Consider the following 60,948-nt stretch of genomic DNA (forward strand, 5'->3'; position numbering starts at 1 on the left):
GTAGTCTTGGCATGGACATATCGATAGCTATGTGTTGCCTGCCGTCACACCTCAGGGTATGCGAACCTTGGGGGTTGCTCCTACCTACTCTAGGTTTAGTGTTGGCAACAATGGCCCATTAGGAGGCCCCTTGCTACTGGTTTACCGGTAAGTACTTCAGATCACTATATTCTTTGAGGCAGTTACATATGATTAAATTATTAATGGCTAATTCATTATCGTGTTCAATACAACATTGGAACGGGCATGATACACTCCTTACAGCTCTGTATATCTGGACGCAAGCATAGTTAGTTAGAGGGGATGCGAGACGCAAGTACATGGAGTACACAGAAGGTCTCGACGTCCTGACACAACACCAGGTTACGCTCTCTTTACTATCATACATGTGTCTTGTTCGATGTACACTATATCACAACCTAACTCAATTACGAAATGTTCAGGTGCATTGGTGTCCTTGGGATGCTCTGGAGCTCGAGTACTATCTGAGTCCTGTCACTAGGGATGTGTCAGACGAGTATCGCTGTAACGTCCCTCTTATTTTATTTCACGTGGTCGAGATTCACTTGCCCATCAGGGTTTGCAGGTAGTTTGGAAGAATGACAGGCTACCCACCCCCGCTTTACTCCACCAACCAAGAATTGCACGGGTGCATTATCGATTAATAATAAAGCTATAATTCAGAGGTGTGTATGGTACAACTAACAATCGTTTTATTGTAGGTATGACCGCAGGAAGAGGTACAAGACCAAGGATTGGCGCGTGACACACAACGCGTACATTAGTTGTGGCAGAATAGGTATCGGTAGTCGGTCGATGCGGATCCCCCACACGACCAGCACACATTCGATGAGTACCTGCGGTGGCTTCATAGGTCTACGAGGACACATATCAAGCCCCCGTACACTGAGGAGGCGATTGATGAGGACGACGAGGAAGATGTGATCGAAGATGTGTACGACGTTGCCACTAGGGACGACACACAGCTATAGAGAGCCCCGCTTCAAAGATACGTGGTAAGATACTCGAATAGTACAATTTGTTATCCATTTGGTATTAAGCATGTGTACTAAAACTGTCCAATCATGTTTCTGTACCAGACGACACAATTGTCAAGGTTGTCCAACGAAGCAGCATTTCGGCTTCACGAGTCTAGAGGGCTAGGGCCAGGCGTTCTCGAGACTTTGGTGGAGATAAACATAAACTTTTCTGTTCTGAAAATGTTTCTTTAGTGTATACGTGTTTGGAAAATACACTAACTTTAACGTCTATTTATGCAGAAGGTGAAGTGGAGCTATAGGAAGCTAGCTTAGAAGCTGAGCTGCATGGACACTCCTTGGGTGGAACCGGCAGTCCCGACGCGGTCGGGTGGCACGTCTTCTGGCTCTTTGAGGACACCAGCCGGCTCTTCTCAGCCGGTGATAGGTGCCACTTTCCACAGTGCGTACACCACCACATCATAGCGTTGGGAAGGACCCTACAAGCGAGGACGACGATGACGACGACGACGACGACCCCTCGGGCTTCAGCAGACAGCACCACCAGTGGGACGATTGGCCGCGGGATGAGATCAGCATGTCTTAGCTAGGTGGTGCCCCGCTTGGTACCTAAGGAGCCTCACAGGCAGTAACAAAGGTAGTTTCTTTAAATACGTAGGCTCCATGAACTAACGATCATAAAGATTATAAGTAATCGTGCATATCATATACTTACAGGGTATGAGCCATACACATCGACAACGTGACCACACCGACGTTGGCCACGCTCCCAATGTGTTGCCTATAAATCCAAAGAGACAGAGACGTCCGAGGGATCCTTACACTCCTGGGACTTAGTTAGTTATGTCGAACTTATGTCGAACAAATATTATCATCCGAAACTTGCAGACTCATGAACCAATGAAAATGTTATGTGGCAACTTGTCAGCTTGCGCACAGACTTCATTTATTTGCTTCATATTCGTTTCAATGCGTCGCGGCAGCACTACCTGCGAGATTAACTAGCAACTAGTTCGGGAGCCGATAGTCCTGGCGTATCTCGCCGCCGGTGGCCAACGTCTTGACTCCGATCCTTCCGAGTTTGGTCATCGCCGCCACGAAATTACCGAAGAAGGCACCCTGGTTAGACGCATAGTAGTCGACCGTGCTGTGCGACCTCATGTCGGAGTAGATCACCTGGTCGGAGCCCGGGAGGCCCTTGCTGACCTGCAGGTTTCGGTAGAAGGCATTGTCGAAGCCCACCGGCGAGGGGTCAAGGAAGGCGAAGGCGTTGGGGTTGGAGCTGTAGGTGCCGTTCAGCTACGACGCGAAACCGGGGTCCATGGTCGCGTCGCTGCCGATCCTCACCGACAGCAGCTGAGGTTGGTCTTCTGTCTACGTCCAGGTCCTACCGCGCCGTGGGCCTTGGCGCGTTAGTGTCGCGCCGTGGTCTATGGCGCGGCAAAATGGCGCGGCAAACCCTGCCACGTGACCGGTCAACGTCCCGGTCGTCGTCACGTCATCCTCCCGCCGCGCCACCATGCATGGCGCGACACAGGCGTTTCGCCACGCCATGGCAATAGGTGCGGCCAAAAGTGTTAGTTTTGAAAAAAAAATAATGTTAGATTTAAAATTAGTTTATAAAAAGTGTTTAAAAAAATTCTCCTGCTGCCTAAAGATTGTGATCTCAGGTAGGTGGTTCTAATCGTTCGTGTGTGCAGATCATGTAGTCTAGTATGCACGCTTTGTAAGGTAATGATGACCAGGAACCATAGAACGACGATTATGGTGATGATGATGATTGATACTTAAGAATTAGTGTATGATGGAATTTGCCCTTGCCATTATGGCTTCCTCATTCCGTTTAATTAATTGGGTTAAATTTCAACCTGGGCTCTCCGACTTATGCCCCCGCATAGAGGCCCAAACTTGGCCCATACACGTGATTCCAACAGATGCGCCTTTTACGCTGAGAAAAAAAAACAGTGGGCGGAAATGGAAAGGAGAATGCAAGTGGTCGCGAAGAAGGCCCAAAGGCCTGCCCTGGTATCGTCTCAGCCCAATAGTTCGAGGAACACACGGAGAAATCTATCCATTGTTCGTTAATGTATACCAACTGTTCTCACCTAATAAATCTGCTGAATTTCCGGAATTTCCTCCCCGAAAAGTATCCAATCTACGTTCTGCTGTACTATCGCAAATCCTACGGGTTGACAGGTAGCGCCGCTTTCCATTCGTCAGATCGTTTTGAGATGTTATAGAACCAGGAACGGGATCAACAAAACCAAATTCAGAGACAATCTCCTGAGTCGTGACTGACTACATGCTCCGTTCGCTTCGCTGAAAAAACAAGCCGAAAATACTGTTTCGGCTGATTTGTTGTGAGAGAAAAAACATTGTCTGGCCGAAAAAACAAACTGAAAAGTATGGATTATAAGAGAAGCGAACAGAACCATGCACTCGGTCATCTGGGAATCAAATATTCACATCAAGGATGGCTAATTGGTCAAAAGTTCAAGGTACCTGAACCCTGAAGTACCATATGCTCTCCAAAACCGAATTATGTGCGCTATTATACTAAAAAAACAAATGACTTGCTGCAGGTTTACCAGCAGCTACCACCGTGAGGCGATGAACCAGAGGTTGAAGATAGCAGAAGCGGCCATGAGGAACCATGACAAGAACGCCATCATTGCAGACAGCTGGTACCTCCCGCAGAACCTCGGCGAACAGTGGGATCCGTGGAACTGGAGGAGGAGGTCGATCACCGCGGCGCTCGAACACGCGGCGGCGAACGAGACTATCGACAGCGCCTGCAAGTTTTGCACCCGAGACGCTTTAGTATTTCTCTTATTGATTGAATTGACATGCCGCGACGCAGCAGAAGACTGTAGAGGCCCGGCCTCGCATGGTTAGGGAGTAGTACGTACGCAGTCTCCTACCACGACGATGACCATGACGCCCGGCACGCGCAGATGGCATCCCACGAGCACGGAGTACACGTCGATCATGGCCAGCGTGCAGCTCCAGGGGATGACCAGGCCCATGATTGTCACGAGGAAGCTGTGCAGCCATCGTCGCAGAGGATTAGGATCGTGAAACGGTGAAAAGACGTTCGATCAGCCTGACCTTCAACGCTGTGACTGAGGCCTCGACCAGGGTGAAACGGTGAAAAGACGTTCGATCAGCCTGACCGTCAGGGTCTAAAGTTTTAGGTATCACGTCGAATCTTACATGAGGCCAGGGGTGTTCGGATATTTATAAAAAAATAAATTACAGAATCCGTCAGTAAACCGCGAGACGAATTTATTAAGCCTAATTAATACGTCATTAGCATATTTGTTACTGTAACACCACGTTGTTAAATCATTGACTAATTAGGCTTAAAAAATTCGTCTCGCAAAGTAGTCGTAATCTGTACAATTAGTTACTTTTTAGTCTATATTTAATACTCTATGCGTGTGTCTACGTATTGAATTCGATAGGATGTAAATTTTTTTGGAGAAACTAAACGAGGCCTGGATGGAAGTAGCGCGAAAACTAAAAAAGATGGCACGGAAGCAGAAAAACACACGTACCAGAAGGCGGTGTAGCTGAAGAACTCGACACCGACTGACATGAACAGCAGCGACGCCGACGAGAAGACCGCCTGCCCGACGCGGAGGCCGAGGCTCCCGGCGCTGCCGACGGCGCCCGCGCCAGCCCCCGACCTGTCTCCGTTATCCATCCCCGGACCACGGAGTCCACGCCTCTCTCGCGCCGCCGGACGATCATCCCATTCCTATACGCGCGCGCACGGCACACGCGACGCACACGCACCCCTCTCCTCCTCACCCGGGCGGTGCGGCTCTCGCTTTTCACCACCTCGGCTCGTGGTGCAGCCGGGATGTTGGAAGGAATCTGGCGGGAAAAAAAGCAGGGGACGGGATCGAAAGCCCAGGGCTTTGCGATGGATGGAGATGAGGGCACCCGGCATCGCACCCGGCAGCAACGAGGTGATTCTTCTTTTCTGGGAAATGCTTTCTTTTTGCTCGTCATGGTTACTGCTTCTGACCTCGCGTCTCCCACTCATCCTTCCATCGCCTTCGCAGCTGCTAAGTTAAACTGGTGCAACTGTGCAGTAAATCACACTGCTCGACGCTGATCGCGACTGCTAAAGAACAGGTGGAAGCTCAAGCTGGACATGTCAAGTAAAAAAGGACGCGTAAGAACCATGTTCAGCGATCGCAATGGGTAGACACGTGGGTCGGATTATCTAACCAGTCAAGCACAACTGGAGCTACTGGAGAATTCGGTCGGTTATAGAATACTAGCAAATTGAGAAACATCACTGTGCACGATCCTCTCAGACAAAGAACATCGCATCCCATCCCCTGTTGCAACTGGGCAGAGGATAGGAGCCGGGCGAGGAGGAATGTGCCGCCCACCTTGTGTGGTCCGACGGGTACGATTGAATGGCAGGCAAAAGGCTGAACCAACGGACGCCAGGAAGCCAGGTGTAGACGACAACAAGTTGATCGCCCGCAGACCAAAACGTTGTTATGTTGTTTCACTATCATATTCAGAAATAAGAATAACACTGGATGATACAGTTGATATAAACATCCATCCTCAAACTTGCGATAACATAAACGATACAGGTATTTACACGGGATAATATGGCCAACATCTCGATCTACATCAAGCCACGGCTAATGATTTTATTGGCGTTTATGTACTCGAATGAACCAAATGCTGACATCGAACTACAGCGAATGAGATAACAAAACTGTCCACCAACATGGCAACAGGTCCAACTGATCGACTCAATCACACATAACGCATTGCCTCACGATGAGGCGATGACACAGGATCACGATCACCATAGAGGAAACATTTGCACAGGGACGAACGGGAACGCAGCTGGACAGCAGAGGGGAACACTGAGGCATTAGTGCCTACAGGACTTGCAGCACCGCGGCCCAGACAGGGTAGACGAAGAGCAGGAGGATGCCAATGGAGTTCGACACGCCATTGCCCTTCCTGAAGGCGTTCCTGAATCCACCTGACGCCTTGATGTGCTCTTGGAGCAGGTAGCATCCAATCGCAAGGCATATCAAGACACCAACGAGGTCACCCCTGAAGGTGTCTGCGAACAGGCTGGGGGCGACCACTGTGAGCAGGATGATGGAACCAGGAAGCTCTAACCAATCTGGAGCGCATGATGAAACAATGTTGAGAGTCACTAAGCAAAAGGATGAACTGTAACTATTTTATTTTAAGGGCAAAACCCCAAAAGGTTAATTGATAAAGGGTAAATGTAACCAATATCTGGAAATTTGATAGGATGCAAAATAGACTGGATCACTGGAGATGTACCTGGGAAGTGGCGTGGAAAGAATAGACGCAGTATGACAGCAACAATCGCAATCCATTTTCCCACCTCTCCTCTGAAAATTCAAAGTTTGATGATATAAGAAATTTTACTTTCATATTCTCTGTTACAGATCAATTGATCAAGAGAGAACATTCTCTGCTGAAAGTGCATTGATTTATCACTACATCAGACTTCACATTAACATGTAACCAATATGGCAGTCCTACATTAATTGATTCACAGAAAATTAGAAATATAACCGAATTTGATTCACATCAACATGTAACCCAAATGGAACTCCTACATTAACTGATCTACAAAAACATAACTGAATTTGATGCACTTTGTAACTGTCATTCTACGAGGTGTAGAGTATGACAATACTGTAGTGTCAGTGCTTTGATCCTACAAGTTTACTGTACAACAATCACATGCTGCTACCCATAGTGACATAAAAACTATCATGGTAACTAACAATTGATCCATACAATGCACAATGGAATGGTTAGTGAGATAGGGTTTATGCACCTAATCACCTGATCAGAGAAAATAGCACATTAGGCAGAGTGAAGAAAATGTAAGGAACCAAGAGAGCTGTCAGCATGTTGGTCTTCCAATTTGTGCGGTCCAATATCAAGAGATACCTGTAGTGGAATAGAACAGAGTTGTCACCAATTAATTGTAGAGAGAACTATCTTAAAAAAAATTGCCCTACCAATTCTCTCAGGTGAAAATAGCATATAAATTCATTCAAACCTGGTACTTTATAAAGCCCATTTGTTGAATATAGGGTCTTAACTGTGTTTTGTTTGCCCTGGTGGGCTATTTCCCTTGTACAAAAAACTCTCTTTTCTCTATCTTAATTGAAGGGCAGAGCTTCTGCCGTGATGTTCAAAAAAAACTTTATAAAACTGGAATTGACTTTTTTTTACAATATGTCCCATTTATAACACAGTAATGCAGGTCCCAATGAATTCGCTTCAACTTATCAGCCATGGTACAGTGTTTTTCTTTCACAACAAAACAGCATCAGCCGGCTTATCAGCCACAAAAACCATCAGCCGAACAACTCTGTCCAGCAATTTCTGCACCTTTTCTATGGCTTATGACTATATTAGTCAGACTAACAATTGATTTATGCCATTTCTTGATTCAGTATAGTAAAGAGTACTTACAAACACTGACAATTGCATGTGCAGATAATTATGTTGTACAAGTCATACCAACATCTTAATAGCGTCCAGGAATTTCGCGAGAACAATAAGATCATAAACACCTGCTTATGTTCAGCCTTCAAAAACAAATTGACGGGTGGACCTGAGTAACCACACCCCAAGCGTCAGATGGACTAGGCTCCCGTAATTAACTTACACGCAATCCTCTAGCTAGCGATGTTAACTTCAAATCCAAGTTCCTTGCGACTTAGGAGCCAGGTCCATCTGCAGATGCAGAGTAGTGCTACAGTTACACACTAACAGTATCATCCCCATGTGACCCCAATTTTCTCTAAATCCTCCCAATAAAGGGCGATCGTTTATGAAACGAAATCGACAATTATATGGCAAATTGCCAATGGACTCCATCTATTCTCGATTCGCGAATCATGACAACCACGACACCAAAAAAAAATGGGATCAGGGATCCCCTTTCTTAGAGGATTCCAGAGAGAAACAGGTCTGGAGCGTAAACACTCACACTGCGGCGAGGAAGGCCAGCCACTTGAGGAAGGAAGTGCCGAACCCCAGCCCGCCGCCGAGGACGAAGGCGTGGTTGGCCAGCTTCCGCGCGGCGACGCCGAGCTCCCGCAGATCCGCGTCGATTAGCGCCTGCTGCGCCGCCACCGCGTTGCCGCCCTCCGGCCCCGTCTTCATCGCCAGGTACGACGCGAACCCCTTCCCCATCGCCGATCACGGCAGGTCGAGTCGCCGATGCTCCCTCTCGCTGGCTGTCGTTTCTCGCACACTGGATCGGTTCGCCCACGCCGGTTCGGTTTGGACAGCGTTTGATCAGCGGGATCGAGTTGGTTACAAGTGTGGATATGAAAGGCTAGCTGGACTGGCGGGGCCCGCAGGATCCGGACGGTTCTAGGGCAGGCAACGTGTACGGGACACGTGGAATGCTCGCGACCAGCAAGGCTTATTATTTTTGCATACATCTGTGTTGCGTACACCGATACACGTTGTTGTGGAATGTAAGTTCATTTTGAACAACCACGTGGCCGACTTGATTGGATAATCAAGAAAATCATAGTCGATATGGACTCGCACATGCCAATACCGGTTTTACGTGATACTGACAGGGGCCATATAGCTTACGAAAACATGCAAGACAGTTAATTAGGAATGATATGTGGCTAAAAGTTAGTTTCAATTAATTAGGAATGATTCAACTAGCTAGCTAAAAGCATCTTTCCCGTCTTTCTTAAATTCACTATTTAAATCATTATTTTGAGAGTTATTTAAATAAAAAATCATTCATTATATTTTTTTATTCTTCAATAATTTTCTATATCTTATGCGCACTCTAGATAGCCAATTCAGTTCTCCATCTTTCGGCTATCAAAAACTCCGGAACAGAAGATAATAATATTTGGACAACTAATAAAAAGAACCTGTTGGAGGACATTTTTTCTCCAAAATCTTTATTCTTATCAATAAGGATATAGAGAGGACCTTGAAGTTGCGCAAACAATTAATTAAAGACTTGGTTATAAAATTAGTCTACTGGCTAGATTAGGGTTACAAAATTATCTAGCTAACAATCCTACAACTAAAAAGAACAAAGTGTAGATATTTTTGGTGCGACATTTGTTTTGGTTCGTCCGCCCGCCCACGCCTGCGATCCCACGACATCTTAATTACCGATTGATCGTGCAATTCTCCTTGATTGAATATTGCCGGTCATGTGATAGAGGAATCACGGCAAAATAGGAAGTAGAAAATTATTATGCTATCCATATACACATTACATGTTTGCATGCACCAGCATACATGGCAACGAGCAAAAGGAAAGAGATTTAACACAGAAGTAAAGAGAATTAAGACAAAAGGAACTTCTTTGCATTTATGAGAACCTTGTCAAATATGCCTACATTTAATTACTTTCCCTCTTTGTATTTGCAAAAGGGACAGTTTTTTTCTCCTTTCATTTGGTTTTCACGCTCATGTGTTCCATCGCCCTCGTTTGCTGTTTCTTGCGTGAACCATAGTTGATGTCATCTGTCTTTCATGGCTCAGCCTCCCAATCCCAAGAGAACGTCCCTACCTCTCCCTGACTGGAGATCCGGCCTGCCAGAGGATCTCCTCGAGTCCATCGGGCAGCGTCTCGCATCAGGCCACGACGCGGCGTCCTTCTGATCCGCTTGCTCCCCATGGCGTGCCGCCGTTCCGTTCGCGACCTTCGGGCCACTCCTGCTGCTCCCGTTCGACCCTGACTCGGACTGCGTCGGCTTCTACTACGTCCCGGAGAAGAAGGTCTTGTCCAGGACGCTGCCCGACGTGCGCAGCAAGGTGGCGTGCGGCTCCTCGTGTGGGTGGCTAGCGCTCATGGACGAGGCGACGTCCGTGACGCTGCTGAATCCATTCGTCGGTGCCCGTGCCCCCCGCGTTGAGCTCCCGCCAGCAGGCGAATACGTCGCGACGGCGTCCTCATCGGAACGCGTGTCTAGGGTCCACGGGCGGTGGGTCCTTCATCCCACCAACGACTACGGGGACGCGGATGCCGCAGGCAGAGCCATCAAGCTATAAGACATGATGGACATGTTCTTCCGTGAGATCGTGCTCTCGGCACCGCCTGACGCCGCCGACCGCGAGTGCGTGGCCATGGCTATGCTTGGGTGCTCCACGGAGGTCGCGTTCTGCCGGGTTGGAGTCGACAGCGCATGAACGTTGCTCGACACCAAACTGGAGTTCTCCGTGGGGTCCATCGTCCACTGCCGAGACAAGTTCTTGACGATCAACTGCACTGGAGAAATCTCCGTCTGCAGCAGCAACACCGCCGGCGCTACTCCAACCGCGACGCTGCTGCCATCTCTGTCGCCACCTGCGGGGCTCTGCCACCGCAGCTACCAGGAATCAAACGGTGAGCTGCACATTATGGGTGCCATGGTGAGCACGTTCCACGAGACACAGAGCTTCACCTACAGCAGCGTGATCTATAATTGCAACCTCCACGACCGTACGCCGGAGTGGTCTAGGGTGAGGGACATCGGTGATTAGACAATGTTCGTGTCTAAATATTTTAATGAAAGCTTCAGTGGAACAAGTGTATCAAGTATAAGGAGAACAAAATCTACATGTCTGAGCCATTGTATGGGGATCCATACGACTCGGTCCATCGACTGGAGATCGTTGATATTGCTACCGGCGCATCCAAAGTGAAGCCCGTCCAGGAAAAGATGCAGGGTTCCGAGGCTCTAGGTTGAATTCGACCCAATCTCTGGAAGCTCTAGAGTTTATAAGTCTGCGACGCCGCGCACTCCGTGACTGTGTTAAATTCATAAACTTTGCTTTTTGAATTAAATGTCACTTTAACGTTGATATTTAATTTAATAGTATTGTTATCTTATCGTGCAATCCGTGTGTTTTTAGTATGAATTGTTAGTTATCACGTAGCAACGTACGGACACGCTAGCACTTAACCTTATGCATCGAAGCAACTCCTAATCACTTCTCTTTTATTACCGGACCGCCAATTAGGGCTTCAATACAGACACGCATCCGCTTTCTAGTGATTGTGCCCTTGATTCATTGATGTGAGATCTGATGACTCCCCACAATTATTTTAGCGCCTACGGCAGGCAACAGCGGGGACGTGTCGGTAGAGGTCCTCACTCTGCAATCTCATTTGACTCCAATCCAAAATTTGAGACTACGTGGAATAGATTTTAATAGAAATTAAATTTGAATTTGGATTGGAGGTATGCAGAAGTGGTTTTCATGTCCATACTAATCCAATAATCTGGGTTTAATTTTGTGCAGATGTGATGTATATAAGCTATAAAACCGGTAAAATTCGACTGATTTAGATTAACCACAATATTATAAAGATTATCAGATAGTATTTAGAGTAGGATGTATGATAATTTCTTAACCTAGACTAAAAGCAATAAAATTTAGGATAAAGAAGCTTAATAGGCGACAGTTCTTATTCTGTGACATGTTTTGTTTCATGTGTTAAACTTTAAATTCAGAACTTGTGTTATTACTTATTGTTTAATAATTTGTTATTTGTCGTCGTAAAAATAAATGTTATTGTGAGTGTGCATACTGTTTTAAGTGTTTGCGTCGACGCCAGTCAGCATGAAATGCAATGCAATTTCAAAAGAAAAACATGAATTGTAATGCAAGATTATTGATTATGCGTTTTTACTAAATTAGTTCTTGACGAACAAATAGTTCTCTATATATGCGCATATTATTCAACTATCTAAATCTACAGCCCATCAGATTCTGTTCCATACTTTTAAGATCTGAAAAAAATCACATTGATATATGTATGTGTGCGTTATCAGCTACGTTATGCTCTGGAAAAGAAGAAAAGATTAGAATATAAAAAAAGAATAGAGTATAAAAAAAACTCCGACTACAGGGGGATAGCATGCGCCGCCCGAGCATTTGCATTAAGGTAGAGGACTCCTCGTCCAGTCCGAGCCCGCACATAGGGGTCCGTTACCCTGTGAGTTGACCGGTGCCACAAACCTGCCCGAGCATTCGCATCAAGGTAAATGACTCCTCACCCAGTACGAGCCAGCACACAGGGGTCCGTTACCCTGCCAGTTGACCGTTGCCACAAACATGTGCTTTGGGTAACGTGGGGTAGACGATGGTTTTTTTAACCTCCAGCACTGAAATTTGCACTGTAAATTTTTTTTATTAAAAATCACTCCAATAATTCCTTCAACTATATCTCTAAATATTCCCACCCTCTATTTCTGATTTCTCGCTCGCCAAAGAAAGATAGAGAGCAAAACTTCACTAAAGTGCCGAACATTCGAACAAGATATAGGGAAGTTGTTGGTGACTAGAGGGACATAGGGAGCAATTTTACTAATATGGATCTCTAAATGAGGATCTAGAGAGTGGATTCTAGAAAAACAAATGGAGATACTCTAGCATATCATATAATATTGAAACGGCATAAATGATGTCGCGTTATCGATGACTACATCGCCTGTATTACTATTCTGGGTGTGACGTCAACAATTTTAATAGAATTGCAAAGAACTAAAGAAGAAGAGGTGATGAACTGAGTTAATTATTAAACCTCGTAAGCATGTTTCTAAAACTTAATGCATCATAGGACTAGATTTAAAAAGTGCATATGAAACATACAAGATGAACTATAAATCAGATGTTATTTATCGATGTGACATCCTTGAAAAATATCAAAATGATATGGTTAGTAAGATTGGCCTAATCGCCTATTTGACCTATGATCAGTTCAAATAGCACTTACCGTGAACATAAGTATACTAGTATGAATCTACCAAGCACCTGAATCATTTCAGCCTGGGTGTGTCCAATGCCATCATGAACTCCAGATACCCTACATTATTTCGCCGGCAATCCCTGAATCGGTAATTCAGAGCATGATTTTGCAAAAAAATAAAATAAAATTACTTTATATTTTCTGAGATAAAAAAAACGCTACGAATTTTATAATTAAATCAAGTTTTAAGATTTTTATTTTTCCAATTTTTCAAAAAAGTATTTATATTTAAAAAATAATTTATATATCGGCCTCTTTGAACTATCAATTGAGGTCAAATACAAACATCAGCCCAAATAGAACGGGCGCCAGCGGGCGAAGCGAAACCTTTTCTCCCAGGCCCAGTCCAATTACCGAACTGCGGCTGCGGCTTCTTCTACCCAGCTCGGATATCTTTGTCGCGTCTCTGATATCTGGGCGCTCCCCGTCTCCACCTGCACCTCACGCCACCGCCAAACATGCTGATTTCTCCGAGACTTGCAGCACCGGCCGCCTCTTGGACCTCCCCTTCCTCCACTCTCAGCACCACCACGCCCACACGTCCAGGGATCTGCGGTCGGAGACGAAGCGGTTTCCACGCACCGGCCGGCACGGCTTCTCGTCACCACCGCGACCGTAGCCGCCCGGCGCTCCGCTTCGCATACCGCGTACCCTCCGCCTCTGTCATGACTACCAGCTCACCGGAGCCCATCGATTCCCGATTCGACAGCGACGAGCTCGGGCAGCTGGGCCGAGAACCCAACCCGGAGCCCGTCGTTAGCTTGCTCGACCAATTGCTCCAACGAGGCAGGGCCGAACAACTCGAGCCGGAGGAGCAGGCCGCCCTCCTCCAAGCCTGCGCCGACACGCAGTCGCTGGCCTCGCTCAGGCGCGCCCACCGCCTGCTCTCGTCCAGGCCGGGGTCCGCGATCCCCGCGCCAGTCCTGCACAGGATCGCCACGCTGTACCTCAAGCTCGGCGCCCGCGGCGACGCGCGGCGAGCCCTCGAGGAGCGGCCGAGGCGGCGGCCTCCGGCGAGGGAGGAGGACGCGGCGGTCCGGGCCAAGCGGCGGGAGGCGTACGCGAAGGTGCGGGAGCTCCACGCGCAGATCCGCGCGGCGGGGTACGTGCCGGACACGCGCCACGTGCTCCACGACATCGACGAGGACGCCAAGGCCCGCGCGCTCATGTACCACAGCGAGCGCCTGGCCATCGCGTTCGGCCTGGTGAGCACGCCGCCGGGGACGCCGCTCCGGGTCATGAAGAACCTCCGCATCTGCGGGGACTGCCACAACGCCGTCAAGCTCATCGCCAAGGTCATCGGCCGCGAGATCGTCGTCAGGGACAACAAACGCTTCCACCATTTCAAGGACGGCGCCTGCTCCTGCGGAGACTACTGGTGAGGAAGCCTTCTCAGCAGCTACCACAATTGATCACACGCAGGTTGAGTTCTTCATAACAAGTTTGTAAATTTGTGACACTTGTTAATGGCGAGAGAAGGATGAAAGAATTGGTTTAGCCAACTTGTAGTTTGATGTGTTGGCCAGCAAGATGACTGACTTCCAAGTACAATTTGTGCGCTGCTAATACGCAATTCAATGATCTCAGTGAAAAAGGACACAATGCCGCGCAGGGAAAACTCTGAAAGAATCAAGAGAACAGAACAATGAACTCAAAGCTAGGATGTGCAATGGCTAAGAACTCAGGGGCTCTGCTCAATGCGTGGCCGGCGAGTCCGTGCCACCACCGTCCGCTGCTGCGACTGGCAGACCTGCGCCGGGAATTTGCACCCGAACCGCTTCGTCACTATCGCGCCCCACCTCCCATCCGCCGGCACGGACGGCGCTCCCCTATCCACCGGTGCCCCCCCTCGCCGGTCCATCTTGTCGATGGCTTTCCTCATGCTCGTGCACTCGCGCTCGAGCTCCTGCACGCGGTTCCGCATGCTGTCCATATCGAGCCGCAGCATCTGGTTGCCCCGTGCCGCCATGCGCCATGTCCCGCCACCGTCGCTCTCACCGCCTTCCTCCCCTGACCCGGCTGCGCCGCCTTCGTTCGCCATGATGGTACGCGCGATGGCCCGGCGTAGCTGGAGCTGCTCGAAGAAGAGCACCTGCACGACCGTCCGAAGCGGTAGCCGTTCGTTCTGCGCCGCGTGCGTGCAGGCCTCCAGTGTCAGCTTGCGCCCGTCCATCACGCCGCTCACCTTCTCCTTCTCTTCTTCACTGAGACCCGGATGAGCCTGCAGAGAGATCAGCCAAAACAAGCATTCATCACTCATCAGCACCGGCATTGTTTCACAAGCTTGCAAACAAGAAGATGACGAGAACGCGCTGCTCCCTCACCTTGAGGTAGATGTCGACAGCTCGGTAAAGGCCATCGTCGTACACGCGGGCGTCGTCCGGCAACGCCCAGGCGAGGTCGCAGAATTTGTCCGGCTTCAGGTTGGCATCTGTCGCGATCTCCCCCAAGTAGGCATCCACCAACCTCCCCACGGCCAGCATGGCTCGTCGGCTAGCTTCTCTGCCTGGGGTCTCCGCCTCGCTACCCTCCTCTTCATTGCCCTCGTCAGCGACGTCGCGGCCTTCCAGGAAATACCGCACGATGCGCTCGACGCAGCCCACGTCGTAGAGCGTCCCCACGAGGTACGAGTAGCTCGGGATGAGAAGGTCGTCGACGGCCGCGTCGGGCAGCCGCGCGGCGATGCGCCGCTCAAGCATGTCCCGTGACGCCTCTGACGCGTGGAGAATGTTCGCCGTACGCAGGAGACCGAAGAGGACGCGCGCCGTGGTGGCGCCCACGGCCGTGCCGGTGTGGGCACTGCTCTTGATGGTTTCCTCGGGGAGGTTGGCAATGACGGTCTCAAGAAGCGCCTTCTGCTCCCCATCGGACGAAGGCGGCGCAGCGAGGGCGCCCCCACCGCCGCCGACATGCCTGCCAGTGCGCGACAGCCCTGGTATGGACCGCTTGGCGTACGCAATGAGCGCCCCCTCGATGACCTCAGGGCCGACGCCGTGCTCCTTCATGGCGGCAATGACACGGGTGAACGTGGCCAAGGACAGGCCAGCGAGGTCGTCGAACCAGGTGGCCCCGGCGGCGGCGCCGGTCTTGCGGCGCTGGCGGTCGCCGTCCCTGGCGTCGTCGGCGATGGGCCAGCCGAAGAGCGCCGTGGGCGTGGACGCGGCGGCCTTGGCGGCAACGGCGTCCACGCAGCGCGACACGAGGCCGAGGTCGTCGGCGAGGGGGAGGAGGCCCTCGCAAGACTTGAGGGCGCGGATGGCGTCCCTGGGGTTCCTCAGGACGGTCTGCGATATGAACCGGTCGGCGCGGGAGACGAGGTTGTCTTCCGAGTGGTCGTCGGACATGCGGAGGCGCTCGGCGGCGCACCGCAGCAGCGCGGCTGTGGTCGGCGTGAGGTCGAGCTTGACGCCGTAGCAGAACTTGGCGGCCAACTCGAACGCCTCCGCGCCGCCGGGGAACTCCGGGAGGCGGATGCGGTGCACGTCCGCCTCCTCGTCCTCCTCCAGCACCACGTCCACTTCCTCCTCTCTGATCTCCCCGGCATCCTCTTCCTGGTCGCCCCCTTTGCCCCTCCGGCTGGCCTCGCGTGACTCCTTGTTCGTGATGAGGTCGTGAAGCTTCTTGCTCCTCGACATTAACGGGAACTGCACGAAAGGCACCGGATTCAGCAAACTTTTGGGATCAAATCAAAGAGTGCCGAATTTTCCCACTTCTGACAGCTCGAGACTATGAAATGGGCCGCCCCAGCCAACTCACGACAGAGACATTGACAAGATTAGCATATGGAGATCGAACAGAGATTGAGATGCTCATTTTTTGTGAATCGATTGAAGGACCTGAGGCAAGATTCACCAACCTTGTGGAGATGGAATGTCATGTCGCCCACCACGATCACTACATCGCTGGGCAATCCTGTGGTGCAGAACCTGACGAGCACAGACGCGCAGATCAGAGATCACACAACAACAAATCACCACACAGGCAAAAGGATAACGAGAGCAATTGCTTTGCTTGCCATGCTTGGACTTTGGAGCTGGCCGCCGCCACCGGCGGCGCCGGCGCCGGCGGCGGTTGCGGCTGCGGCTGCTCCCGAGCCATCTCTCTCGTGTTCTTCCTCCTCCCCTGCATCGTCGAACGATCCTCTCAGGAACAGCAGCCTGTGTCCGTGGGATTCAGGGAAGGGGAAGCTCGCTTCACTCGCAATAATGGTGTCCTACCTATCCCGGTGTTTTGTTTTAGGTGGGGAGGAGTAAAGGATTCCAAGTGGGGGAAGACGAAGACAGGACGGCGTTTTTTACGATTTGGTCCTTCTTTAAAAAAAATTATGTTTGATCTCTGATAGACTTAAACTTATTTTTGGACCACGGGTTCGGCGCCACGATTTATGGCGGCGAGGTAACACGTCTCGATATCATAGATCTTGGCTCCGAGGTGCCTGGCTGTGCACAGCAGGGCATTCTAGGTGGCGTTTATGTGGCCGGTACCTCGGCGCCAGAATACATGGTGCCGAGGTCGGCGCTATAAATCTTGGCGCTGAGATCGGCGCCACAGATCTTGGCGCCGACCTCAGAGCCATGTATTCTAGCGCCGAGTATGGATTCAAAACCTGCGGCTAAGTTTCCCTTGCCGAGGCTGCTCTCATTTCTTCCTCCTCCCTCTCGGTTTCTTCCTCTTCCTAACCCGTCCAATCTCTTGAATCGACGAATTTGACATTGGATACTTGAATTTGATCCATACATCTTCGCGAGCAAGGTATCCTCTCTTCCCTTATCAAATTTTATGTATTGATTTGGTATATATTATGTCTATTTTGCAACCCTAGATACGTTAGTACCTAATATTTGAAGTGATTTTTTATTTTTTGTATTATGTAACGGTAGGATGTCAAGGCATGGTAAAGCTAGTAAGCCAAGGTAATCTCTTATCATCGTGTTATATTATGTTTTCATTTATGTGCAACAAATAGAAAAACCCTAGGTTTAGGATTTAATGTTCATTGCTTTTGGTTCTTAGAATAAATTTAGTTTAATTGTAGTTGTGGCCGGATAACCAAAAATACCTTCGACCTGTTGCCTCTGCCTAGTGGTGTTCCAGTGCCCATATGCTTTTACGACGATCCTTGCAAGGTAGCGGGCGGCGACGGGGGCATGGCAGCAGCCTGCTGCAGTGGAGCGAGCGACACCTCGGATGGCGTGGATGGCAGGCGGTTGCGTAGGGGCGCCGCCAAACCCGACCATCGGCGGACCATCGGCCGATGGGGACACCGGGGAGACACAGGGGCCGCCCTCCCCGCCGGTGCGCGCGGAGGAGTCTCTAGGGCGACAAGGGCGGCTGAGGGAGTGGATAGGGGAGCGAGGGAGGCGATCGGCGCGAGGTGGACGGCGAGCGGTGGCTTGCTGCGATGGAGCGGGCGATAGCCGACGGAGGAGGCGCGGGCGACGGCTGCGCTGGCTGGCAGTGGCGGTGAGAGGGAGAGACAGGGCGCCAGAGAGAAAGCTGTTGCCACGCGCGGTTAATTCATGCTCGGCGCCAGAATACATGGCTCCGAGGTCGGCGTCAAGATCTATGGCGATGAGCTCGGCGCCATGTATTTTGGCGCCGAGGTACCGGCCACGTCAACGCCACCTAAGCCTGGGCAAAATACCCGATACCCATTACCCGTACCCGAATTACCCGAACCCAAGGTACCCGATCCCAAATTCGGATAGCGATTTTGATTACCCGAAATTAGTTTGGGTAATTCGGGTAATATCCCCCGGTACCCAAACTACCTGAACTACCCAAAGATTTGTTTTGTCTTTGTATTCATCATGTGTTGTTAGCTGAACCATTTAACTTATCACTTTATTAGAATATAATTCTCTCTATTTGAATGAGTGACTGTAATATATTATTCTCTACAAATTGCTATTGAAATTCTATACAAATTGTTGCTGAAATTATGTATAGATCGCTACTGAAATTTAGTGTAGTTTATTATTTTCTATAAATTTGGGTATATCGGGTAATACCCGAACCCGAACTCGAACCCGAATTATCGGGTACCTGAATTTACGGGTAGTGTTTTTTCGGGGGTAATATCGGGTAGCAATTTTTATTACCCGAATTACCCGACCCGAAAAAATCGGGTAACCCGAATGCCCAGGCTTAACGCCACCTAGGCTGCCCTACTGTGCTCGGCCAGGCACCTCAGAGCCAAGATCTGTGGCGCCGACCCCCAAGGTCCAAAGATGAGTTTACGTCTCCTAGGGGGGCAAACGTAAATTTTCTTTAAAAAAGGGCTAAATTGTAAAAAATTAGACACGTATCCTCCATCACCATCACCCCTTTGTTTATGCAGCCATCCATCCGTACTCGCTTTTCCCCTTGTTTTAACTAGCCACTGGTTTAGTACAGCCCCTCCCTAGTCTGTAAGACCGTCTCTAATGATCCTGTCATGGACGGCTATAAATCTGGTGGTAGTTGATGCTGGACCAACTCACGCGTTTGGTTTGCCCTGACTTGGCTGAATCCATGAAATTGTTCCAAACGTCTAATGAATGCAAACCTTTGGATTCAAAACAGCTGGTCTCACCACTTGGGCAGAAAGCACTACTACCTCGTTGTAGTGACAACATCGGAGTATTAAAAAAGATTCAGACACTGTCTCGATAGAGTGAACAAAAAAGTGCCACTAGTTTAACTACTAAGCTCACCGCGAGTCAGGTCAATTAAGTACTAACAACAAGAAGAATGAAGGAATCTGGTGGTAAAAATTGTTCTTTCCCTTATATCCACGGAACACGACCCAATTTTTTCTAACTTCTTGAAACCAGCATCCACACCATATGATGCAGTCTTCCTTTTTTGTCAGCTCAAGGCCATGCTTTGCTCTCAAAGTTTAAAGCAAAACGTCCATTTTTTGCCCTCCAACTATGGCTACAGTTTATTTCTAGCCCTCTAACTTGAAAACCAGATACGCGTAGTCTCTTAACTCTTAAAACCAGTTACAATTGGTCCTCGTGCCCATTCGACAGCGGTTTCTACCCAGTCAACCCACCACGGCCTCAGTTTTAGCCTAGTCTCCATGTCTGGTGGCCCAACCCCGAACCCTCCTCTCACTCTCGTTCCTTCCCCAACCCCGAACCCTAACTCCTGACAACGGCGATGGCGAAGGGTGTTGGTGTAGGTGCGGCGTAGGTGCAGATCGACAGGATGGCGAGCTCGAGCAGCGTGAGTAGCTGGAGGGGAGGAGGAAGGTCCGACCATGGTGGCTTTCGGTGGTCCCCCTTCCAGTGTCACCGAGGTCCTCTTGATTATTGGCCACCTGTGATTTGCGATTACGGAGCGAAGGCAGCAAAGCGGACATCGTGGACCAATGATAATCCAGGTCACAGGTTCTACAATTGCTTTAGATCTTAGGTGAGTTCGATCGATGACTTATTTAGGGTTTGGTTCTTTGTTGGATGTCATGATTGAAGTTGTCTTAGTTTTGGTTGTAATCACGGTTGTAGAGCAATATGCGGCCATGCCAATTTTATCCCTAGATTGATCCACCAACCTTGGAGCACCTTGTACCCATTCTTATTGAGCTCTGTGACCAAGTGCAAGCAATGAGGACGGCTAACAGACAGGGAAATGGCCACATGGATCTGGCATTCGTTGATGCAGAAGCATCAAGGCAGCAAGGAAGTCATGGTGGAAATAAGATTTGCAGGCACATATGATATGGCACCAACAGTGCAAATAGCTAGAACAGAAGATATTCAGTTGAAATGCAGGATGGTAGAGAAGGAACTAGGTTTGTTGAAGTTTGTATTGGCGGCCTGTGTGATTCTAGTGCTTGCTGTACTTTTTAGGAAGTAGATGTTTCTTGCTTTTTTAGTTGTGATGAAAGACAATGGTAGTAGTTAGATGCTTGTTAGTTTGTGGTGTAGAAGTATGGAAGATGTATTGAATTCAAGATGTATTTTGCTATCTTTGAATCGATTATGAATTCCAAGATAAGGCTTTTAGGTTTTGGTTGCTTTGATCGCTACTTTGACGTTGTTGTATGGAGGCTCCAATCAAGAACTCACATACTTTCACACAAGACAGAAGACTAACCCGCAATTGATAAACAACATGAAAGCCTTGAAAGTCTGGCATTACATTACAGGTGAAGAACGTCACAAATGCCTTAAAAGTCTGACATTACATTACAAGTTCAACAACCTGAAAGCCTTGAAAGTCTGGCAGTACAATGCAAGTTAACATCACAATATGGCAATACATGCTCTTAGGGATCAGCACGGTCTTTGAGAAGCAACAGTCGGCTTGATTGTGTGCGCTTCTTCACTGATTGCTTTTTCCTTAGAGGTTCCTTGGTAGTGACTGCAACACATGCTTTTTTACCTTTAAAACTCAAGTTCACAGAAGAACTTGCCTAGGACAATGAAACATTGGCTTTGTAAATGCATGTTAGCTTGCCCAGGTGTTTGCACTCTAGTTGTGGCAGTGCACTTGATCTTTTTCTGCATGTGAGTTAAAATATAAGAAATTGGAGGCAAAATTAAAAAAGGAAACAACATACGAAGTAGCACATACAGTCACTTGGCTTCGCTGAGATGCTCTTTGTTTCCCTCTTCCTCTACTATTTTAATTAGAGGTAGCAGTGGGTACAAAGCTGCCATGTGTAGAAGCATCAGCTGATAGATTACTTGGTTGTGGAGCAGCATGACCTATGCCTCCTGGAGTTTTACTGCTAGATGGAACCCCATGTGTAGAAGCATCAGCTGATAGATTACTTGGTTGTGGAGCAGAATAACCTGTGCCTCCTGGAGTTTTACTGTTAGATGGAACCCCATGTCTCTTGTCCCAAGTGGACCTATTGTGGCCTATTCCCTTACATTTGCTACATCTGATGATTGTCCCTACCTTAGAAAGTCTCTTTGCCTTTGGTTGTTCTTGTGGCTCTCTCTTCCTTTCTTTTTTAGGTCTGCCTGACATTCTCACATATCCAGGTGCCTTCAAGGGTGGGAGATTAGACTCTAGCCAATTCTACATACCCTATAATGGGTTTAGGCAGTGAGAGTAAGTACTGTTGAACTCAGTAATATGATAACAAGCTGTAATGTAATCATCTAGCATATTTGTGTTGTAAAAGATGCATGAAATAGCATGGCAGCATGGCAACCCAGACAACTGCCAATACCTACAAGAACACTCTCTAGCCTGTAGGTCAACTATGAACCTATTGTCCTAATGATTGACTTCAAATTTGTCAGCTCCATTGCTAATAGCATGGCATACCCTTGAAAGGGTGATAGATGCATTTAGCTTGTTAAGGATGTTGGGACACACTGTTCCTGTCCATGTTTGTGACTTAGACCTATTCTATTGGATCCTCACCATCACCTTCCTTCTAATTGTCTCTAGCATAGTTAGGAAAGAACCTAGCTTCCACAATCTATTTGTTAAATGTTTCACACATGTTATGAACAGAATCACAATTTGATCCTATCTTAAACCAGGCCCTACTCCAATGAGCTAGATTAGTGTTCATCAAGGCTTGTGCACCACTTGGTGTATACTTTGCTAGTTTAGCCCTTGCAAGATTGAACAATGATGGACAGGGTGCCTTTGCGCAATGTCAGAATTTCTTTTGCCACTCCTTGTTCTTGAATTTCTTTCTCCAGTTGGCATATATATGCCTGGCATAGTTTCTGTGTTCAGCATTGGGAGCCCATTTCTGTACTACATTGAGGATACCCTTCTGTTGATCAGATATGATAACCCACCCTCCCCATCTTCCACTCCAACATCTCTGAACAAAATGTCACAAAACCAGTCCCATGATTCATTGTTTTTCTTCTCTACTACTGCCCATGCTATGGGATACATCTGGCTATTGGCATCCCTTCCTATTGCACATAGAAGCTCCCCATTCGTTGCACCCTTAAAGAAGCAGCCATCTAGACCCAACACTTTTCTACACCCTGCCAGGAATCCTTTTTTACATGCATCTAGGTAAATATACATTCTCTGGAATACTGGTGGTTCCAACTGAAGCTCTTTTTTTACAATGACTGTGCTGCCAGGATTACTTCTCAACAATTCAAGTTGATATCTGTACAGAAGTTGGTACTGGCCTTTGGTTGCATCTAGTGCTTTCTGCATGACAATTGCCTTTGCTCTTTTCAATTTTGAGATGCTTACCATAGCAAACATCTCCTCTTGAATTGTGGTTCTCATTCTTTCCAAACTCCATGTTGGGTTGGCCATTATGAACTTCTCATACTTCTCTACAATCCTACTAGCAGTTACTAACTTGTTATCCCTCCTTGGGGGGGTATGTGTGTAAATCATTTAAACTAGCCACCTGCCAGCTGTCTATCCTTGAATTGGTTGACAACAAACATCTCTAGGTACATGTGGCCCAATCACATAGAGCTAACATCCTGTGTGACTCATTCCTCCTAAACCTAATCACCCTCCTCTCTAGCAAACTTTGCCTGATAACTGCTTTCTTGAACTGCTTTTTTCTAGTGAACTTCATGCCAATCACAAACCTAGGACTAGGTACATTCTTATTGAACCTTGGGTAATAGTTGTGCTTGGTCTCTAAGTGCCCCTCACTTGCTTCTTCCTCTGACTCATCCTCTACACTGCTGTTAGCATATGGGGTGTCATTTGCATCATCATGAAGCTCAAACTTGGTTGGCACAGAATTTGGCCTATCCAAGATGACATCATCTAGATTTGCTACTTGTCCACTCTTCATGCACTTCTTGAATTCCTTGAACTTCTTTTGAATCCGTACAACTTCTTTATCTTCCTCAAATGAATTGTCATCTCCAGGCAAAAACTCACTGTCACTGCTCTCCTCTAAAATTTCTTTGTCATTCAAAACACTTGAAATATTTAGTTGACTAGCAACTGGCTGACTCCCTTGGTCATCGACCACCTGCTTCCCCTTATCCATCTTGCTAGAGCTGTACCACTCCCTTACAAATTTGATATGTTTCTCTACATCTTCCCTACTTTCATTCTTATGATGAGCAACCACGACATCTTCACATAGATCTGTCAGTTCCTCACATCCACCTTCAAACTCAGTGTCATCATGTTCTTCTTGCTCACCTTCAATTTCATCTTCAAAGTTGATGTCCTCATCATCCTCTTCCTCTTCATCATCAACTGCATGTCCTTCAACATATATCTTTGCTACATCTCCTTCCTCAGTGTTGTTTGCCATTTCAATGCAAGCCTGATCATCCATCAGAACACGTAGGCCATTAGAAAGCTATCTTCTAGGAACAAGCCAGTGCAATAATGCTCCTTCTTCAACAGTGCAATGATCACTAATGTGATCCATAACCTTAGGGAGAGAGACTTTATCACGGTCAATGTATGACACCTCCACTTGTCCTCCTAAGTAATACACATTATTTTCTCTTCTCAAGAATTCTCCTCTATAATGAAACCAAATAGGAAGAGTATCCAGAGGGTCCATGACGCATAAAATATCCTACATTACATGCAACAGGAAGATAATTAACATCACACTTGCAACTGCATAAACAATTACACAGTTACACAACACACGAAGTCTGCTTAAACAAACAGAATTCCTAAACTAATCATATACCACGTCGGCTAATGGTAAAAACGACTTCACCCACCTGATCCCTAAAAAGGAACTTCCATTTTATAAAAAAGGCTTTGATTCAAACTAAAGAACAACAACCTGGCCCTTGGCGCAGCACGGGGACCACCTAGCCCCGCATCTAATGTCGATCTGCACCCCAGGCACCCTCAGTGTTGGCGCACCTGCTGAAAGGTCATTGTGTGGTTTTGGTAATTGAGTGACAACCTAGGTGGACTAATTGTGTTTATGTGAGATACACATGTGATTAGTCCACATGTACATGTATGTGAGAAACATATGTCATGAAGGTGAAAATGGCTTGGAGATGTTGCAAAGCTCACACATGTGATGATGAAGGAGCTCATTGCAAATAAGACATGACATTAAGTCATGTGATCAAGGTGGAGAAGATCAAGACATGACTTGGCTTGATAGACCGATTGCAAGCGTGAAGGGCAAGTCGGAGGCTTTGGAACGATCGACCGTGTGGCGGTGAAGCTTAAGCAAGACTTGGCGCCGATGGATGAAGGCAACGATGAAGAGCAAGTGAAGTCAAGATCGATGAACCAATATGATCACGTGATGATATGAAGTGGATCATATCATTGTTGATCATATTGGTGCATGTATTGCATCAACATTGAAGGAGATGAAATGGAATGCGCAAGGCAAATATATAACATAGGGCATTTTATTTTACTGGTCATAGGTGTGTAGAGAAGTTGATGACCGGGTTTAGTATAGATGGCCGTACTATCAAGAGAGGCAAACTTGTTTGCATATTGGTCATCTAAGTGCCACTCGAGTGATCTAACTTTGCATCGTTGCTAGGATTGAGTGGCATGGCAAGTTGAGTGGCTAATCCTTTGCAAAACATTTGTGAAAATGCTAACACATATACACATGGTGGTGTACACTTGGTGGTGTTGACACATTTACAAAGAAGATAAAGTTGGAGTTGATGTGGATCAACTTGGCGAAGGAACGGAGAGAAGGGTTCAAGACTCCACCGGCGCCCTATACAGAAAAGAGAGGTCCCACAGAGTGGACCGGACTCTGGTCACACAGTAACCGGATGTTGGGTTCCAGCGTTCGGTCAGTGATGACAGACAGCGTGCAGGCGTCGGTCATCGACTGGACGCTGACACTGGAAGTGACCGGACGCTAACTGTGTGCGTCCGGTCAGGGTGACATGTGGTGATGCAGGCAGAGCGGAAAGGCCAGAGAGTGACCGGACGTTGGTGCTACGTCCGATCGCGATCGACCGGACGCATCCGATCATGTCTGGTACCTTACTGGAAATGACCGGACGCTGGGATCGCTGCGTCCGGTCAGTTGTTGCTGCAGCGTCCGGTCGACAGATGACCATTGAGATCGGGCAAATTGTGTTTGAAGAAGGGGACACGTGGCGTGCATCGCACGATCGGACACTGAGGTTCAGCGTTCGGTCGATCGGACCAGAGCGTCCGGTCGTCCTGACTTTTGCCTAGTGAAGAGGTAACGGCTCTATTTGTTCGTGGGGTTATAAATAGAAGCCATGGTCGGCCTTGGCCCGGTAGCTAAACACACTAGAGCCTCGGTGGCTTGTGTAGTAGTGCTTTGGAGCCCTCCATCTCACATATACTTGATAGTGATCATTCGATTGTGTGAGAGAGCGATTCTAGTGCGATTGCATCGTGAGATTGCATCGAGTGGCACTAGGTGATCGAGTTGCAAGCCGGTGGTGCTTGTTACTCTTGGAGATTGCCACCTCCTAGATGGCTTGGTGGTGGTCTCCGTCGAAACCCACAAGAAGCTTGTGCGGTGCTCTGGAGAAGAGCTTTGTGAGGGGCATTGTGCTCGCCCCATGGGAGCCGTGAAGAGCAACTCTAGTTGAGCGTGTCATTGAGCTACCCTCACTTTCAGGGTAGGTTCTTGCGGTGCTCGACGTGCGGGCTTAGCGGGTGATGTCAATTAGCCGTCGAATCACCAAGTGAGCGGTCGACACAACAGGGACGTAGCGTGTTGGCAAGCACGTGAACATCGGGAGAAAAATCATCGGGTCAACCTTGTTCTTCCTGTTGGTTTGCATCCTCGTTACACAAGCTTGTAATTACTTTCATATACATTGTGCTTGTGTAGTTGCTCTTGTAATTAGTTAGCTTGTGTAGCTTACTAGTTACCTTCTTGCTTGTGTAGTATAGAAGTAGCTCCCTTGCGTGGCTAATTAGATTTGTGTAACCTTGTTAGTCACTTTACTTAGTTTGTGTAGCTAAGTATTTGCGCTCTCTAATTTGGCATTCGTTGCCTTGTTATTGAGCGTTGTTAGTGAGCATTTGGTGGCTTTGTGCTTTTGCTTACTAGCATGTGTAGGAGCTCCCCTATTGCTTAAAGTACTAGTAGCATAGATTTGTGTGACCTTACTTCTAGAATTGGTTAGGTAAGTTCTAGCTAGCCCGACACCTTTGTTGCTTAATTAATATCTTTGGAAGTGCTAGAGAACATAAATAGAGGTGTGTAGTCTTGGCTAGACCGATAGTCTTAATTCCGCACTTGTTTCGGTTAGCTGACGCAATTAATTTTAGAAATGACTATTCACTCTCCTCTAGTCTGCCATCTCGACCCTACACCTGCGCCGCACCCGCACCCGTGCAGCACCCTCTGCCGTCGCCGTCGTCGGGAGTTAGGTTCAGGGTTGGGGAAGGAACGAGAATGAGAGGAGGGTTCGGGGTTCGGTGTTGGGCCGCCAGACATGGAGACTGGGCCGAAACCGCGGTCGTAGCGGGTTGACTGGGTAGAAACCGTGGTTCAATGGACGCGAGGACCAATTATAACTGATTTTAAAAGTTAAGAGACTGTGCGTGTCTGATTTTCAAGTTAGAAGATTAGAAATAAACTGTAGCTATAGTTGGAGGGCAAAAATAGATTTTTCCAAGTTTTAAAAACTTTGAAGTCCCGCGGCCGCTGCCCGCTGCTGCTGGCTTCTGCCTGTGCTGTGCCTGCAGATGGAAATAATAAATGAGGAGGCGTGATGCGGTCATGAATGCCGGAGGTGGCGCCATGCCGCCACTGTGACTCTCGCTGCCTTTCATCATGGTGCCGACTGCCGGCTGCCGCCGTGCATGAGGAACCATCAGCCCGTTTGGCTGCTGCTGAACAGCAGCTTCTGCTGCTGTGCTACAGTTCCTGCTGAGACCCGGTTCTGCAGGATTTATTTTGGGCCTTTTAACTGTATGTCATTATATAAGTTCGAAATGATCTATGTGCCATTAAAATTTTAAAAAGTTCCTCAGTACCCTCGTCCAAAGTTTTTTTTATCTACGTGGCACTTTCGTTAGTTTTTCTGGTAACAGCACGCGGAAAAGACGATTTTGCCCTCAGTTATAGAATGCATCAAAATTTTCATTCTTTCCTCAGGTGCCACTGTAACATCATGTGATTCAAAAAACTTTACTTTTTTCTCTGTACCATTATGAAAAAATCATGGTAACAGCTTGTACGTGTGTATGTGAAAAACTTTAATAATTATAATAAATTCGAAATGCATCGATGCATTTCGAATTTATTATAATTATTAATGTTTTTTCATATGCACATGTACAAGCTATTACCATGATTTTTTTCATAATGGTACAGAGAAAAAAGTGAAGTTTTTTGAATCACAGGAAGTTACAGATGCATTTCAAATTTATTATAATTATTAAAGTTTTTCACATGCACACGTACAAGCTGTTACCATGATTTTTTTTATAATGGTACAGAGAAAAAAGTGAAGTTTTTTGAATCACAGGATGTTACAGTGGCACCTGAGGAAAGAATGAAAATTTTGATGCATTCTATAACTGAGGGCAAAATCGTCTTTTTCGCTTGCTGTTACAAGGAAAACTAACGAAAGTGGCACGTAGGTAAAAGAAACTTCGGGCGAAGGTACTGAGGAACTTTTCAAAATTTCAATGGCACGTAGATTATTTCGAACTTTTATAATAACGTACAGGTAATTATCTCATTTATTTTTGGCTCCGGCTGTGTGGCTGATCCTAAGCTGATAAGCTCAAGCGAACGTAGCCGAGCCACAGCCTGCCGCCACAGCACAGGAAAAGGTCACAACTGCACCAGGCGCAGGCATCAGCTCTGGAAGGTGAGCCCCAGATCTCCGCCTCTCGCCTGAAAAAAGAGGGTCCTCTGTGCCGCCACCAAGCACTAGCAGGCACTCGTGCCGGCGGACGGTGGGTGGTGGCATTGGCATGCATGTCAGGGTAGTGCGTGGGCGTGCCCTGCGGCCCCTGGAGATGGGCCTGGCCGTGCCATGGCGTGTACACAGGACAGTAGGACACACGAAAGGCACGAGCACAAAGGGCATGCAATGGCTTCAAAAGGCTGGGGGATCACCGCGGCACTACGACAACCTTGGCTTTGGCTGCCTACTGCCAAGTGCCAACAGTTCTTCAGGGATCAGGGTTGGTGTTAACTGTGCAGGGGCGGCAGGCCTTTCGTGATGACACGAACCACTGGCTGGACCTTGGCCAGCTTCAGCTTTCATTCGTCTGCTGTTATGTACTTGTACAGGCATTGGTCGTAGTCGTAGAACTTGTGGTTCATTCATCTCATCAGGTTACAGAAATCCAAGGGGAATCTATGCCTCGTTTTAACCGGACGCAAAAGCACACGAGAGGCTTTCGGAAAAAGCCTACGGGCGTGGCTTGCTTCAGCTTTCTCAAAAGTTTTCAAAGCGTTGGAGTACGCGAGAAAGGCTAAAGGCCAAGGCTCAATAAGGCCTTGTTTGGATTGTGAATAATTTCAAACCGATGAATAGTAGCACTTTCGTCTTATTTGATAAATATTGTCCAATCGTGGACCAACTAAGCTCAAAAGATTCATCTCGTGATTTCCAACTAAACTGTGCAATTAGTTATTTTTTTTACCTATATTTAATGCTCCATGCAAGCGGCTAAAAATTGATGTGATGGAAAGAAAGTGAAAAAACTTGGAATTTGAGAGTGATCTAAACAAGGCCTAAAAGAACAAAATCTCACATCATTGTTTTTCTCTATCCAAATGCTTGTAGCCCTGTAGGAGTACTACCTTCTTCCGAGCATTGATGGCTTCAAGTTTGTTCTGTCTGAATGAAGGTGACAATGAGCCGGGTCATCTTCAGGACAGAATAGTCCGTGCCATCATCAGCTTACAACGACCAACAATAAGCTGCTATGGAGTAGATCTCTTCCTTTCGTTCGTGTTCCATCACACACACACACACAAAAAAAAAACGGAGCAGGTCCAATCTTATCTTCCTTCAAAACGGTAAGCAATGAGGCATTAGCGATGCCAGTTTCGGCGGATATGAATGAAGATGCTGGAAATCTTGGCGACGCAGGATATGGGGCACCAGCCACCAGGCACCAGCAGTACCTAGTGGTGCACCAGCTTTGCCAAACATTTGTGGGTCATTTCATGCGTTTCTGTCCCTGCTCCAAGAACTGCTTTTCCCTGATCTTCATGCAATGAGTGTGCATGCATGTCTTGGTACAACTCGAGTAATATAATCTTTGCATTGACGAGATCTACTTCTTTAGATTTCGCCTTTATGAAGTTTTTTTTTTCTGTCTTTGTTTGCCAAGAATTTAGCTCTTCTGGGTCCTAGCTAGACAAGAGGGGTTCCAATAGGGTTTTGTGATGTGTAAGCTTAAGCCTGTTCAGAAACGGGATTGCCGCCCATGAATTTCAAGAAGTGATCTGGATCAAAGTCCCAGCTACTACCTGAGACCAAAGTCTGGCAATTGCAGTTGCCTAAATTCCACACAGTGCGAATTGCTGTTCATCTGAAGCATTGTACTCCTACATGTATTCAGGGGCGGATCCAGAACGGGGCTGCGCCCCGGGCTGAGCTGCTGATTCACGTTCAAAATAGTTTGGTCTTGCTTCCTAGGCCTCATTTTATCTAATTAAGATCATAGTTTTTTAGACTAAACACCACATATGTTAAAGGGGCTACATAGACTCGCCCCGGGCTGCAGCCCGGGCCCTGGATCCGCCCCAGCCGGGGACCACGGTCCCCCCCCCCCCCCCCCCCCCCCCCCCCCCCCCACACCCCCCCCCACACCCCCAACGACAAAGTCTTATGCCGGCACAAAGTTTAAGGTGAAACATTCCGCTATAGAATGTTACAGCAGTAAAGTGTACTCCCTCTGTCCCAGATTAATAGTCGTTTCCGGTTTTCGTGTCACAAGTTTGACTCGATTTGTAGAAAATACTAGCAACATTTGTATCTCCAAATAAATTTATTAAAAAACTAGATTCAAAGATCTTTCCGATGATACTAATTATGTACTATAAATAATAATATTTTTTAATATATATTTTATTAAAGTTGTTTCTCGGGAAGCGAGAACGACAGATATTCTGGGACGGAGGGAGTACATCGCAAGGGACAAAGCTGAGGAGACTAAACAAAACGATCAGCATTCTATTAACAACTCTTAGTATTACGTTTCTCCTCTGCAGAGAGTGACGATTGGAAACCACTCTGTAGGCTCACATGTTTCACGAGAATTGGCTGTATTAGTGGAACGATCAGGACTAATGGCCGCATGCATTGAAACGCATCACGGCTGGCTGGCTAGAGATTCAGAAGACGCTGTCAAGATCTAGTCGTCTGGCAAATGTGGCTCTTGGCCTCTCACAGGACCTAAATTCCTCTGACAGATAAATAAGTATCCCCAACCACTGCCCATCATTGGCCCCAGCAGTTCGTTGCTACGCATTTTCCAATTTGTTTTCGTGCAAGCTGGTTGGCAGGGATCAAAGACGACGGGGCCGCGACAAGCAACGGGGCATGCAGAGACAAGGCAGCCCAGCTTGCATTGGCAGGATGGCACGCAAGCGTGGCAAACGGGCAACGAACGAGCGGCCAGCCGAGCCGGCGACAGAATGATCGTGCGCGGCATCGCAATCGCTGGCACTTTCCGCTTGCCTATGTGAGAGGGCCGGCCGGGCGAGCGATGCGAGCGCGCACGCGGCGTCAATCATACGTGCTCCGGGAGCCGGGAGCCGGGACCCCGGCTCCAATCCGTTACCACTTCTTGTTTTCGTCAGGGGACACGAACTCTAGCTAATCTGGTGATGGATTAGAGATCGGAGAAGAAAAGGAAAAAATTGCAAAAATGACACATGAAAGATTGACTCCTTGATTATGTTGACATTCGGATGGATGACAAGTGGGTCCATCTGTGTCTATGAATGTGGGTCCAATGTCAAATCTGCAAACGATCGATGTTTCGAGTCCCATTTTTGCAAATCTCTCCTCCGGCCGTGCCCAATTCACGGGGCGCACAGCACGAGCGGGCGATTTTTGGGGTGTAAACCGGTAAAGCCGGGGGATTCCGGCCGATTAGTCGTGTTCGCAGGAGCGTGGGAACTGCGAAGAAAAAAAATAGATGAGCCAATTTTATGGCGGTTATGGGTTACTCCGTATATTATATATGGCCCCGTTTACTTGTCTTATAATTCGTACTTTTCAGTTTGTTTTTTCAGTCGGAACATTATTTTTCTCTCACAATAAATCAACCGAAACAGTGTTTCGGCTTGTTTTTTCAGCGAAGCGAACGGGACCATATTGTGCCGGTGCGTTGCACGGGGTTCATGAATTTTTGGGCATACATGAATTTACAAATGTGCTTAAAAATGGACTGTAATTTTCTATCAACTTTTGTCATCAGCTAATCCTTACACTCACCTATTTTATGACTCTGTTTGCCTGTCACACGCAAAGTCTTGCAAAAGGTTAAGTACCCAGTGTGCCCTCTAGCACTGCTGCATGTCCTAACCACAATGAAGGAAATCCTTTTGTGGGCAGTCTGTGTTTTCATCTGGGGTTCTGAACATTCTTCTTTTCTGCGGAAGAGGCTGCACACATGCCTTAACGCACGGTGATACTCTTCAGAGCAATGTTTTCATGGTTTCACAAGCACGCTGCACTTACTCAATACAAGGCGAAAAGGAGCACAGAACACCGTCTTTCTTTAGCATCAACCCAACAGATGGTATTGCAAGCCAAGGCTGGGGCAACTCCAGGAAGACAGCATCAGCACCACAACAATGCACAATACTCCTCTAGCTAGGAACCCTTCCCCTTGTGCATCCCCACATACTGTGATGAGGCTGCTCAAGCCAGTCTTCTCAAAGTCTTCCCTTGCTGAGGCGGCCCTCTGCTTGTGGAAATCGAAGGTGTGGACGCGGCCATGCGGCGCGACGGCGCGTGCCAGCGAAGTGGTGAGCGATCCGCTGCCTGTACCGGACTCGAGAACAACGCAACCGGGTACAAGCTCGAGGTAGGCCACGACGAAGCTGATGTCAGGAATGTAAAGGATCTGGGTCCGGTGGCTGAGCACCAGAGTCCAGAGCTCCGGGTCGGCGCCAGGAGGTGCACGAACCCACTGCCTGTCTTGCCTCCGCAACCTGTGCCGAATATCTTGGATCCGAAGGGGCGGCCGATCCAGTCGTCGTGGCAGACAACACTGAACCGGCTCTGGAGCAAACCGCCGGTGCGAACGGCGCACATCGAATCGTGGCGCTCGTACACCACGACGGTGTCGCCCTCCGCAATGCAGCGCTGCGAGGTGGGCTTGTCCGAGGGGTCGAGGGGGACCATCATGGTTGTGGAAGGATCACGGGCTAACGGCGACCGGGCGGGGAGACGGAGACAGGAATAGTTGCGGCCTCCGCTTCGGCTTAAATCTCGACTGCACTGCACCAGCCCAGGAGCTCACAGCTCGGCAAGCAGAAGGGCCGCCCACCTACGGCGCGCGTGCGAGGCGAGCGGCGGTTATACTTGGCCATGAAGCCCGCTGTCTTGGCCCGGCCCAAGCCCGGCCCAGCCCGGCAGCTAGCGGGCCCAGGCTGGCACGTCCGGAGGAACAGGCCGTGCCTGGATCTTACCCCAGGCACGTGGGCTGGCACGGCATGGCCCGCTCCTCAACGTGAGGCCCGGTGGTGGCCCGGCCTGCTCGTCTGCAGCAGGCCGCAGCCTCCTCCCCCGCGCAGCCCCACGCTCCGACCCTCGAACCCTAACTCCCCTCCCCTCTCCCTCTCCGCCGCCCCGCGCAGTCCCCTCCCCACGCGGCCTCGCCGCACTCACTCCTCTGCGCCGGCAGCGTCGCACTCCGCCCTCCCTCGCGACTTTGCTCCCCTGTCCTCCGCTCGTCGGCAGGTGGCGCCGCGTTTCCTTCCCTCCTCGCGGTTGCGCCTCGGGAGCGAGTGCGTCGGCCCCAGGCTCCGCGCCTCGGGTGCGCTGCCGCGGCCTACGAGGCCGCTGGATCCAGCTCAAGCAGCTGCCTACCTGTCTCGCTTTCCCCGCCTCTCTCTCGTCTCTGCGGCCTCTTCCATGCACCGCCGTCGGCCTCGAGCGCGGCAGCCGGCTTTGGACGACCGGATCTGGCGTCCCGTTGCCTGCTCCGACGGTTGACGCTGCGGATCTGCCTCGAGGCCAGGGCGAGCGCGCCGGCGTCGACCGCCGCCACCGCGCTCCCGTGCTGCCCCTCGCCCCCTACTGCCCCTTCTGTTCTTCCCTTTCCTCTTTCTGATGCCACCGACGCGGCCGGCGGCCCCCTCGACCTCGACGCTGTCATCGCCTGCTGAAGCGGGCCTTAGGCTGGCCCGGCCTCCCTAACAGGGCGTGCTTATCGGGGCAGCCTGGCTCGAAAATCGGCCCAGTAGGCTGTGCCTGAGCCATAGGTCAGGCACGGTGCCTGCCTCGGCACGGCCCAGGAGGCACGACATGCCGTGCCGGCCCGAACTCCATCGGGCCGTGCCTGGCACGGGCCCATGCCGGGCCAGGCTGGGGCGGCCCGTTGGACATCTATAGCGTCGGCAAGCGGCTCCTGGCGCGCCTGTGATGCGAACGGCATCCTACAGCCGGTGGGCTTGGTGATCCGTCCCCGACGCAGTCTCCGCTTCTGTTTCCAGGGTCGCGAGCCCGGGCGAGGCGATACAACGTACTCCTACGTGGAGACTGATTGTATCAGACTCGGAGAGACGGAGACGCACATCGGACTCGGAGGCGCGCACACGGAGTGAGTTTGACGACACCTCTCCGTGTTTTTTAGGTGTAACAACAGATAATAATGAATTGAGTTTGGAAGATTCTGCGCGCTGGGCTCACGTACCGGGCGTAAATCTCAGACTTGTTTATTGGGCTTCATATATGTGGGGGCTCGCTGGAAAGAGCTGGTTAGGTTGGCCATTGTGCGTTTTCTCTTCCTCTTTATGCATAGGGGAAAAAATCATTTAGCTCTATGAACCATCGTTCTAGTATGATTTTTCTGCTTAATAAACTTTAAAATTTGACATGTTATCTCCTGAACTCCTGAATATAAGTAAAAATATTAAAAGCTCGTGAAAATATATCTACAAGCTCAAAACAATTAGATTTAAATCTAGCAAAATCGAAAGAAATATCTAGAAAACTTCCAAAACTTTCTAATCTAAACGTGTTTAGAACCTTTTCACCATGAACATATGCAACCGGCATGAATGCAATACATTCGTGTTGGTTGTTTATTATCTTTGGTCATATTCTGCTGCACTGCTTCAGCAACTATACATTCGTGTTGGTTGTTTCTTATCTTTGGCCCTATTCTGCTGCACTACTTCAGCATTATTTTTCAGCGAACGAACAATGTTTTTCTCTCACAACAAATTAGCATAAGCCAAATTTTAGCGAAACGAACAAGGTCTTTTTTGTTGTGAAAAGTTTTCAAAACATGCTTAGACATCGATTAGAATGTTTTGGGATTTTTTTGTGTCTTTGGATATTTTGTACATTTTTGAGAGCTAAATTTAATTCGTAAAAGATTTTAAAAATATTTTTACAAGCTCTAAATATTTTATTTGGATGGTTAGTGTCCCAGCCTATCTCTAGAATTTTGTTTCCAAAATTTTAGAACCTTAGAGATATTTTTATGGTTTAACAACCTTATTAAGTATTTATCAAATTTTTTTAAATAAGAAAAAAAAACAAACGTCTTCAAAACCCACTTCAAACGTGTAGATAGGTAAGTTGAAGGGTTTTGAAAGTTCAGAGAGTAAGATCTCTAGTTTTTGGAGTTCGATGCGATGATAATCTAGACATAAAATATACCATTTTTCCTTATGAACACGATGTAATCACCGAATAAATATCTAAGCCTCTTGTAGCTATATGAGTTAGAGTAGCACGTGTCTAGACACAGTATATTGAGTTCGATCCTGAGATGAATGAAACCCATGACGTGATTGTTAAATGAATCTTTGAGCCATAAATCATCGAGATAACTATGAAATAAATTTTACATCCCGTTATGCACAGACATCTATATCTGTCTATATCTCTTAGAATCCTAAACCTCACTAGAATATTATCTTAACATGCAAGGTGTTCACCTCAATAATCCACTGTCACTTGCAATTAAAGTTCACTAGCACAAGCAGTTATGATATCTATCAGCCTGTTTGGTTGGCTGATTCGTATCGTTGCTGGTTCGTGAAGAAGAACTATTGGCTGGTTTGTGTGAGAGAAAAATAATGTTCCGGCTGGAAATTTACGATCGTTTACGACAAGCCACAGCTAAACGAACATGTTGTACGTCAGTTAGACACATCATCCACTAATATAACATACATTTAGTTGTCCACATCAACGTGTCACGCTATCCATTAACATTAGTTTATAATAGCTAAACCCTTCCTAAGAATTATATGAATAGTTTAATTTCATTATAAATCAATAGCAAGGCGCGGGTATCCTTCTCGTATTTGTTATTAGGACGAAGAAGAAAAGGGGCTTTTTCTGCTTTGGAAAGAAGTGTCGGTACAGTGGTTCTATTGGGCCGGAAATATCACTCCTATTGGACCATCGCGTGTTGTTCGTGCGGTATGGACCAATTGGGTTGCTGCTTCCACTCAAAAAAAAAAAAAATTGGCTGCTTCGCTGCCTTACACGTTGGGCTTTCCCAAAGCCCAAATAGCCCACCCCCCATACATCGCACGATTCCGGGCGGCGTGGCGCCATGCTGGCCACCCACATCATCCTTCTCCAGTTCTCCTCCGCCTCCGCGTTTGACTCTGCTCCGAGCCTAGGCAAAGCTGCAAAATCTAGAGTGAGTGAAATGGCGAGCGTGGCCTCATCGAGGTGTTCCGGCCTTCTCTCGCCGAGCCTCGCCGAAGTCCGATGCTGCTCCCGTCCGTCCTCTTCGCTCCGCCTGCGGCCGCGGTGGGGCCTGCGCCAGCCAAGGACCCTCGCCTTCGTCGCGCCGCCCGACTCCGCGGAGCCAGAGACGGTGCGTTTTCAATTTTCATAGCACATCAAAGATTGTGTACCTGAAGTTCTCGTATTTTTATTTCCTTGCATGCGAAATGAACCCGTGGAGATTATTATTCTTCAGAGTAATCCGAGCAAAATCATAGTCTGCTAGAACTCCTAACCTATGTAGATGGTAGAAGGCACAAACAAGTTGCTGGAATTTTGCAGTCTTGAGTCAATACTACTCTTGCTAGGTTATATGCCAATCACCCAATGAGAAGGGCGGAGTGACGTGGTTTTTTTCCTTTCATAGGATGAGCAAGCTGTGAAAGCTGAGTCTACCGAAGAAGAGGCTCGGACTAGTACACTCCAGGATGCTGGGCTTACAGCTCTCCCAAATAAGGATCTCAACAGAAGGGTAGCACTACTGTCTACTCTTGGGGCGGTGGCTCTCTTTGCATCCCAGAGGCTCAATCTTAGCGAGGCGTCTCTTAAAGATCTTGCAGCTAATGCGGTGCCATATGAAGAGGTCAGCGTTTCTGTCCTTGATGTGGATTGTGTGCCTGGTGAAAATACTAGAGTTGATATACTTGAACTATACTGTGCTTTGTGTTTATTTAGTTAATTGGTTGATTTCCAAAAACAAAAATAATTGGCTGGTATTTACAAACTGTATCATTGGTTTCTTCTTTTTTCGCTGACCTGTTATTGAATCCATGCATCTTTGGTTTCTTCAGGTTGTATTGATATTCTTTGCTTAATACACGATTAATCTAGCTCCTGTCATGATGTTACTAACATTCTTCAGATTAATCTGTTCCATTCTGTTCACTTTGTTGAATTGACTTTGACCAAAAACCCTGTTAAGCTGGAATCACATTGTTTTGTAGATGTTTTTCTTCACCATAAATGCTTACGAAACTTAACCTGATAAATTCATCTGCAGGCTCTTTCAAATGGCAAGCCCACTGTTGTTGAGTTTTATGCAGACTGGTGCGAAGTCTGCAGAGAATTAGCTCCAGATATATACAAAGTTGAACAACAATACAAGTACACCACTTTTCACATTTCTGAACTTTAAACCTTGATTGGGAATAACAACTGTGGTTCATTTCATAGAATCAATGCCTGTCCATGCTTTATTGTGTTGCCTATCCTATTAACCACACTCGATTGGACCTTGTTATGGGTGTGACAGCCGGGATACAAGTTGCTGCACGGCTGGCACAGCCAGCCACCATCAGTTAAGGCCTTAAGCAAGTTAGATAAGATAGGATTATTGTCAGTTTGTTAGATCTATTGTTAGGAAGTTATGTGTTCGTTTTGTGCAAGGTTTGGCTCTGAAGGCTGATCACTTACTGTTTCATGCAATCAATCAAACAAGCAAGCAAGAAGAATTAATCCAAGTCTCCCCAAGAGTCATAACCACCAGCTAGCAGCTGATGCTGTCCAGCTGTGTCCTGGTGGTGTTTATCCCTTATGATCCTATAGGATAAGAACAAACCTTATAGCTGGACTGCTATATATGGAAATTAGTTCTGTGTGGATAGGTTTTCCTCACTTGATCATTCAAAGCATACACAATCATATAGCTTAATTATTGTAATTTCTTCTTATAATTAAACTGGATAAACAGTAAGTATAGAAGTTCTGTTTACAAAGTGTTTCACACTTTCGCCAAGTTTCCATGTTCAATGGCGCAATGATTATCCAACATCAAAACACAATTATTGACCAAGATCATCTTTGAATTTGCTGTCTTTATTTGTCGGGTTCTCACCAAAGCTATTTACACATCTCGAGCGTTCTTTCCAGGGACCGTGTCAATTTTGTAATGCTGAATGTTGACAATACAAAGTGGGAACAAGAGCTTGATGAGTTCGGGGTGGAAGGCATTCCTCACTTTGCCTTTCTGGATAAGGAAGGAAATGAGGAAGGCAATGTTGTTGGGAGACTTCCAAAACAGTATTTTCGTGACAACGTGGTTGCACTTGCTTCTGGTGATCCCAATATACCTCATGCACGAGTGGTCGGTCAGTTCTCGAGTGCTGAATCTAGGAAAGTTCATCAAGTTCCTGATCCCAGAAGTCATGGCTAGTAGTTGTTTTCTATGTGGGCAGCAGTAATTCTAGTTTTAATGTCAGGACCAATTGACAAGTAAGCCTTTCTTTCTGTTAATCTCGTACAAGTCATTATGTACGTCTGTTATGCATTTTTTTTTTAAATAAAATAGCTCAGTTAGTTTTAAAAAATGCCTCGGACGTGTACTTTTTCAGGCCTGTTTAAGATTTTATATCTTTAACAAGATACTATAGTAGGTTACCACAAGTTTACAAGCTGTGGATTTCTTTTGCACATTGAAATGGCTTCCTGCCAGCCAAAAAAAAAACATTGGACCTTTTGTGACCTATACCACAAGTTTTTGAACTATGAAGCTAATTTAAAATTGCCTTAATATAAAAGAAATGAATCACAGCAAGTGGAATTGACACTTCATGATTGTGATCTATACCAATTTTGACAACTTACAATCGTGTTTTTGCAGGAGGAGATGCTAGGCTATACTGTAATGTAGTAGTATTCAGTCTCGGTATCGAACATGGGGGCGCTGGAAAGAGGTGGTACATTCCAAAAAATCACAGAAGACGCAATCATCTTTGGGACGGTGATATGCTGTGCATGTGCCTGTGGATTCGGGGTCCATCTTCGGCGCGGGTTTGTCAGTGATACTGAAACGGTTGCGTGTTGTACGGCAAATGCAGAAATACTGTTGTATGTTTTAAAAACAGTAGGGTGAGTGGATCATGAAAGAAGCTTGCTTTTCTCCTTGCTTTTATTCGTTGCTCGTGTAACACATGCCAGCCAGCCTTGAACACCGTTGTCAATCAGGTCATCTCCTTTTGTGTAATCAGGTTGTCTGCCACTCCGTTGCCCGGCGACCTTTTTGCGTACTTATTTTTTTATAATAAGGAAGAAAGAATTATTATTGATTCACAATCATTGATCGAGTTGGTAAAATAGTTGTGAGCTCATTTCCAACATCCATAAATATACACAGTCCAAACAAAAGAAGAAAAAAAAACCTGCTGTTCTAATGATTGTCAATTATAAGGCCAGATCGTCTCGAGGAGAAGAACATCCTGACCATTTGCGCTTTTTTAATAGCTGATGATTGAGCACCGTCCCACGAGAGAAAATTACTTAGGGTTTTACCTGTGTCATTAAAAAAGTTTACAATAATCTACAAACCATTAAAAAATTTGAGCTCTCGTAAGTGTCATTGCTCTTAACTCTTTTGCCTTTCAAGCAATTTCGTTCACATTCTGTTTGTTTTTTACCGTTTAGAAGATCTGACATGTGGGTCGGGTCAGTGAAAATATCCAAAATGCCCATCTCTCCTAACCTTATCATCTGTCGCGCTCACACGCACACACGCACGGAGAGAGGCGGCGGCGGCGGCGTGCCGACGCGCGCCGTTCGCGGTGGCCAGGTGAGAGCTCGCCCGCGTTGGCCGAGCGGTGGTGGTGGCGCTGCGGATGGTGGAGCGGGAGATGGAGGCCGCAGCGCTCCTTCGGGGACCGCCAGCGGCGGTGGCCGCGCTGCTCCTCAGCGTGGACCTTGCGCCCCACCTCCACGTCGCCAACGCGCTCGTCGACGCGGGCCGTGTTCGACGAAATGGCGCATCGGGACGTCGTCACCTGGCCCGTGTACGGCGGCAACCCTCATGGTGGAGTCGGAGGTCGGCGTGAAGGACGACCTCATGGAGCCGATTTCCGAGCATGCACAAGTACGTCTCCATGCGTGACATCTGCGGGGAGACCGAGCCGCAAGAGTCTGCGGGGAGCAATAGCTCTGCCAGCAACGCCTGGACGTGCTCGTGGGAGCCCAATTCTGTCGACTCCACCGATCGGACCCGGACGGCCTCGCAGTCGTACAACGGTGACGAGGTGGAGCAGTCATGGCAGAGCAAGCAGAAAACGTCGTCATATCCTTGGAGCCCAGCCACCGTGGTTCTACTAGCAATGCTCCGGTCCAGCGCGTGCGCGACTGCGCGGTGCTCACCGCCTCAGCGGCAGCAGCAGTGTTGTCATCGGCCAGTCCGATGTTCGCGTTGTCTCGGCGAGTTCGTCGATCGCTTAAGGATGCAACTGAAGGTTTTAGAGCCATGCTCCAGTTGGTCATGGTAGTTCCTTGTTCTCAAGTTGTAATGGCAAGATAGGTTGCTGTTTCAGACTAGTGTTTAGGCGTTTGAATTCTTTGCTTAGTTGGATGATATACATTGTTCAGATGTAATCAGGCAACGACATTGGCAATGTATACACTTTCGTTCACCTGTTAATGCTTAGCGTTCGGCTAATATTCAGAGTATATTGCTTCCAATAGTACTTCCGTGTTGTTTGGCTCCTTGCATAGTAACGCAAACGTAAAGGGATGTATATCAAATTTGTCTCCCGCCGGTAACGAAAGTAGCTTTGTTTCATTTTCGTTTGCGTTACCTCACATACAACTCGTTTTAGTTTTGTTTATGGGGCAACATATTTTATTTTGCAATTGGATTTGTCTTTTCCCACTAGCAATTCTTTCTTGAAATCGTATATGTGATTAGTTGTCATGAAAAGATTGGCAGACTTCTTTTTTTATTTTTGGCGATATATATAAATCGTATATGTGATTTAGCTAAGAACGATGAAAAGCCCCGAAGTTTTACCTGGCTTTTTCACTTAAAACTGTTCGATATAATATGGGCAATAAAGCTCTATGATACGTAACATTAGGCGTTGTATGGTTTAATACCATACGGAATTTTGACTGAACGTTGACTCAGCTTATATGGTTGGAAATTATTCATCTTAATTGAGAAGCTAAGAAAAGCACATAGGCGTGCCACACGCGCGCGCGCCGCCGCCGCCGGCCCAGGAAGGCGGCGGGCGTGGCCAGTCTTTTGCCACTTAATCCACATAATCACGGGAGTTTCTCCGTTTGATGGTGGAGGCGAACTGATTGCGTCAGTTACCGTCCCTTCCGCTTTTCCGTCTCCTGGGATTCTCCGCTGTCTTTTTCCCTTTCCGTCGCAGTCATAAATCTGCAGTCCTTCGTCAGTCCAGATCTTGGTCTTCCGCAACTGCTCCCGAGAGAAACCACATCTCAGCAGCCCTCTAGCTTCCCCGTCCCGTACCTCTGCGCGCACGGAGTAGCGGGAGAGCAGGTGCCTCCGGAACCCTCGTCCGCCTGAGAACCTTGCACGGGGTGTGCGGCGATTAGGTTTTTAGGGGGCGATCCGCGACTGCTCGTCCACGTACGCCTTCTTCTTGGTGGTGATCGCTCTCGGAACCCGTCTTTTTTCCGGTGATAGCCTGCGGAACAGCAAGGCGTCTTCTTCCTGGTGATCCGTTCATGGGACTACACTACGAACATCGTCCTACATCGACTATGGTCCACGACTTCGAGCAACGCACTATGTCGACTAGTGCGAATGGAGCCTCCGATGCCCTCGGCATAGGACCCTTCACTGGGTATAATCTAATCTCTGTGATTACTGTACTTTTGCGCTTTTACTGTATCCATCTGTATGTCATCTCTGCATGTTGTAACGTTCATTAGAGATATACACATGCACATATATGCCGTCACGAACCTGCTGATGTTATTTTTCTGGATTAAATTGACCATGAAAATGTCTAAATTTCTAACAATCCAAAAACCTAATCTTAGGCAATTTTTTGTCAGTAGTTTTGCTGCTGCTTTAAAGCCAAATAATTTTGATGACAAGAATTTTATGATATGGCGTGCCAAGATGGTATTGTGGTTGACTGCGATGAACTGCTATCACGCCGCACAGGGAAAGCCTGAACAGTTTACTCTCGAGGAGGAGCAAAAGTTCTTGGCTACCGATAACCTGTTTCGAGACGTCGTGATTAGTGCACTTCATCATAGGTATGAGAAAAACTGCATATCTTGCACATCAGGCAAATAGTTATGGGATGCTCTTGAGGCAAAGTTTAGAGTTTCTGATGCTGGTAGTGAGCTGTACTTTATGGAGCAGTTGTATGACTACAAAATGGTTGAAAACCATTATATGGTCGAACAGGCTCATGAGATACATGCGCTAGCAAAGGAACTAGAACATTTTCCATGCCTATTGCCCGACAAGTTTATGGCCGGCGGTATAATTGCCAAGCTGCCACCATCTTGGAGGGATTTTGCTACTTCTCTAAAACACAAGAGACAGGAGTTTAGCGTGGCTGAACTTATCGGATCTCTTAATGTTGAGGAGAGGGCGAGAGCAAAAGACAACCGTGGAAAGAGAGTTGAGTCTTCCGCTGCCAATATGGTACAGAAGAAAAACTCATTTGCATTCCGTAATAAAAGGAAGAAGAACATGCAAGAGAACAACAATGCAAAACCTAAGTAAACTGCACAGTTTAAGAAGAAAAACAACAAGAAATGTGGAGGTTGCTTTGTTTGCGGGGAGTGAAGAGCATTAGGCAAGTGCGTGCCCAGACCGCAAATATAAGCAAGAAAAGAAATCAGCAAACATGGTGATTAGCGAGACCGGAGGAGGAAAATCTGGGTATGGTAATTCTTTACCTTTTGTTCTCTCAGTTTGTCTTTCACCTGAGTAGTGGATGGACAGCAGTGCTAATATTCATGTGTGTGCTGATGTTTCTTTATTTACTTCCTATCAGGCCGGCAGTACTGGAGCCTTGCTGATGGGAAACGGTTCGCATGCGCATGTTCTTGGTGCTGGTACGGTCGTTCTGAAATTTACTTCGGGAAAGACGGTGCTATTAAAGAACGTGCAACATGTCTTCTCCATCAAGAAGAATCTTGTTAGCGGTTCTCAGATGTGTCGCGGTGGCTTTAAAATTGTGCTTGAGTCCAATAAGTGTGTTGTGTCGAGACATGGAACATTTGTTAAAAAATATTATGATTGCGGAGGCTTGTTCCGCTTATCTTTGCTTGATGATATGTGTAATAAAGTAGTGAACAATGTTAATGTTTCGGATGAGTCGAATATATGGCATTCATGACTTTATCGCATTAATTTTGGTTGTCTCACGCGGCTTGCAAATCTGAATTTAATCCCGAAATTTAACTTAGTCAAAGATTCTAAGTGCCTGGTGTGTGTGCAATCGAAGTAACCGCGCAAACCCCACAAGGCTGCTAAGGCGAGGAACTTAGCACTATTAGAACTCGTTCATTCTGATTTATGCTAAATGAATGACGAATTGACTAAAGGCGGTAGACGATACTTCATGACATTTATAGACGATTGTACTAGATTTTGCTACGTGTATTTATTAAAAACTAAAGATGAAGCGTTGCATTATTTTAAAGTCTATAAAGCTGAGGTAGAAAATCAACTTAAGAAGAAAATCAAGCGTTTGTGGTCCGATCGTGGGGGAGAATATTTCTCAAATGAATTTTTTTAATTTTACGCGGTGCATGAAATTATTCATGAGAGGATGCAACCATACTCACCACAGTCCAATGGGATTGCAGAGAGAAAGAACCGCACTCTAACCAATTTGGTTAATGCCATGTTAGAGACTACGAGACTATCTAAAGAATGGTGGGGTGATGCTATATTGACAGCATATCATGTCCTGAATAGAGTGCCCACAAAAAATAAAGAAATTACACCATTCGAGGAATGAGAGAAGAAGAGATTAAATCTCTCTTACCTGCGAACTTAGGGTTGTTTGGCAAAGGTGAATGTGCTAATAAACAAAAAAGAAAGCTTGGATCAAAGACTGTTGATTGTGTTTTTATTGGTTATGCTATTCACAGCGTGGGTTATAGATTTTTAATTATAAATTCTAGTATTCCTGAGATGTCTGTTGATACAATCATGGAATCTAGAGACGCTATATTTTTTGAGAATGAGTTTCCCATGAAAAATGCACCTAGCACAACTGGTCATGAATTTATAATTCCCCATGAGCATAAAAAATTTACTCCGATAGAACAAATTGAGGAACCCTATATGCAAAATTCTGAGGAGGATGACACTATAGTCACTAGAAAGAGTAAGAGACAGAGGACTGCAAAGTCTTTTGGTGATGACTATATTGTGTACCTTGTGGATGACACACCAACGACCATTGAAGAGGCATATTTCTCTCCTGATGCTGACTTATGGAAGGAAGCAGTACGGAGTGAGATGGTTTCTGTTATGTCTAATGGAACTTGGGAAATAGTTGATCGTCCCTATGGGTGCAAGCCTATAGGGGTGCAAATGGGTGTTCAAGAAAAAGCTTAGGCCTGATGGTACTATCGAGAGGTACAAGGCAATGCTTATGGCCAAGGGTTATACTCAAAAGAAAGGTGAGGATTTCTTTGATACTTATTCACCGGTTGCCCGATTGACCACAATTCGAGTTTTGCTTTCCCTGACAGCCTCTTATGGTCTCATCGTTCATCAAATGAACGTTAAGACAACTTTCCTAAATGGAGAGTTAGAGGAGGAGATCTATATGGATCAGCCAGATGGATTTGTAGCAAATGGTCAAGAAGGCAAGGTGTGTAAATTATTAAAGTCATTATATGGCCTAAAACAAGCTCCTAAGCAATGGTATGAGAAGTTCGACAGAACTTTAATATCTGATGGCTTTGTTATGAATGAAGCTGACAAATGTGTGTACTGTCGGTATGATTGGGTGAAGGAGTCATTTTGTGCTTATATGTTGATGACATACTGATCTTTGGATCCAGCCTCAAAGTGATCGAGGAGGTGAAGGGATTTTTATCTAAAAATTTTGAGATGAAAGATTTGGGAGAGGCTGATGTTATTCTTAATATCAAGCTTCTGAGAGAAGGTGATGGTGGGGTAACTCTGTTACAATCACACTATGTGAAAAATGTGCTGAGTCGCTTTGGTTTTAGTGACTGTGCATCTGCTCCTACACCTTATGACCCTAGTGTGCTATTAAGGAAAAATCGGAGAATAACAAGGGATCGATTGAGATATTCCCAGATCATTGGTTTACTCATGTATCTTGCTAGTGTAACAAGGCCTGACATCTCATTTGTTGTGTGCAAGCTGAGCTGGTTTGTGTCAAACCCGAAAGATGATCACTGGCGTGCTCTTGAGAGAGTGATGCGCTATCTAAAAGGCACCATGAGCTATGGTACTCGTTATACCGAACACTCGAAGGTATTGAAAGGCTATTGTGATGCCAACTGGATCTCTGATGCTGATGAGCTTTATGCCACAAGTGGATATGAATTTTCGCTTGGAGGTGGTGCTGTTTCCTGGAAGTCTTGCAAGCAGACTATCTTAACGAAGTCTACAATAAAAGCATAACTCAAAGCATTAGACACTGCTGGCTCTGAGGCCAAGTGGCTTTGTGATCTCCTTATGGATTTACCGGTTATTGAAAAACTCATACCAGCTATTTCTATGAATTGTGATAATCAGCCTATAATTATAAAGGTTAACAGTTCTAAGGACAATATATAGTCTACAAGGCATGTTAAGAGACGACTAAAATCTGTCAGAAAATTGAGAAACTCTGGAGTAATAGCGTTGGACTATGTTCACACGTCTAGCAATCTGATAGATCAGTTCACTAAGGATCTGTCACGCAATGTGATAGAAAATGCATCTCGAGAGATGGGTTTGAGACTCACTTAAAATTTACTATAGTGGTAACCTGTTCTATATGATCGAAGATCCCGTGAAGTATAATGGTGAAACAAGCTAGTAGTAAATTATAAGGAAAGATCCTTAGTAAGACTTATTTCTAATGCATATCATTTCTTTCTGTAAGGCAGATTAGTTTTTACCTTAATGTGTTCTAAGTGGCTTGCTAAAGCAAAGATGTTGTCCTACAGAACATCTTTTAAGGAGCACACCTATATGAGTCAGACTGCTGGTCACAGTCTATGAGATTCAGGTGATCTCTAAATACTCATGAAAGGCACTGGAGTATGACTTATATGCTTCAAATAGAGGGGATGTCTTTTGTAGCCAAGTATCAGCTAAGGACTTTAGTGACATTCACCTCACACAAAACTGGCAATTCAAGGCTTAGTCCATTGTTCAGTTGTGACTGAGTAAAACTATTGCTCTAGATGGATGTTCAACTTAACAATCTCCATCGAAACACTGGTATATAAAAGAAATATGGTTCTGAGACTACTTTGTTACAAACCCTAGAGTTTGGTGGGGATTATTGGATATAATATGGGTTTAACCCATATAATATTTAATAAATCAAATAAAACTATATGGTACGTAACATTAAGCGTTGTATGGTTTAATACTATACGGGATTTTGACTGAACGTTGACTCAGCTTATGTGGTTGGAAATTATTCATCTTAATTGAGAAGCTGAGAAAATGATATATGCGTGCCACGCGCGCGCGTGCGCCGCTGCCGCCGTCGGCCGGGCCGTGGCTGTGGGCGTGGGCCGAGGCCGTGGCAAGCGGGCGTGCATGGCCAGTCTTTTGCCACTTAATCCCCATAATCACGGGAGTTTCTCTCTTTAATGGTGAAGGCGAACTGATTGCGTCTGTTACCGTCTCTTCCGCTTCTCTGTCTCCTGGGATTCTCCGCTGTCTTTCTTTCTTTCCGTCGTAGCCATATATCCGTAGTCCTCCGTCGATCTAAATCTCGGTCTTCCGCAACCGCTCCCGAGAGAAACCATATCTCAGCAGTCCTCTGACTTCCCCGTCCCGTACCTCTACCCGCACAGAGTAGTGGGAGAGTAGTGCCTCCGGAATCCTCGTCCGCCAAAGAACCTTGCACGGGGTGTACGACGATTAGGTTTTTGGGGAGCGATCCACAACTGCTCGTCCACATACGCCTTCTCCTTGGTGGTGATCGCTCTCGGAACCCGTCTTCTTCCCGGTGATAGCCTGCGAAACAGCAAGACGTCTTTTTTCTGGTGATCCGTTCGTGGGACTGCACAGCGAACATCGTCCTACATCAACTGTGGTTCACGACTTCGAGCAACGCACTATGTCGACTAGTGTGAATGGAGTCTCCGATGCCCTCGGCATGGGACCCTCCACTGGGTACAATTTAATCTCTATGATTACTGTAATTTTGCGGTTTTACTGTATCCATCTGTATGTCATCTCTACATGCTGTAGCGTTCATTAGAGATATACACATGCACATATATGCCGTCACGAACCTGCTGATGTTATTTTTCTGGATTAAATTAACCATAAAAATGTCTAAATTTCTAACAGAAACCATTTTTAATGAAAAAAATTGTACAAAGAACCAGCGAGTGGCACGGGAGGAAAACGCAACTTTCTGCGAGGTACTCTTACTTGAGGGCAGCTCTGTCTTTTTCCACCTCTGTTAGCCACCGTTACCGTTGCGTGTGGACGGAATGGCTTATAAAATAAAAGAGTTCAGATCAGTGACATCAATGAGAACTCGAACTTTTTAATAATTTATAGATATTTGCAAACTTTTTTTAATGATACACGCGTAAACCCCTCGAAACTATATTGCGGGCAGTTTGCACTCTGCAGCCATATACGTACTCTGGCAGGCCGATTCGCCGATCTGACTTTCCATGTGACGTAGGACGACGAAACGGGCCGCCGGAACAGATGGCTGCGGAGTAGGAGTATGTACGTACTACGATTATTCTACAGGCAAAGTCGCGGCTCGGTGCGATCGAGACTCCAGAAGGCACGGGGAACGAACGACTCCACGTTCCTGGTGGAACGTTGACCGCGCAGTCAAGTCAGCCACCGGATCGGAGCCGCGGTGCGAAAGAGCGCCCGCGGCGACGGCGTGGTCACTGGTCAGAGTCAAACCGGAGCAGGAGGGTGTGATCTCGCTGCGGACGGAGTCGAGGCACTTCTCCGGCCAAATGGGGGACGCCGGGACGCGGAGAGAGCAGAGCAGGTGGAAAGGAGGAAAGGCCAAGGCCGACAGTGCGCGTGGACGGTGTCGGCGGCGCATCTCCGGTTCCCCACCGGGAAGAAGAAGAAAAAAAAAGTCATAGGAACGCGTCGTGCGTGCCCACTCGCCCCTGCAGAGCGAGCTAGGCATGGGGAGCCCAGCCTACTGTGACAGACAGGAGCCCGCTCGCCGGGAGCGTTGCTTTCAGTCAAGTCCCCAGCCACATAGCAGTGTTTCCAATCATCTAAGGCGTTACGATCATGGGTCATGGCCGGCTTCTTATCGTTGGGCCCAGTGACTGGCAGAAAGCCGGAGTACAGACGGTGATCGGCGGAGGTGCGCGTGCAAAAATGTCATCGCTCGCCGGCCAGACAACGGCATGTCGAGGCTTGAAATGCTCTGCCACTGGATCTTTCGAAGTGAGAGAGTATCATGCATCAATGCATCATGAATTAAAAATGCGAAGGCACGCCGTCGAGGCGGCCTCAGAGAGTGCCCACGTAGCCTCTATTGTCTCCTCCATATATGATTTATTTCTAGTGGTCTAGATGATAGCTCCTCTAGCTTAGCGCTACACAAATTATCCACCTCAAGAGTCTGACAAGCATGCTCTATCGCTTCAAGGGGCCCACTGAAAGCATCTAGGTCCCATGTTGGGTTTCGGTGATTAAATGACAATACAAGATTACTATGACTAACGTGTGTTTTGCAGAGGCAATTAAGTTAAGTCATGGTAATGGAGATCAATTGGACAATCAAGGTTGTCATGCCCCTACGATGGAAATCGTTTCGGTTTTCAAAGAATGTACGACAAGGTTAAGAATGACTAGTTCTAAGTGTTGATTGGAGTTGGAGTGACATTTAGAGTAGCTTAGAACTTTGTTTTTCCTTTGACCGTACTATTAAGGGGGTATGGACGGGTAGCTTGACCTAGATGAGTCTAGTGAGTTAGGTGTGGTGCACACTTGTTAAAACTAGCACTAGGTACCTCCACAACAGCCCTATGATCCTATAGAGCAAACTTCATTCACATATGTTCGAGAGTTGGAAGTGAATGGAGGGTCAAATGCTGACCGGACGCTGGCTCCGGTGCGACCGAACGCTGGCCACAGGGTCCGGTCAGTACATTTGATCAAGGAGATTGCGTTCGGTGCGACTGGACGCTGGAGTGGTCAAGTGACCGGACGCTGAGAGGCAGCGTCCGGTCGACTCCAGTAAGGTTCTAGAGAAGGAATTCTGTGACCGGACGCGACCGGTCATTACTGACCGGACCCTGAGGATCCAGCATCCGGTCGAGTACAGTAAGCATCCAGTGAGGGTTTAATGCGACCGGACGTGTCCGGTCAGTGGTAATCGGACCCTACCAGCGTCCAGTCAACACTTAAACACTGGTGTGCGGGTTGAACTGACCGGAGCGTCTAATCACCCCGCAGAGGCACATAACGATTTGTTTTTCAGGCTGCCTTATAAATAGAAGCTCCACTCGTGTGTGGAGTCACTTTTGCTTATTCCAACAGCTGAGAAACATGTTTGTGAGTGCCAAGAAGAGCAAGGTCCTAGTAAGGTGATTGAGATTCGTGAATCCAAGAGAGTAGCCTCATTAGTAAATCAAGAGTAGCAAAGTGTGCATCCACCGTTCTCATTAGGCTTTGAGTGGTCAAGTGAGAGTTCGTGCTTGTTACTCTTGGTGATCGTCATCACCTAGATGGCTTGGTGGTGATTGAGAGCTTGGTGATCACCCGGCGAAGCTTGTGGGTGACCCAACTCAAGTTGTGAACGGTTTTGGGTGATTCGTCGCGACGGAGTGTCGAAGAATCAACCCGTAGAGAGCACTTGATCCTTGCGCGGATCAAGGAGGATCTGCACCCTTGCGCGGGTGCTCCAACGAGGACTAGTGGAGAGTGACGACTCTCCGATACCTCAGCAAAACATCGCCGTATTCCTCTCTCTCTATTTACTTTGAGCATTTACTTTGAGCAATTCAATACTTGTCTTTATATTCATAGAATTGCCATGCTAGAGTAAGTTTGGAATATAGGTTGCAAGTCCGTTGTGCGTTAGATTAATAGAAACACTTTTCTAGACACAAGAGGTTAATTGGGCTAACCGTAGGATTTAATTATTGCAAGAAAATTTAGAATTAGCCCAATTCACCCCCCTTTTGGGCATCTTGATCCTTTCAATTGGTATCAGAGCCTCGTGCTCACATTTTTAAGCTTAATCGCTTAGAGCAAGATGTTTCACAGGGATGGACCTTCTCCTATCTTTGAGGGAGATGACTTTCTATATTAGAAAATCCGCATGGAGGCGTACTTAGAAGCTCTAGACGTTGGTATTCTTAGAGCCGCCTCACAAGGCTTCCCAAAACCTCGGGATGCTACTAACTTACAAGACGATGAGGTTAATTATGAAAAGTGAGATACAAAGGCTCAAAACACCATCTTTATAGGCCTTTACAAAGATATGTTCAACTGCGTAAGGAACCACAAAGACGCCCATGCACTATGGTCAGATGTTTGTGCGCTCCATGAGGGAACCAAGTGTGAGCGTGAGGAACGCTATCATCTTGTGATTAAAAAGCTAAATTCATTTGAGATGCTTTCCAAAGAATGTGCTAATGAGATGTATTCACGTTTGAATGTTCTTGTAGAGAAAGTCAATGGGCTTAGACTTACTCAAATGTCACCATCTAACGTTGTGAGAAAGATCTTGAGTGTCCTCCCCATTAACAAATATGGGCATATTGTGACCGTGTTACACCAAGGTGATCTTTCCACCGCTACACCGACACAAATCTTGAGAAAGATCAATGCTCATGAGATGTACATGCACATCACGCCATAAGATGGCTTATCCCCTACCAAGAAGAAAGAGAAGGACTTAGCATTCAAAGCTAGCCAAGACAAAGGCAAAGCAAGACTTGAGTATGAGAGCTCAAGTGATGAAGAAGATGAAGATATAAATCTTGCTCTCATGGTGAAGAAAGCCACCAAGATGCTAAAGAAGCTAAACAAGAGTGGCATCAAGTTCGACAACAAGAAGAAAAAGTTCTTCACAAGCTCTAGAAGAAAGCCAATCTCCGAAATGGATTGCTTCAATTGTGGTGAACTTGGTCATCTAGCACATCAATGCCCTAAGCCCAAAAAAGATAAGTTCAAGAACAAAAACAAGGGCAAGAAAGATGACTCAAGTAATGAAGATGAAGATGAGAAGAATAAGAAGAACAAGCCATACAAGAAGAGAGATGGCAAAAAGAGGGACTTCCACAAGAAGAAGAATAGTGTAAAGGCCTACATCGTCGGTGATTGGCTCACGGACATTGATTTATCTAGTGGATCATCTAATGATGATAGTGACAATGAGAAGGTGGCCGCCATTGCTATTGATCTTCCATCTTCACCGTCACCATCACCGTCATCCTCTACACACCTATGCCTTATGGCCAAGGGTGAACGCAAGGTAACTAATAATGATGATAGTAGTGATGATGAGCAAGCTAGTGATGATGATAGCGATAGCGATGATGATGATTCACCTTCATACGATGATCTTGTCAAAATACTAAGAAAATACACTAAGATCATTAGAAAGAGTAGAGCTAAAAATGAAAAGCTTGATGCTAAAAATAATTCACTCTTAGCAAAGTGCGAGACATTGGAAAAGGCTAATGATGAGCTTAGAGAAACAAATGATGCTATATCATCCAAACTCAAGGAGCTCAAATTTTCTAAGAAAGAGCTTAAAGATAAACATGATAAACTTGAGTGGGTACACAATGAGCTCATCACTAGCCACAACAAGCTAAAAGATGAATATACAACTCTTAAGATCAATCATGATACTCTTGTTATTGCTTAAGAATTTTTACCAAATAAGCCACATGATGCTACTAACCATGTTGTTAAGATTGATATAGCCACATCATGTGATAATTTAATTGATGAGAGCATTAAGCAATGATCTAATGGCAAAGGCAAACAAGTGGTTGAGTGCAATAACTATGATGAATATGTCAAGCTCAAGAACACAAATGAAAAGCTCATGAAAGATCTTGAAGAGATGAAAAGCCACAACACCATTGTGCTAGAAACTCTTGATCACGACAAAGAGTTGATCCTTGAGAATGAGAAGCTCAAAGAAGAAAACAAGAAGCTCAAGGAAGAGAAGAAAGATGATGCTCTAAAGAAAGAAAATAAGATGCTCAAGTTGGAGAAAGAGCATCTCAAGATTGGATTGAGCAAGTTTGCTAGAGGCAAGCACCTCTAAAGTGAGCTACTCATGAACACCATCATGAAGATGGATAGAAGCGGCATTGGATATGTGGCAAGTGTAGAGAAGAAGAAGGCTCAAGTTCAACAACAATAATCAAAGCCAAAGCCAAAGAGATGTTTTGAGTGTGGACAAGAAGGCTACTTTGCTCATGAGTGCCAAACTCCACCGCCACAACCCTTGCCCAAGCATGTTAGACCCTTTGCCTTCAATGCTCACTACATGCTTAGAAATGATTCTAGTGGAAAGATGAAAGTCATGTTCTTAGGACCCCCTAACAAGAATAGGCCTAAGAAGATTTGGGTGACTAAGTCACTTGTTGAGAAGGTGAAGGGCCCTCAACAAGTTTGGGTTCCTAAAGCTTGAATCTCTTGTGTGTAGGTGAACTACAAGACCGGTGGAAGTTATTGGGTTATTGATAGTGGTTGCACTCAACATATGACTGGTGATCCTCGTATGTTCACCTCACTAGATGAAGAGGTAGATGGACAAGAGAAAATAATATTTGGAGATAACTCAAAGGGCAAGGTTAAAGGATTGGGCAAAGTAGCAATATCAAATAATCATTACATCTCAAATGTGCTATATGTTGCTTCATTGAGTTTCAACTTGCTATCCGTTGAATAATTGTGTGATCTTGGCTTTCAATGCTTGTTCACTGAGAAGGAGGTTGTTGTATCCAAGGTAGATGATAATCAAGTGATATTCAATGGATTTAGATACAACAACTTATATCTAGTGGATTTCACCTCCGAAGATGCAAATTTGAAGACTTACCTATTCACCAAAACAACACTTGAGTGGCTATGTCATAGAAGATTTGCTCATGTTGGTATGAGTTCACTCAAGAAGCTAATGAAGAATGATTTGGTGAGAGGGTTGAAGGATGTGAAGTTTGAGAAGGATAAGCTTTGTAGTGCATGTCAAGTCGGCAAGCAAGTTGCAAATACCCATCCAACAAAAGTTTTTATGTCAACCACAAGAGTGCTAGAACTCCTACACATGGATTTATTTAGACCAACAACATACAAGAGTTTGGGAGGGAATCTCTATTGTCTTATGATTATTGATGACTATTCAAGGTATACATGGGTATTCTTTCTTCATGACAAATCCAAAGTTGCATCTTGCTTCAAGAAGTTTGCCAAGAGAGCTCAAAATGAATTTGAAGTGAAGCTCAAGAAGATAAGAAGTGACAATGGAAAAGAATTTGACAACACAAACATTGAAGCTTATTGTGATGAAGTTGAGATTAAGCATGAAGTCTCCGCAACTTATACTCCTCGACAAAATGGTGTAGTTGAGAGGAAGAACCGAACTTTGATCACTCTTGCAAGGACAATGCTAGATGAGTATAACACCTCTGAAGCTCTATGGACGGAAGCAATCAACACCACACGCTATGCATCAAACCGTATATTCCTTTAAAAGTTCCTTGGCAAGACACCTTATGAGTTGCTCAATGAAAAGAAGTCGGACGTCTCCTTCTTTAGGGTGTTTGGTTGCAAATGCTACATCTAGAAGAAGCGGCAACACCTAGGAAAGTTTCAACGACGTTGTGATATTGGTTTTCTTGTTGGTTACTCATCAAAGTCCAAAGCATATAGAGTATTTAATCATGCCACCGGCTTGGTTGAAGAAACATATGATGTGGAATTTAATGAATCTAACGGCTCTCAAGGAGCACATGAGAATCTTGATAATGTAGGTGATGAACCATTGAGGGAGGCTATAAAGAACATTCCGATTGAAGACATCAAACCTAAAGATGATGAAGATGATGTACAAGTGATAAATCCACCTTCTTCATCAAATGTACCATAAGATGGCAAAAAAGATGGGAGAGTAGAAAATGAAGACACTCATGTCTCCCATGAGCAAACGGTGGTACAAGCATAAGATATTGATGCTCCATAACCTCCTCCTCAAGTGGTCAATAGAAGAAATACCTCTCCTACAAGATCATCCACAAGATCCCATCATAGGGAGTCCATCAAAGGGTGTAATAACTCGATTTAAAAAACTTGCTTCATTTATTGCTCATCACTCTTTTGTCTCTTGCTATGAGCCTACCAAGGTAGAAGAAGCTTTTAATGATCCAGATTGGATCAATGCCATGCATGGAGAGTTGAACAACTTCACTCGCAATGAAGTTAGGACTCTTGAAGAGCGACCAAAAGGTGCAAGAGTCATTGGAACAAAGTGGGTGTTCCGAAACAAGCAAGATGATCAAGGTGTTGTTGTGAGGAACAAGGCAAGACTAGTTGCAAAGGGGTTCTCCCAAGTTGAAGATTTGGATTTTGGAGAGACCTTTGCACCGGTTGTAAGATTAGAAGCCATCCGTATCCTATTTGCATATGCATCATATCATGAAATAAAACTATATCAAATGGATGTGAAAAGTGCATTTTTAAATGGCTTTATTAATGAACTAGTCTATGTTGATCAATCTCCTGGGTTTGAAGATCCTAGATATACTAATCATGTTTATAGGTTGTCCAATATACTATATGGGCTTAAACAAGCCCCAAGAGCTTGGTATGAGCGCCTTCGGGACTTTCTCATTGAGAAGGGCTTCACCATTGAGAAGATCGACACCACACTATTTACCAAGAAGCTTGACGGACATATCTCCATTTGTCAAGTATATGTTGATGATACCATCTTTGGATCATCAAATGAAGACTCATGCAAAGAATTTGGTGAATTGATGTCGAAGGAGTTCGAGATGTCAATGATTGGTGAGCTTACATTCTTTCTTGGTTTTCAAGTTAAGCAAATGAAAGAAGGCATCTTCATCTCTCAAGAGAAATACACAAAAGATCTTCTCAAGAGATTCAAGATGGATGAATGTAAGCCAATCAAGACACAAATGCCTACCAATGGACATCTCGACCTAGATGAGGGAGGTAACCCGGTTGATCAAACTATCTACCATTCCATGATTGGTAGCTTGTTATATTTAACCGCATCTAGGCCCGACATCATGTTTAGTGTGTGTATGTGTGCTAGATTTCAAGCTAATCCTAAGCAAACATATTTAATTGCCATAAAAAGAATCCTTAGGTATCTTAAGCACACACCAAGCATTGACCTTTGGTATCCCAAAGGAGCTATATTTGAATTAGTTGGCTATTCCGATTTAGATTACGCCGGATGCAAAGTTGATAGAAAAAGCACATCCGGAGGGTGCCATTTGCTTGGTAGATCACTTGTGTCTTGGTCCTTCAAGAAACAAAATAGTGTGGCTTTGTCCACCGCCGAAGCGGAATACATTGCCGTGGGTGCTTGTTGTGCATAAATATTATACATGAAACAAACTTTGCTAGACTATGGTGTAGTTCTAGAAAAAGGTACCTCTTTTGTGCGACAATGAAAGTGCGGTAAAACTTGCAAATAATCTGGTTCAACACTCTCGCACCAAGCACATAAATATCCGCCATCACTTTCTAAGAGATCATGTTGCTAAAAATGATATATCACTAGAAGATGTAAGAACCGAAGATCAATTAGCGGATATCTTCACTAAACGGCTAGATGAGGCTATATTTTATAGATTGCGGAATGAGCTCAATGTGCTTGATTTTTGTAACTTCACTAAAAATTGAGCTTGTGTTGTCCCTTGCATTCATTATAATATACAACATGTTTAATTTTTTGTAATGCATTTAGGGCTTGTCTAACATGATTAAGATAACCGCCGAAAAGCGTGTGAAGAAGCTTAACCTTGGATCAAACTTGACAAGCAACTAGATTTACTTACAAGTATTGCATATGCATGGATGTTGTTCTGTCGTTTTGTTCCATTTGCCCTCTTATTGCCTATTTTCTTAAAAAGAATTATAGCCTACGGCAAAATATTTTGAAAAATATGAGAGTTTGAGAGAGGTCACTCACATCAGTCCCAATTGGTGTTTATTTGGATCTTATTCAAGTTGGGACTTGGTTGGGAACAGGCAGCACGAAGGAACATTGAAGATTTGCTAGAAAAGAGTGACCGGACGCTGCACCGGACTCTGCAGCCCAGCGTCCGGACAGTTCACAGGAGGTGAACTCGCTGCAAAGAAGTGACCAGACTCTATCTTTCAGCGTCCGGTCAGAAGACGTCTTAGCGTCTGGTCGTGTGATGAAGACAAAGGCTAGGTTGACCAAACACTGTCTGTGTCCAGTCGGTGTCCACCGGACGTGTCCGGTCATGATTCCAGAGGAATTGGACCTCTCTGGAATCGATCGGACGCTGGGTGGTAGTGTTCGGTCGCTACCACTGGAGCGTCTGGTCAGTAGATCTCGTGCAGCTTTAGGACTCTTTATCCATTTCCTTTCTTGTCACATCGTGGGGGCCTTTATAATCTAATCCGGCTGTACCCTTTGCCCCATCCGGTTTGTGCCCTAGCCACCACTGCCGCAACTCCTCTGTGCCAGCTCACCGCGCCATAGCCACCGAGCCCTGTTGCCGCCATCTCCAGCCGCTAGCCAGTGCGCTCGCCGCCGCTAGCCAGCGCGCCTGTCGCTGCCAGCCTGCGTTCGCACACCGCCATCAGCTCATGAGCCTCTGCAGCCGCCGTGCCACCACATAGAGCTCCACCGCCGTCCACTCCTCGGGGGCCTACCGTGCTCCCTTGTCGCCGAGTCACTGCAAAGCTCTCACAGTGCCGGTAAGGCCTTCTCCAACGCTGTTGTGCCCTAATCCACATTGCTATTACATGCTTTAACTTCAAATTGCAACCAGGACAATCGATTCATCACGAACCCTAACCCTAGTGGTCCTAGTGTTCCCCCCACGTGTCGCTTCTCTTTTCATCAGATCGCCATTTCGTCAGGTAGCAAGCTAGTCGATTCAATTTCGTACCTACATTGCTTGCTCTCATAGGGTTTTGCATCTATTAGATATATCGTATTTACTTATATATCTATCTATTCCATCGTGCAGCGAGTCAGCGTTGTTGAGGTGTCAGTGGCGGTTGACAGTCAACGCGGAGCCAAGCTCGTGAGTATGGATCGAGGCCAAGCCTCGAAAGTGTCAGTGGACAGTTGATCTTGTCAGCGGTAGTTTTTCTCTTGTCAGATCAGATGGCTCGCACCAAGAACGTTGGTGGTAGTCCAGGAGATGACAATCAGAGCCCCCCGCCTCGCTTGCCCGCAGAAACCAAAGGCAAGGCGATGAAGCAGGTTATAACAAAGAAGCGCAAGTATCCTGATGCAGAGACAGCGAGAGCAGCAGCAGTCGCTGAGGCCACAGAGCGTGCCGAGAGAGGAGGTGCCCGCAGTGGAGTTGTCATTGTAGATCATCTAGCACTAGACGCACAGGGTAGACTTGAGCGCGTTGAGCATCTTCATGGTAGTCCACCTAGGACTGTCATGATGGTAGGATGACGTCTTCCTATTATGGATCCTCAGCCTCAGGGGGAGTCACAGCAGGAGTCATAGCAGCAGCCCCCACCAGCAGAGCCTCAGCCAGCTTAGGAGACATAGGAGGGACAACAGTCACAGCAGCCTCAGGAGGGTGAGGAGGGCCAGCAGGCCGTGGAGACCGAGCAAGCACCCCAGCCATAGCTATGCTGCTATGGTCGTACCTAGGTTCTAGTGTCACCGAGGCCGCTGACACAGCAGAGGGGATCACGTTCACCACCTCATCCACAGGGTTCGCCTCTAGTGATTCACCTTGACTTGAGGGCCACCATAGCCAAGCAGGTTCAGTAGCTTCGCTTTGTGGAGTTTGATGTGTGGTTTCCTCCGAGGAGGGATGAGAGAGCAGCAGAGGGTTTCTATACACCGCTCCAGGAAGACTTCTACAATGCATATCTGAACAGTGGGGCAGTCTTCCGATCTTAAAGAGTCTGTAGTATTGAGGCTATTGTGGTAGCAGCCGGAGAGCATATCCGCCCCTACTTATCATATCTGCCGGGGCTGACAGATCTGATTGGCCGAACAGGATTGTATGTACCATCTTGGGTTCGGCAGTTTTATGCTTTGCTCTACATTGACCCACAGCATAACTTCATACACTTTGCATTTAGAGGCAGAGACTACAGGATGATGAGTTTTAGGGCTAGGGAGATACTAAGGCTACAGGAGTAGCCTGTCAGATTATATGAGGTATGTTATGGATAGCAACAGCCTCCCAGGCGCCCTCATAGTGGTTTGGTGCCCCCTACAGATCTTGTGCGCCATTGCTTTAAGGAGCCCTTTGGTGAGGGGTCGATGAGAAACCCCAGTGACCTTACTCCTATAGCTCGAGTGCTAGAGGCTATCATCAGGAGGACACTACTTCCTAGGTTGGGATATAGAGAGGGCCTGACTCGCCTCCAGCTTTGGCTCCTCAACGCCCTGATGCAGCAGACCATGTTTGATATTTGGGACATCCTTTGTCGACGAAATATGGTTGGTAGTCTATCTAGGGGTATGCCCATGATGGTAGATTGTCGGTAGACGGTGCGTGTAATCAGGAACCAGATGGTTACAGAGGCACAAGACACAAGATTTATACAGGTTCGGCCACCGTGTTGGCGTAATACCTATGTCCTGTGTCTCATTATTCTGTATTGATTGAGGTGTTCTCTAAGGGAGACCCCTGCCTCTCCTTATATAGTCTGGAGGAGGAGGGTTATAAGTAAAGTATCATATTTGGTACTATTACAATATCTAGTACAACTTGTAATCTTGCCATGCATGCCTCGATCTTACAGGTCGGGCCACCTCGAATGGTGTGGCCCATGTACCATCTTGTGGTACTCGAGGGTGTATCCCCCATAGCTAGTCCCCGAGTGCCATGTATTCTGATGTGACACGCCATTTTAACCTTCTCCGAATAGTGAGGCTTGAGTTCTTAACATCTCCGACCATCGTTGTCGTCGGAGAAGTAGGTTGTCCGAAGAATGTATGGTGCTCTTAAGAAGAAAGAAAAAGATTTCTATCCTGGGAGGTGTGCCCATTATCAGAGATGGAGGATACTATAGCTGAGGGCTTTAAGGGTCGTAGGTAGCTTCCATATGCACACTGGATCACATTTCTTATGCTCAAGGCTGTGCATGTTAGGACACTTGAGATGGTTGCAGAGTACAAAGATGCCACCATAGAGTTTCCAGCTTATAACATGGTATAGAGGATCAGGCATAGCACACCATAGGCACCCACTTAGCCTCGCCGTCATCCAGATGTACCAGAGTCAGCAGCTCAGCAGGACGAGATTATTAGAGGCATAGCCGCTACTGAGGAGGAGCAGCTTGAGGCTTAGGAGGAGAGGAGCGAGTCCAGTGATAGTTCAGATGATGACTACCTGCATATTCCTCAGATGCCTCCACGCAGACACGATGTAGAGATCGGTAGTTCTAGCTCTGCTCCACCTGCACCGCAGACAAACCCCACTTTGATTGCTATTCTTGAGCGGATGCAGCAGGATCAGGCACGACAGGCTCAGGAGACCGCTGCCAAATTTGCATAGTTTCAGGCTCATCAGGACGAGTTCCAGCAATAGCAGCAGATCCTCTAGTAGCAGCAATAGCAGATGCATCAGCAGCAGTTACTCATGCAGCAGCAGCTTATGGGATTTATGCAGCATGTAGTAACAGCACTTGGGGCTCCACAGTCACTGCCTTCACCCTAGCTTGCTCAGCCTGCCACCACTACGACGACTCTAGCAGTATAGCCTAGTGGGCTTCAGAGTCAGGAATAGCCTCCAGCTCTATTTGCCTCTCCCACAGTATAGGTGTCCCAGTGATTATCCTCACCAGTGATAGCCCCGTAGTTCACACCATATCATACAGGCTTCTCACCGGATCAGTCATCCTCGCTATTTGTGCCTAACACATCAGTCTCTAGGAGTCTTGGAGCATCTTTCAGTGAGTTGACAGGGATGCCCACACCGCCACATATGCATGCTGCCGGTCCTTCTACAGTAGCTCCCATCGTCGTGACTACTCAGAGGCTCCCTTCTTCTATCGCATCTTCAGATCCTACAACAGATATACCAGCAGCATCACAGGCCGCACCTACCCCAGCTCAGACCTAGACCGCTTTAGAGACACTTCCAGCCACAGAGGGTCAGTCAGTACAGAGCTCAGGGTCAGATGATGATGGCGCCCAGTTTCATCTTGCTCCTCGTACCTCAGCGCCCGGCTCGTCCG

At 46.7% G+C, this 60,948-nt stretch overlaps 5 protein-coding genes and 1 pseudogene across 6 annotated transcripts; 2 read left to right on the plus strand and 4 right to left on the minus strand.

The window, feature by feature from the left end:
• Window positions 1–1,839: 1,839 nt before the first annotated feature.
• On the minus strand, window positions 1,840–5,127 carry LOC136477374 (CASP-like protein 5C1). Of its 2 annotated transcripts, none has more exons than XM_066475528.1 (3): window positions 4,556–5,127; window positions 3,920–4,040; window positions 1,840–3,790 (listed from the first exon to the last, which is right to left on the minus strand). In XM_066475528.1, the coding sequence occupies exons 1-3, from the start codon at window positions 4,702–4,704 to the stop codon at window positions 3,593–3,595; spliced, it is 468 nt and encodes a 155-aa protein (XP_066331625.1). In that variant the 5' UTR covers window positions 4,705–5,127; the 3' UTR covers window positions 1,840–3,592. The 2 variants fall into 2 exon arrangements, with proteins under 2 accessions (XP_066331625.1, XP_066331619.1); XM_066475522.1 differs by having other exon boundaries at window positions 3,908–4,040; window positions 4,556–5,126.
• A 442-nt stretch (window positions 5,128–5,569) lies between these two features.
• Window positions 5,570–8,349, minus strand: LOC136477385 (cold-regulated 413 plasma membrane protein 1-like). Its single transcript, XM_066475540.1, has 4 exons — window positions 8,029–8,349; window positions 6,870–6,977; window positions 6,336–6,406; window positions 5,570–6,168 (listed from the first exon to the last, which is right to left on the minus strand). The coding sequence occupies exons 1-4, from the start codon at window positions 8,232–8,234 to the stop codon at window positions 5,915–5,917; spliced, it is 639 nt and encodes a 212-aa protein (XP_066331637.1). The 5' UTR covers window positions 8,235–8,349; the 3' UTR covers window positions 5,570–5,914.
• A 4,892-nt stretch (window positions 8,350–13,241) lies between these two features.
• On the plus strand, window positions 13,242–14,298 carry LOC136477402 (putative pentatricopeptide repeat-containing protein At2g01510). The gene has a single exon (XM_066475557.1). The coding sequence runs from the start codon at window positions 13,281–13,283 to the stop codon at window positions 14,202–14,204; it is 924 nt and encodes a 307-aa protein (XP_066331654.1). The 5' UTR covers window positions 13,242–13,280; the 3' UTR covers window positions 14,205–14,298.
• Window positions 14,299–14,451: 153 nt separating this feature from the next.
• On the minus strand, window positions 14,452–17,059 carry LOC136477393 (BTB/POZ domain-containing protein At3g50840-like). Its single transcript, XM_066475550.1, has 4 exons — window positions 16,838–17,059; window positions 16,679–16,748; window positions 15,147–16,466; window positions 14,452–15,043 (listed from the first exon to the last, which is right to left on the minus strand). The coding sequence occupies exons 1-4, from the start codon at window positions 16,948–16,950 to the stop codon at window positions 14,504–14,506; spliced, it is 2,043 nt and encodes a 680-aa protein (XP_066331647.1). The 5' UTR covers window positions 16,951–17,059; the 3' UTR covers window positions 14,452–14,503.
• Window positions 17,060–32,383: 15,324 nt separating this feature from the next.
• LOC136477411 (uncharacterized) lies at window positions 32,384–33,059 on the minus strand (annotated as a pseudogene).
• A 3,378-nt stretch (window positions 33,060–36,437) lies between these two features.
• Window positions 36,438–39,680, plus strand: LOC136477418 (thioredoxin-like protein HCF164, chloroplastic). Its single transcript, XM_066475577.1, has 5 exons — window positions 36,438–36,720; window positions 36,997–37,212; window positions 37,630–37,733; window positions 38,499–38,840; window positions 39,229–39,680. The coding sequence occupies exons 1-4, from the start codon at window positions 36,451–36,453 to the stop codon at window positions 38,779–38,781; spliced, it is 873 nt and encodes a 290-aa protein (XP_066331674.1). The 5' UTR covers window positions 36,438–36,450; the 3' UTR covers window positions 38,782–38,840; window positions 39,229–39,680.
• Window positions 39,681–60,948: the final 21,268 nt, after the last annotated feature.

Source organism: Miscanthus floridulus, chromosome 1 (genome assembly GCF_019320115.1).
Source record: "Miscanthus floridulus cultivar M001 chromosome 1, ASM1932011v1, whole genome shotgun sequence".
Classification (NCBI taxonomy): Eukaryota; Viridiplantae; Streptophyta; class Magnoliopsida; order Poales; family Poaceae; genus Miscanthus; species Miscanthus floridulus.

Excerpts from the sequence above, each read along its gene's own strand:
- LOC136477402 (XM_066475557.1), top strand. The coding sequence starts at position 13,281 with ATGCTGATTTCTCCGAGACTTGCAGCACCGGCCGCCTCTTGGACCTCC.
- LOC136477418 (XM_066475577.1), top strand. The coding sequence starts at position 36,451 with ATGCTGGCCACCCACATCATCCTTCTCCAGTTCTCCTCCGCCTCCGCG. Across the intron at positions 36,721-36,996 it reads ACTCCGCGGAGCCAGAGACG|GATGAGCAAGCTGTGAAAGC; the intron begins GTGCGTTTTCAA and ends TTCCTTTCATAG. Across the intron at positions 37,734-38,498 it reads AAAGTTGAACAACAATACAA|GGACCGTGTCAATTTTGTAA; the intron begins GTACACCACTTT and ends CGTTCTTTCCAG.
- LOC136477374 (XM_066475522.1), bottom strand. The coding sequence starts at position 4,704 with ATGGATAACGGAGACAGGTCGGGGGCTGGCGCGGGCGCCGTCGGCAGC. Across the intron at positions 4,041-4,555 it reads TTCAGCTACACCGCCTTCTG|CTTCCTCGTGACAATCATGG; the intron begins GTACGTGTGTTT and ends ATGGCTGCACAG. Across the intron at positions 3,791-3,907 it reads TCGTCGTGGTAGGAGACTGC|GCGCTGTCGATAGTCTCGTT; the intron begins GTACGTACTACT and ends CAAAACTTGCAG.
- LOC136477385 (XM_066475540.1), bottom strand. The coding sequence starts at position 8,234 with ATGGGGAAGGGGTTCGCGTCGTACCTGGCGATGAAGACGGGGCCGGAG. Across the intron at positions 6,978-8,028 it reads CTGGCCTTCCTCGCCGCAGT|GTATCTCTTGATATTGGACC; the intron begins GTGAGTGTTTAC and ends ATTCCACTACAG. Across the intron at positions 6,407-6,869 it reads GTGCTATTTTCTCTGATCAG|AGGAGAGGTGGGAAAATGGA; the intron begins GTGATTAGGTGC and ends TTGAATTTTCAG.
- LOC136477393 (XM_066475550.1), bottom strand. The coding sequence starts at position 16,950 with ATGCAGGGGAGGAGGAAGAACACGAGAGAGATGGCTCGGGAGCAGCCG. Across the intron at positions 16,749-16,837 it reads AGCTCCAAAGTCCAAGCATG|GTTCTGCACCACAGGATTGC; the intron begins GCAAGCAAAGCA and ends TGTGCTCGTCAG. Across the intron at positions 16,467-16,678 it reads TGACATTCCATCTCCACAAG|TTCCCGTTAATGTCGAGGAG; the intron begins GTTGGTGAATCT and ends CCTTTCGTGCAG.